The sequence below is a fragment of the Nymphalis io genome, chromosome 5 (assembly GCF_905147045.1).
Source record: "Nymphalis io chromosome 5, ilAglIoxx1.1, whole genome shotgun sequence".
Classification (NCBI taxonomy): Eukaryota; Metazoa; Arthropoda; class Insecta; order Lepidoptera; family Nymphalidae; genus Nymphalis; species Nymphalis io.
Window position 1 is genome coordinate 3,270,838 of NC_065892.1, and position 51,193 is coordinate 3,322,030.

A 51,193-nucleotide genomic window follows, 5' to 3' on the forward strand; every position below is an offset into this window, starting at 1 on the left:
TTTTAATTTCAGGTACCCAAAACAATATACTGAAAATTATGAAATATAATATTTTTTTATCCGGCATCAAAGTTCACATGAAGATAATCATAACTGCGTAGGTAAAGCGGGACGGCAGTCTAGACCCGAGACTGCGTCGGGGCGACGCCTTTTACGTTCGCCCTTTCAGTTTCCACTTTTAATTATTGTCGATATCATGATATCGAGATTGAGAATGATACCTGTGAAATCCAAACCTTAAATACTATGTTGTATATACAATAAAGGTGTATTTGTTTTAATGTGTAGTGTACAATTTTCATATATTTAAAAATAACTCTACATATTCTACTCTACTACTAACTCTACATATTGGTGTTTAGGTTGTAACTTGTTTGACATGAACTAGAATAACTTGTGGTTCAGGGCAATTTCAACAAACGATACTAAACATTTTACATAGGTACTCGACCTCGCTTATGTGTTATTGTAAGATCTTTTTTTTAAATAACAAGGTATATACACTGTACATAAATATTCAAACACAATCAGTAGATATCGATTCAATATTTTACCCAGCGACTCATGTGGGTGCGGATCACTTCCACTGTCGGCAGGCCTGCTGATGGGGACCTCAGATCCTCCTCCCGCCTGCAAATCGGGGCTTGTTGGGCGAGAGTCCTGATTCGCAGCATTTTTTCCTGGAAACTCCGTCTTGTCGACCCGAGAGTATCGTCCGCGTAACACAACAATCCATCCTGGATAGGACAAAAGCCCGGAGGAGCGTTGCACACAATTGCAATTTATTTAAAATAGAAAATACATTCAGAATCTTCGATTAAAATAAATTGTTGTAAATGTCCTGTTCTAAGAACGACTTTAATTTGATAGTATTATTTTGCTTGAGAAAATTAACAACTTTTTCTACGAAAAAACTTTTCAATTTCATACAAAATAACTCAGTCAGGTCTATAATAATTTACAATTTTTGGAAGTAATTGAAATATTTAATACGTATTTATCTGTATTTTAAATACTGTTCAGGCCTACCTGTGACCAGTATTGCTATACTTTATAATGATGCAAATGTAATCGATAAGTAACCTGAAACATAGTTTGATTTGCGTTGTTTTGATAATTTGTCTTAATATTATAATGTGAATTTATATTGTAACTATAATAATTATAAAATACTTGTTTTTTTTTTTAATAAAAAGTTTGTTCTCGAGTATAGTTCAGATCGTTTATTTCGACTGTATTGAACTGACATTGACAATGACAAGACAATAAATATCAAACGAGTTGATTATTTGCATTTTGCCATGTTATTACGTCGGCGTGTAGAACTTTATAGTTTTACTGTAATTGATAATATATCAATATTATAATTTTTATGAATTGGTTATTTAAAAGTCAAGTTTTCTCATGAAATGAACTTAAAATGAACACCCAAAATAAACAGACTGCTCTATCTGCAGACTTAAATAGCTTTATTTATGGGGTATCGAGAAGGAATTTCCAAAATGCACCTGAATTAACTAAAATCGGAATTTCGTTGTTAAGAAACTTCCCAGCCGCTAGAGATGCAGTATTGGAATACTTTGCCATGGTATTCCACGATGCTGTTAATGTATCAATCAATCAGACAGATTATGAGGTGTGTTTATTTTCATTTATTTTCAACCTATTTCATTTATTTTTATTTATTTATTTTATTAAGATTTAGACTATTCTTAAAAGGGACTAGGCAGAGACTCACATTCTCAAAATTAAACGTCACTTTTGGTAGTCTAATAAATGCCATCACCACAACTGTTTAAAGTACTATTTAAAAATATTTATAGAAATTATTCAATTAAATAGAATTGGCAAAGTAAAACAAAGTCGATATTCGGAAGAAGTAAGTAAAGTAAGTATATATATAAGATTATACATATATAATAAATAATTTATATCTATAATTTTTAGTCTGATCTATCGGCAAATGGTTCACTAGAGAGTGTTAGCATGATTGGGCCAGAGCTATGCAGCCTCGGTGAATCCTGGGCACCTTTTATTGCACCATGGTGCATTACCTTGATAATGGACATTGCTACTGAAAAATCTAATTTACCGAGTAAGTATTAAAAGGCAAACCAACCCAGACAATCATTTGGTAGTTAATTTTAACAACTTATATTTGTTATGCTAAATTGTAAAATTCAAATTCAATCAGTTGCGTCAAACTGGCCTTATGTTATATTTACCATATAACAGGTGATATTAAATAAAATTTTAAAAAAAGTTATTTTAAATATAAAGTAGTGTATATTAATATCTAAGTCATGTGCAACCTTTCAAAAAAAAACAAGTAGCTATATATTATTAAAAAAGATTGCATGCATTGTCTGCATAATATGTACAAACATTTTGCAAAAGCTCTGAATGATATTATATTTTACAATTTTAGATGCTACTTTACAAAATACAGAACCTGTGAGGGTTTTGTTAGATATTACTACTCAAAATTTGACGCTCCTTAATGCCGAAGAAAGAGCCAAGTGCATTGATATGATGCTCGGTGAGTATGGATTCTGTAATATTATCCACGACATCTTTCTTTTGTTGATTAAGTATTGATCTAGTGAATTAGTGCAATCTTAAGAAAATTTGAACTCAAAAAGCTTGTTAATGGTGCTATCTGTGACCATTTTATCTTCTTCAGATTGCAGAGCCTGCTCGTGGGCTGTGGGATGGGTCGGTCGCGCTGAGCCCGCCCTAGTTGCGCCACGAGCTCTCGCTCTCGGTGCAGACGCGGCGCGAGCTGTGCTGGCTCACCTCGCTAACCATCCACCCGCTCTGTACCACGTGCGAGCCGCCCTTGTTGATTTGTTTCAAGTAAGCAGGACAATTTCTCACATGATAACGTACATCAATAGTTCTTAATCCTTTTTTCAAGCCAAGGAACATTAATCTAGGATACAATGTTGAGTAGAATACTTAGGAAAGTAACCGTCTACATTGTGAGACTTAATGCAGAATTTGCAAAAAATTAGTCTATTACAGAAAAAGTATATAAATTGTTGTATAATGTTGCTACTGATTTAAACAGATACTAAATATTTTTGAGCAAAGATATTTATTAGGTCGTTTTTTTATTACAGGAAGCAATTAAGGAGGACAGTAAAGCAGACAAGAAACGAGATGTAATTCCTTATCTTTTAAATCTTGCTTCCAAATCTGATATTGTTTTGAAAGCGCTCACTCAAGATATTGCAGTAACTTGTGAGTTTTATAAGTGTTTTTAAATCATTTTTTATAATATGAAATATTTAAAACACATAATACCAATATAAAACACAATTTTCTAAGATATTTATTTTATCCTACTATACATGAATGTTAAGCTTTATCATAAATATATTTCCAGTGACGGATGAAGTGGTGGACAGGTTGTGTGTAGTGTGCGCAACGCACAGGCACAGCGGTGCGTGGGAGGGCGTGGGACCGGCGTCTCTCGTAGCGTTATTACTCCGATCGGATGTGCACTGCTTCCTGTTACTACTCAAACATGCACAGAGGAATATATTCTGCAGACAGTTGTTAGGTAAGTATTTGCATGTAATGCCTTATTATAATTAATTCAAAAGGTTAAAAGTAAAGCCATTGCACATCTATTGTGTACAATATATATATAATTCTTTTGTTTTTATAAATGCGAAAGTAAGTTTTTGTGTTATTCTTTCGTGAAGTAATTTTGCATATACATCAGGGGTACAGAAAAACTTCCTCCATCACACGATGATGAAGTGGCAGGTTGAAACTGGTTAAGTCTATAATTGAAATTTTTCCTTTTAGAATATCTTCTACAAAAGCTCGAATACGAGAGTTTGTTTCCGGATTCGACTCTACCGCTTGTAATGAGTGCTGCCGAAGAAATAAATATTGTAAGAGAGAAACTATTGACCGGAAACAAGTTGGAGCAGTATTCGATCGCCAGGATACTTATTTTAGTCTGTAAGTAAGCTTAACTATATATAATAAAGTTAGCATTTTAATTTGTTTTTAATAAATGTAATGTAAGTTATAATTTAAAATAAATGAAATAAGTAACAACCTATAACCATCACACTTCTCCAGATTTTTATTAAGAATTAAATTTATCTGTTAAGATGTCATCTTGTCTCCTTTCAAAGTAATTTTTTGTTTTTTTTTCTTAAATGTGTTTTATAAACGTTATTGTAATTTGGATCAGAAGATTCTGTGATTTACAGTCACATTTGAATATTTTAGGTTATAATCTGCCGTCGGAGTTCGTGAGCACGATCAGCTACCTGCTGCAGTGCTCGCGCAGCGACACGACGCTGGCGCTGCTCGTGCGCATCGTGTCGGGCGTGCTGGCCGTGCACACGCCGGCCGACGGCGACGCGCACGTGGACGTCGACCGCTACCAGAACCTCATCAACACGGCCGTCGAGTACGCGCTCCGCGACGCCATGATCTCCGACACGCAGGTCAAGAAGTGCTTCGTGGAGGGGAGCGTGTCCAAGGACGAGAAGACTTACTTGCATCATTTTTGCCTGAATATCGTCAAGTTATTGAGGTTCGTAGTGTTGTTACTATAAAATATTTTTTTGTGGATAACAAGTGAAATAGAAAATTTTCTGCCCTTTCATTTCAACGACTCTCTGAGGGAATGCTCGGGGATGATAATTTTTCTCATCGCTACCTTACGGGTTGTTGAGAAAAGAAGTACCTATAGATGTGTTTAAAACTAAAAAAAAATGTTTTAGTTAGATCTGTCAATACTCACGGATTGTGGTACGGTGGTGGTTTTATTCTATATTGAATAAAAATCCTACATAAACCGAGCTATTTTTTCAATGTTTGTAATCACAAACCGTAATGTTGTATATCACGATCTCCATCGGGTGTGCGCAGATGGGAGCGGCGCAGCGCGCGGTGCGCGTGGGCGGCGCGCGCGGTGTGGGCGCGCGTGGGGCGCGTGGGCGCGGCGCTGCGGGCGCGCGCGGCGCTGCTGCGCGCCCGCCCGCCCGCCACCGCCGCCGCGCTCGCCGACATGCCCACCTGCCACGCGCTCGCACAGGTCCGCGACCCTCTTTTTTATATAGAATAGGAAGGCGGACGAGCATATTGGCATTGTAAGAAATGTCGACCATCGCTTACGTCGCCAATGCGCCACCAACCTTGGAAACTAAGATTTTATGTCCCTTGTGCCTGTAAATACACTGGCTCACTCACCCTTCAAATCAATCACACAACAATATCAAGTATTGCTGTTTTACGGTAAAATATCTGATGACGAGACGAACTCGCACAAAGCCCTACCACCAGTAAACCTCTGTTGTTATACACATTTACAACGTAGCTGCCCAACATTCATTTCAATCAGTGGCCCTCTGGTATACGATACGCATGATATTTAAGTTATTGAACCATCGATTACAAGCTAATACATTTTATTTATGATCGATCCGATCGACACTATTTACGTTTCCCGCGTTGTACGGTTCATTACACCGACAATATTGCAACGTTATCATATATCAATTCGGCGCATCCATAATATTACGTAGATGTAATTATTTTAATTAGTCTACGACTTAGCCGGTAGACTTAGTGGTGGACGCGTCTCATACCTATCATTTATTTAGTCATAGCATTCAGTTTAATTTCACAAGTAAAAATAGATGCTTATGTAAATAGCCTATATACACGTTTAGTTAGCAGATCGTGAGAAACGGATAAAATAAAAATAACCATTTCAAATTATTTAATTAATTAGGCCTTAATCCAAACAATAAAACTTTATTGGCATTTTCTGTAAGGTAATTTCAGTAAGTTCTTTTATTTTATAACATAATTAGATAGACAAGCAAATAGGCCATCTCTTGGTGAGTGGCAGATAGACATTGGCACCGAAAAAATGTTATCCATTCCTTATATCGCCAATGGGTCACCAACCTTGGGAATTAAGATGTTATGTCCATGAAAGTACACTGATTAATTCACTCTTCCAACCGGAACACTATATACATATAACGCGTGAATCTTATCCGATGATCGTGGGTTCAAACCCGGGCAAGCACCACTGTATTTTCATGTGCTTAATTTGTGATTATAATTCATGTCGTGCTTAAAAGTGAAGGAAAACATCGTGAGGAACATTGCATGTGTCTAATTTCATTGAAATTCTGCCACATGTGTATTCTACCAACCCGCATTGGAGCAGCGTGATGGAATAAGCTCCACAACCTTCACCTCAAAAGGGAGAGGAGGCCTTAGCCCAGCAGTGGGACATTAACAGGCTGTTACTGTATATACAGTGTTGCCCATAAGCAAATACCCGACAGCCCAATTCAGAAATGTGACATATTAAATGACCGCCATCTATCTCTATCGGGTTTTAACATACGCCTTTATACATAATCCCTTTTAGAAATTAAGTACTAAAATAGGAAATTTTTATTGTTTATTTTGAGTTTTTACACACTTCTACAGAGTCCTTAATATAAGTGTTCAAATAAATTTAAATAATATCTATTGGGTATCAGTAGTGAAAGTTCGGACATAGGGTCATTATTATAATGATAGCTTTAATATTTTTTTCTCTAATATTTTTTTTTTTTTATAGAATAGGAAGGTGGACGAGCATATGGGCCACATGATGGTAAGTGGTCACCAAACGCCCTTAGACATTGGCATTGTAAGAAATGTCAACCATCGCTTGTAGCCAATGCGCCACCAACCTTGGGAACTAAGATTTTATGTCCCTTGTGCCTGTAATTATATATATATCTACTCTATACTTAATTGATTTTCTTATAATTTTATAGGTACTCGACAATGTTGACTTGACTGGAACGAAATCAGCGCCACCTAGTGTTGAAGTGATCTTGAAAGTAGTTCAAGCTACAGTCCAATATTTCTTCAGATGTTTACATGAAACAGGTTAGTCATAGTTTTATACACATATAACACCTCTTTATATGTACTTCGATAAATGGAATTCGTTTAAAAATAGTATTGCTTACATTTGCTTCGATCAAACAACGTATAATTACATGTTTAGATTAATAATAAATTTAATTGTATTTAATTAATAGCTGAGATGGCCTAGTGGTTAAAACGCGTGAATCTTAACCGATGATCGTGGATTCAAGCCCGGGCAAGCACCACTGAATTTTTCATGTGTTTAATTTGTGACTATAATTCATCTCGTGCTTGATGGTGAAGGAAAACATCGTGAGGAAACCTGTATGTGTCTAATTTCATTGAAATTCTGCCACATGTGCATTCTACGAACCTGCTTGGAGCTTATTCCACCACGCTGCTCCATTAACAGCGTGGTGGAATAAGCTCCAAACCTTCTCCTCAAAAGGTAGAGGAGGCCTTAGCCCAGCAGTGGAACATTAACAGGCTGTTACTGTTTTTAATTAACGTCTATGTACCGAGTTTTTTGCCGGTTCTCCTCGGTGGAATCTGCATTCAAAACAGGAACGACGATTGACGATATCATAAGTGTTTTTATAAACCTACTTGAATAAATATTCTGATTTTTCATTAATAGTTGATAGAAATATAATACTGTTATTTTTATACTATTATTTATATAATATTGTTTTTTTTTATATTAAATATATATGTATATATGTTACACAATTTCAGATATAATGGCTAAGATACGGGGAGTACAAACGGCTAGCCGTCTATTCCGTAAGCTGTGCTTACACAGTAAGCTGGCTAGAGCCGTAGCGTTGAGGGATCTATTAGAAACGGCCATGTTCAGAGAAGACAAGGTGTTCGGCAGTCGCACCGACGTCACCAACGCTATACATTCTGCTAGAGAGTGGAACGGCGAAGAGCTGCTCATTTATATGAATCAAAAACACGTGAGTGACTTTTAAACTATTGGTTATTTGTATGTAACTTATATTGATAAGATGTTTACCATGTGATTCGCATGCGAATTTCATCGTTAGATTCACTTATTTTGGAGGATAAAAAATCAATGTCATAATGGCGGGAAACCATATGTTATATAATGTTTATTTTTTTTACCTTTTAATTATTCAAATAGTGGATACAGGCAGACGACAGAATTAATTTTCGAATTTTAAATTGTGTGTTTTAATATTACATTTCCAGGGTCCCATAACGCAGCTGACGCAGAGCCACACGTCCGTGTTCCACGCCGGCATCATCGGCAAGGGCGTTCGCCGGCGAGCGGACGACGGGAGCGGATCGCCGCCCGTGCTCGCGCAGAACAACGAGCTGCTCATGGGCGCGCTCATGTCCTGCATGGTGAGGCCTCGTCTCTGGATATTGACGACGGCGGAACTACTTTATATTTTTTGCACTGACAATTTTTAAACTAAACAGAAAAAATAAACAGTGGGTGTAGATTTTTTTTTTAATTTTGAAGTGACGTTTTTTTTTTTTTTTTTATAGAATAGGAAGGTGGACGAGCATATGGGCCACCTGATGGTAAGTGGTCACCAACGCTCTTAGACATTGGCATTGTAAGGAATGTCAACCATCGCTTACATATCCAATGCGCCACCAAACTAAGATTTTATGTCCCTTGTGCCTGTAATTACACTGGCTCACTCACCCTTCAAACCGGAACACAACAATATCAAGTATTGCTGTTTTGCGGTAGAATATCTGATGAGTGGGTGGTACCTACCCAGACGAGCTTGCACAAAGCCCTACCACCAGTAAATACAGGATTTTTAATACAGGATGGCAACAGCGGCATCGTTGAGGGCTCGACATCGATAGCTTTACTTTTAGTGGAACTGGTCTCGCCCGACGTCATGTACAATGGACTCCCTTGGCCAGACGAAGATTTTACGAAGGTAACATGTCTTATATATGTAATTATCATAATAAAAGTGTTTTTAACTTTTATAATAATTGTTTATATAGTTTGTAAAAATAAAGTGATGGTCAAGCGACAGTAGACGGGTTTTTACACGACTGCCCAAAAATAATATGCATAATGTTTTCTTTGTAATATTATATGATTCATGCATATAAAACAAAGGGCAGGGCTATAACAGGTCTGAGCTCTGGTCTCTCAAAAAAGGTGGTCTGGTCAAGGTCTGAGCTATAACAGATATGCCGTTTCGATTCGTATTTCTTGTATTATTCATTTGGTTTTCTTTTTTCTTTTTTGTTATGTTTGAGGACTTATCGTTTTATTCGTCGTTGCTGTATATAGTATGTATTTATATCATATACTTATAATTTTGTATGTACTGATAATATAATTTATTTATGGATATATGTATAGTATATGTATTTTATATTATATATATAAAATGTTTTATATTATATTTGTATGTATAATATGTGTATTTTATATTTACATTTATTTATTGGTTTTGTTTTAATTAAATATTAATATTATTTTATTCATACCACCCCATACCCTATCTGTAATTACTTACACTCGGTTACCTGGAAGAGATCGCGCCGTGTAGCGATAAGGTCGCCATAATTGTACAATTATTTAGGCAATATACATGTTTTGTATTTTTCTCTTTGTGGTGTGATTTTTTTTTTATAGAATAGGAAGGCGGACGAGCATACGGGCCACCTGATGGGAAGTGGTCACCAAACGCCCATAGACATTGACATTGTAAGAAATGCCAACCATCGCTTATACAGCCAATGCGCCACCAACCTTGGGAACTAAGATTTTATGTCGCTTGTGCCTGTAATTACACTGGCTCACTCACCCTTCAAACCGGAACACAACAATACCAAGTACTGCTGTTTTGCGGTAGAATATCCGATGAGTGGGTGGTACCTACCCAGACGAGCTTGCACACCAGCCCTACCACCAGTAAATATGTACAATAAAGTATTAAAGCAAGTAAAGTAATTCCTCATCGGTCGTGCGCCCCGCAGCAAGTGAGCATCGAGCGCGAGCTGTACATGCGCGCGGCGCTGGAGCGCTGCGGCGTGTCGCGCGCGGCGCTGCGGCGCTCGGCGCGCGCGCGGCCCGCGCTGTGCCTCGCCTCGGCGCTGCTGCGCGCCACCGCCGCCTCGCTGCTGCACCGCGCGCGTGCGTTCGCTACCCCCCTACCCCTCCCCGCCCGCCGTGTAGTCCAGACTGACCTGTTACCGCACTTAGACGTGACTTTTTGAACATTGTGTAAAATTTTAAGAAAAAAATCCACAAGTTTTTTATATAATAACAACGCGTAACACTTTCGTCAACGACTATACTTGTTTTGTAAGTGAGACGGAAGCTAGCATCGAATGGAAACGAACGACTGCGCAGAACCATACGCTTATAATGTGACCACTGCGCATTCTATTTTTAAAGCCACGTGACGCGAACTGTATATATGTACGCTGTCCTCCTCACTTGCGATGCACATGAAGACTGAGTACAAATATGATGACGCTAAAACACAATGGCAACATTTTGCCATAGTTTCAAATTATTATTTTGTAACAAAAAAAATACATTTATGACAATATAAAAGAAAAAATTATAAAGATGATAAAGTAACACAGCTTGAATCTTGATTACATATTCGTATTACGTCTTTATCTTTTACCTATATTCATAATCCTCATTGCTTTTAATTCGACAATTTAACGTTGATACATTAGTTTCATACATTTCATGAATAATAATGCTTTATTCATATAACTATGAATATATGGAGAAAAAAAATATGACTATTATAATAAAAGCTTTATATTTGCAGACCGTCACACACAATCAGCGGAAATGGCTCGAGAGTTAGCTGCACTAACGGAGTTACTATCGGTAATGACGCTGGGACAGCTCTTGCCGCATCCCTTAAGTCATATTTTGGAATTGGCTCCAGAATTGACACCAAGTGAGGTAAATATAATCATCGATAATTTGACCGTGACGCCCCCCGAGTAGATGGCATTGGTATCGCTGGTTTTTAATGGACATTTCGGCGTCCTAGATGCACAACCACCGGCGAGTCCCACATGTCCCACTTAATGTGTAGGAAAGTCATAATTGCGTTTTTCTAGCGAGATAAAAAAAATGAAGACCAATCTGGGCGGGTACCACTCACTCACCTGTTCTTCTATCGCAAAACAGCAATATTATTTATATTGTGACCACGTACCACCACGTGGACCATCTTATTAAAGTGAAATATTTTATTTTCAGATTGTTCAGGTTCTAAGAGATTGTATCTGGAATTACACGCGTGATCATGTGCCTTCACCTGCGCTATTCAGCTGCGATTCTACAGGTACTAAAATATTGTTAAGTTACGTTTAATATAGTACGTAGTACATTAAAAAAGTAGCCTACAGATAACAAAGAATATATATGCGAAAATATATAAGCTGTTCATATGTAGCGTCTCCAGCGTACATCTAAAACGCGCGCATGCTTGACATTCCTTTTTCTATCGGTTTATATCGCTGTGTATACGTCGCCTTTTTTTGTTATACTTTCGTGGCTTTGTAATGTATAGCTCTCTTTCTCTCAACGTCATATCTATCTTCTCTCTCATATAACGAAATGTGCCCAAACGTGACGCATCCTTACGATTTTGACTAAAATTTTCACTTCGAAAATAAAAATAATTTCCTTAGATAATTTGTTTGTTTATTAAACCTTATTTCTAATTACGCATCGTTTACAGGTCTTCATTGGCGCGATCCGTCTACTTGCAAGCCACCGCCAACTTACACAGATACTTTAAGAATGATTATACAGAAAAGAATATCAAAGTTGGGTCACATGTACCCCATCATGTTTTTAAATCTTGAAAAAGATAGTTGAATTTATCATTTGTAACACTTTTGTAAATATTATCAAATTGATAAAACAATAAAGTGCCTAATAATTTTAGTTTTTTTTTCTCATTATTTAATAAAAAAATCATTAATGATTGCCCTCTGTGATGTTATAGACATTTTTTTATCCTAAGTATTATAAATGCGGATGTGAGTTTGTTTGTTACGCTTTCATGTTTTAACTATTCAACAGTTGACTAGGGTACAGAAAAGGATAACATCACCTGTTGCCCCCCGTCCCTTACATGCGAGCGGAAAATAGTATTTAATACTTCACAAAGAATTTTCATTATATTCACGTTTAACTAGTGAAGAAAAAAATTACCTACAGAATGATTTCGAATGAATGACAGAAAATCGAAAGTATTTTTATTGTTTCATAGACATACATACAGACATTCGATTTAAAGGTAAATTAATAAAAATCATTCTAGAGTCTATTAGTTCCTTTTTTTTATTCTTCAAGGAATAGCCTAAAATGGAGTGAAGTATTGGCATAGAATAAAATAAAGATCCAGTTAAAATTCGTGCCCATAGTTCCAGAGATTGACATATGATAATCATCCTCAGTATTGTATACTGAAATTAATTACGAAAAAAAAGGAAAATCTTTACTTCAAACAAAAAATGTACAATCAATCAATCAACAGCCAATCATTATCCACTGCTGAGCATAGGCCTCTCCCAAGGTGCGCCAAAGCTCCCTGTCCTCCGCCTTCCGCATCCAGTTGGTGCTCGCCACCTTTTTAAGGTCATCGGTCCAGCTGGCTGGAGGGCGCCCTAAAAATGTACATTTTAATATAATTATTATTTCATTAGACCACATTTTATTTGCAAGAATGACAAGGCGAGTGGCGAAGCGAATCACAAGTACGCATCTATAAATAGGTACTGGGTCGTACAACTGCCAACCCTGTTAGTATGATGTCAATGTCAAACAGTAGTCAAATTGCAATGTTTTCATTTTAAATCGTAATTCATAATAGCGGCGTAGTTTCATTTTGGAATTTTCAATAATTATAAGAAAAAATACACATTAAATATTCTAGGGTGGACAAGTGGTATAGTTAAATATTATTAAAATATGGAGGAGGTTCCGAAGCCAGTATGTCTAATAATATTAGGTTAGTACTGTTTATTTTATAAAACAATAACATTTTCTCATTTAATATGTAAAGTAACAGCCTGTGAATATCCCAATGCTGGGCTAAGGCCTCCTTTCCGTTTATGAGGAGAAAGTGTGGAGCTTATTCCACCCGCTGCTCCAATGCGGGTTGGTAGAATACACATGTGGCAGAATTTCAGTGAAATTAGACACATGCAGGTTTCCTCACGATGTTTTCCTTCACCGTCAAGCACGAGATAAATTTTAATCACAAATTAATGAAAATTTGATGGTGCTTGCACAGGCTTGAACCCACGATCCCCACCCATCGGTTAAGATTAACGCATTCTTACCACTGGGCCGTCTCGGCATTTAATATGTGTTGATAATATAAATCTATAATTTAGGTATGGCGGGCGCAGGAAAAACATCTTTCACAAAACGGCTATCCAGTAAAATTGTAAATGGTTCAAGACCATATTTAGTCAATTTAGACCCAGCTTGTCGTGAAGTTCCATACCCTGCTAACATAGGTAACTATAATTTTCCCTTTTTTGAATTATATTTGATTTTATATGTTGCTTATTTCTAAAAAATTCAATACATTCTGATGTATTTCAACTGTTAAACGAAATTAATTTGATGGGAAAATATTTCATAATCAATCAATCAATTTGATGGGAAAAAATTTCAATACCAATCCTAAGGTATAACGAAGTTAGTTTTAACTCTAGATATTAGATGGCACGACAAAATGGAAATTATAATTCAAAGCAAAAAAATCTGGCATCTTATCAAATACATCAAGCTAAATCTAATGACCAAGGTCTCATAAGTTTTTACCTAGATACACCTGAATATCTGAAAATATACATACGAAGGCCTATGGGTCAATAGGCTGGGAAGCCAAGGTTGCCAAAAAACAGTATTTCTCTACATTAATGACTAAAGGCCGGTGCTGTATGTAATCAAAACAATAAATGTGGATGTGATTTTGGCATATACATTTTATAATTTTTTATCTATTGTTTTAGTATAAAAACAGTTACTTTTATGTCTATTTAAATTAATGCTTTATATGTGTTTTTTCCCAGATATAAGGGATACTGTAAATTATAAAGAGGTAATGAAACAGTATGGTCTTGGACCAAATGGTGGCATTGTGACTGCACTTAATTTGTTTTCGACCAAGTTTGGACAAGTTGTAGACTTGATTGAGAAAGCTGGAAAAAAACATAAATACTGTATAATTGATACACCAGGTATGTAAAATGTAATCAAATGTTTTCAAATATACTGAGTGTGAAATAAATATTGTTCAGACATTATCTCTTTGGTAATAATCTGCTTGGAAATGCTATCCCTCACATACCATAAATCTTGTTTTACTTATCTATTATCTGTACATCTAACGCACTTTTTAATATTTCTTTAGTGCCAAGACAGGCTTGCCTGCCTAGACTTACACTATACACACTACACTTACACATAACTGTGAACAGTTACACTATGAACAGCAAGTTTGAGAAAAGAATAACATTGGAATTAAATTTTAGAGTATATATATAATAAATACACTGGTGGTAGGGCTTTGCGCAAGCTCGTCTGGGTAGGTACCACCCACTCATCAGATATTCTACCGCAAAACAGCAATACTTGATATTGTTGTGTTCCGGTTTGAAGGGTGAGTGAGCCAGTGTAATTACAGGCACAAGGGACATAAAATCTTAGTTCCCAAGGTTGGTGGCGCATTGGCTATAAGCGATGGTTGACATTTCTTACAATGCCAATGTCTAAGGGCGTTTGGTGACCACTTACCATCAGGTGGCCCATATGCTCGTCCACCTTCCTATTCTATAAAAAAAAAAAAAAATTAAATTTAAATAAAAACCTTTTACAAGCTGTTACATGATTTTGTGTAATAAAATAATCTGTTTGTCAGGTCAAATAGAGGTATTTACATGGTCAGCGTCAGGCACAATTGTGACGGAGACATTAGCATCATCCTGTCCTACAGTTGTCGTATATGTTATGGACACAGTGCGGAGTGTTTCTCCGGTCACATTTATGTCCAATATGCTGTATGCCTGCTCTATATTATATAAGACAAGATTACCATTTATCGTTGTTATGAACAAGGTATGTGAATTGTTAAATTTTTTGTTACCTGATTAATTAATATTGTTAGAGAATTTTTATCCATACCAGCTTTTTTTTTTTGCAATGTTTTTTGCAACTATGAAACTGCTAAGATATATTTAGGTAGTTGACTTATAAATATTTTTCTACTCATTTAAAATTGAGCTAAAGCTCAGTGAATAAGACAGATGAGTCTTAACTGAAAATCGAGGTTTCTAATCTGGGCAAGCACCTAAAATTGTTATTATATAAATTTAAGGTCACATTTCAAATTAATATCATGGAAACATCTCCCAGCTTTAAATATAAGAGGCTAACAGTAACAGCCTGTTAATGTCCCACTGCTGGGCAAAGGCCTCCTCTCCTTTCTTTTTTGAGGAGAAGGTGGAGCTTATTCCACCACGCTGCTCCAATGCGGGTTGGTGGAATACACATGTGGCAGAATTTCAGTGAAATTTGACACATTTTCTCACGAAGTTTTCCTTCACCGTTAAGCACGAGAGGAATTATAAACACATATTAAGCACATGAAAATTCAGTGGTGCTTGCCAGGGCTTGAACCCACGATCGTCGGTTAAGATTCATGCGTTCTAACTACTAGGCCATCTTCAAGTGGCTAGAAGTGGAACAATAATGTGCTGTTACAGACTTAAAGTAAAATCAAATATATTTTTGAAATAGTAATGAAAGTTTTGTTTATCTTTAGTTCATGGAATAATTATTTAATACAGTAAATAATTTTTTATTTGAAATTTTAACAGACAGATGTGGTAGACAATAACTATGCAGTAGAATGGATGAGAGACTTTGAAGCGTTCCAAGAGGCATTGGACGCGGATGGTGATGGAGAAGGCAGCTCATACATTGGCAATCTGACAAGGTCCATGGCATTAGCACTTGACGCTTTCTATACGGACCTGCGCTGCTGTGGGGTTAGCGCACACACAGGAGATGTAAGTGCATTTTGTATGTATTTTTAAAATCAAATTTTTTTTAAATTGTCTTGATTCATCAATTTATAACCGTCAATGCTGTTCATGTCTTGTAATAATTAATAATAACAAATACTAATTAAACAACGCATTAGCGTTTTCTGGGTGTTCAGCTAAACACAGTTTTCTCTCTTTCTATTTCATTGATTTGACATTCAAAGGAAAAAGACAGACTCGTTTAATTAATCACCACATAAAAGTACTTGTTGATAAAACTTATTATATCAATAAATATTTTTTACAGATTATATATTTATAGAATTTGAATTTTAAAATATAGTATATTAACTAAAATTTATGGTCAAAGAGTTTTTCTCTAATGAAATTGGCATTTTATTATAGAAGAATCTTTTAATCAAACTACTTTATTAAGAATATTATTATTGTATATAATTCAAATTAAATTTAATAATAATATACATGTCTCATGCTCTTGAGTGGTGTTAACACGTTTAGAACTTTTTACGTCTGTTCACTTATTAATAAGTTAATTGGAGTTAAAGCTTGCGCTAAATATGATCAATAATTAAAACTTTGTATATATTTTATAACAATTGCAAAAGCTTATAATAAAATATGAACCAAAGCTTTTCTTACAAAAACTGATTTACTATTTTTTTTTTTAAATTAGCTCATTTGGTTCAGATTCATTGGAAACAAATGCGACTTTTGCACATTCTTGTAAACTTTATCCCAAATGAAATGAGCATTGCTCATATATTTATTTACATATTTAATACGTTTTTTAAGATTTTAACAAGAATATTTTAGTGTAGTATTATTGTTTGTAATATCATGTTTCCTGTTCAATATATATATTCTTTCCTCTGCAGGGTATCGATGAATTCTTCAAATTAGTTGATGATGCTGCTGAAGAATACGAGAAGTAAGTGTTATTTTTAGTTAAAATAATTAATTAGTGCCGCGTTGTTCTAGTGGCTAGATATAAGAAGGCCTCAGATCCCGAGGTCCTTGGTTCAAATCCGACGTCAGATCAATAAAAAGTAATTGGGTTTTTCTATCAGAAAAAATCTCAGTAGCAGCCAGGAGTCTGGGAATTGGATTTTGGTTGGTCGTTTTTTTTAAATTAATGTTTGAATAGAAATAAAATTAAAACAGTTTTATAGCAGAGTCTTTATTCCACCCTAGTTGGCCCATGACTGTGGCAGACTGGAGCCTATTTCTTAATTTACTGATTTTTTATCTACAATATTCTATAGATCTTTTATGATGGAAATTGTTAGTGAACGGTAAATTATTTAAATTATATTTTGTAATTTTCAGAGAATACAAAGCTGATTGGTTGAAAATGCGTGCAGAGAAATTAGAAGAACAAAAAAATGAGGAAAAATTAAAAATAGGTGGTAAAGGTAGTTATGGTTTTGTGTAATTTGGTTTCATATATTTTATAAACACGAGACAAGCTAAGATACCAATACAATATTTTTTGTAAAGCTGCGGCCATACTTTACCAAAAGGAACATGGAAGTAATTATGTTGTACCTCTTTGTCTGCGCACAGTCGTACATTCGTTAACTTTACTCTTTGTCGCGCAAGTTTTAGGTCAACATTTTACATATGAAATAATAAAAAAAAAAGTTTAATCTCTTTTTCTTAGAATATATCACATATATAAGTCGAGATGGCCCAGTGGTAAGAACGCGTGAATCTTAACCGATGAACGTGGGTTCAAACCCGGGCAAGCACCTCTGAATTTTCATGTGCTTAATTTCTGTTTATAATTCATCTCGTGCTTTTCGGTGAAGGAAAACATCGTGAGGAAACCTGCATGTGTCTAATTTCATCGAAATTCTGCCACATGTGTATTCCACCAACCCGCATTGGAGCAGCGTGGTGGAATAAGCTCCAAACCTTCTCCTCAAAAAGGAGAGGAGGCCTTAGCCCAGCAGTGGGACATTTACAGGCTGTTACTGCATATCACATATTTTTTTCAGATGATACAGATACAGTAATAGACAAAAATAAACTTATAGAGGAAGTGCCGGCCGGTCGGGAGATAAGTGATATGTATTTGAAGCACCCCGGCAACGACAGCTCCAGCGACGACGAGGGTGTCGAGACGCAGCAGCCCGAGACAGGTAGTGTAAAATTACAATTCCTAATAATAATTTATTTATACTAATGTTATAAAAGCGAAAGTGCATGTTGCGCTTTCACTGCTAAATTAGCCGATTTTGATGAAATTTGCACATAGGAAATGAAGGACATAGGCTCCTTACTTAGGCTTACGTCATACCTACCCCCCTCCCCTGAACACGCTGAAGACAATAAGTTTAATATAATGCTGTTAAATCCTGAAGAGCCTACTTGAAGTAATTTTGCTTTTATGGGTCAGTGTCAGTTAAATGATGTTCCATTATCATAATATGCTTCCAGATGACAAGAGTGAAGATGTTGCCGCATTCCAAGATTTTTTCATGAAGTATGTTAAGCATAACAATGAAAGTAAAACTTGAAATAAATATGACCTTTTTTTATAATAATCGTATTTTATTGTAATAATTATTGCCCTGGTTTCCGTTAGAAAGAAATAGATCCCCGGATGAACTTATTCAACTGTTAGGAATATGTCTAACTAGTTAAAAGTAGTAATTATCTATGGGGTCATCATCAAAATATCTATGGGGTCATCATCAAAATATCTATGAGGAGATATATAGTGCACAAATGCACTCTCTATTTCCTTAATCTCATAATCCGATGGGATGGCAAATTAATACGACCGGAAGTTCAGGCGCAGGACCAACGACTTTACGTGTCTTCCGACGTACGGGAGTGTACACACTTCTAGACTCAAGGCTGCTACTTAATATTTTCTACAGAAAAACTCAATAACTTTTTATTGGCCCGACTTGGGGTTTGAACCCAGGTTCTGTGTCCCTGTGGTTATCTAGGCACTAGACCAACGAGTCAATCAATGTGTTTTACAGTGACTAATGTGTATATAGTATAAAGAGTTATACGAGCCGAAAACCTTATTTGCAGTTTCAAAGGTAACTCATATAATCAAAAATTTCCCATACAAATGAAACATCGAAATTATTTTGATAAAACTTTAATTTGGTATTTTAAATAACAATTATTACAAATTTAATGGTAATGATAAAGTTATCACAGAGCTGCATACTAAAATACCTATGGACGGTTAAAATAATATAAATAATTAAATCATATTATATCTCAATATAAATAATTGAATCGTATTCAAATTGTTAATTACATTGAAATATCGTTACAACAAAATTTAGGCTGTTACCGGCATAAGTATCTTTAATTTATATGGATGCATTTTGAAATGTGCGTGATTAAAAGGAAAAACGAAATAAACTTGGTGGTAGGACTTTGTGCAAGCCCTTCATATCCTGAAGGTACCACCCCCTATCGCCTAACAGCAATACTTAGGTATTGTTGTGATCCGGTTGGCGTGAGCGTAAGAGAGCCAGTGAACTTGTAGATAAGAGGCACATAACATCATAGTTTCCAATGTTAGTGAATAGTGGCACATTGATGGTTTAAGGAATGGTGAATATTTCTTAGAGCGCCTCTATGTACGATGGCTAAGTTTAGCTGTCCGCTTCCCTTAAAAAAAGTTCAAAGGAGTTTCGAAGCCGTTTTTGAAGAATATTTTACACAAATTTAACTCTTAAGTCTAACTTTAATAGTTTATTAAAAAAAAAAATCATTCAAACCTTTATGGCAACACCAATCTACAGATCGCTCGTTATCGGTAAAAGGATCAAATTCTGTTTAATATTATTCAACTAATAATAAAATAAAGTACTCATTTAAAACAATTCGATTTATATTTTCATACATTACCATTACCTATTGAGATTATTCGCAATGAGGTTTACTTTTCAACGCACACATGGACTCAGCGATGCTACTCAGGCTGCATTTTCAAAGCATTCTGGTCTATATACTATCGTCAGTTATTGGCCGTAATATAAGAGAACTGTCAAAGATTTAGTCATCCACCCGCACTTGGTACAATCAATCCCATTGTTGGTTCAAAATTCCAGCACAACTTAACAAAAATATGACTTTCAAATTATCAGTTTCAAAACAGGAACAAATTCTTGACATAATAGAAATTTAATTTTTGGTAACAATTGAGTTCAATTCAACATTATTAGTGATGTACGTAAGCTTTCAATCGCCATATAAACTGTTCCACTTAATGTCAAAGTCATCCAGGTTTTTTATATAACCAACTCAGCATTTATTCAAACGCCAAACAGAATTGCTTTTCCAGTTGAAAAGGTTAAAGGCAAGTGTAAATATTGGCACAAGGGATATAAAATCTCAAGTTAGTGGTTGGCTGTGACTTGACCGGGTTAAGATTCTATTTGTTACTCCACCAGTATCTTTGAAGAGTTTGAACGTAGCCACTTAATGTCAGGTACATTTGTCAGTCTGACTTCCTAATAAAAATAACAACTAGTCATTTGTCATTTTAGCGCTTACTTAATACTAATTAATGTAATTTAGGGGTTTCAATTATAATATACAAAAAAAATAGTGGAGCAATGTGATTTTAATATAAAAATTAATATTAATAAGTATACATTTTTTTTTAATTTTAATTCAGTAAAATTAAATTAAATTAATGCAAATTAACATTTAGGATTATTCAGTGTTTTGAAAATTACATGTAATTTATTCATGACTTATTAAGTGATGTTTATTTTTAATCAGTACATTTTTCATGTAATAGATATTAAGCGCCATATTACAAATTATTAAAAATGTTCAGAGGTTATTTGCTTAGTGAGAGTATTAAGTACATTTGAGTTTCAATTACACATACATTTAAGTAACATTCAAATTAAGAACCTGTTCTATAAAATTTAAATATAAATTATACTTTAAATTAGAGATACATTTAAAGTATATACTTGTTTTTAAAGGAGGTAGTGATAGATTATAATAAAAAAAAAAACAGTAAATTGACTAAAGGCGAAATGAAATCATTAATAAATAAGTTAACTATAAACATTATCACACTATGTTTTTATGATTGTTCGAGTACAAAAATGCAGACATTTACAAAAAATAATACAACCTATAAACCTCGGTGAACTAGAAATATAAGTTAATTTTGTCCGTCAGTTGATAGCTGAAGTAGTGTTTACAATGTTTTTTTAATTTGCAATGTTTTTCAGTTCAAGTAAAATTTTACAAGCTATATTGGAACCCCTTCTTATACTACGGAGCTGAAATTTTACCAATTAGTAAATTAATAATGAAATATTTGCTTATGGTAACATAATTTACATTCAAGATTGGCTCCCAATGAAGGAAATCTTAAATGGTCAACAGCATAAATACGAAATTTTGCATAGATAAGCGTATTAAAAAAAAATTTTTAATATTAATTTTTTTTTAGTCATAAGGCAATATTACTTTTAATGTCTATTTAGTTAGTTTTAGGGACGAAACTGTCGTCACTTGCCAAACGTCATAAGTCAATTTTAGTGTACAAAAAAATCTAGATGTTACCAAGTTACGTTCAAAATTCAAATTGAGCCGATTTAAGTCATATCATGAGACATCTGATTTTACTTCACCTATGTGGCATTTATCTATAGGGCTTTGTACTGCGTGTTCATTTACGTTAATATTATTTGTACCTCGCCCAGCTCTCTCTAGGGCCGGGTCAGCGAGCATCCATGCAGGTCGATAGATCATTCGGCCGTAAGGGTCTTTGTATGCGAGTGCGGGATTGGGCCATGTATTATGAATGCTCCCTATTGATGTATATCTGTAATAAATAAGTTATGAGGAAGTTAAAAATATATCAATATAACAATCCAGTTGCTCGTATTTTCTATAAAAAATAAAATATAGTTATCTGTTTAAAAATACCATCGAGTCGATAAAAAAATTCATTTCCAATTTTTTCTACAAATTTAAATGGGACGAAACGGTTCATAAATGACGGAGTTCTGAGTTAATAAATAAAAAAAAATAAAAAATAGAACCGAAACCTTTTTTTGAATTCAGTTAAAAAATAAAATGATTCTTTTGTTTTATAATGCTCACCCTATGTCATAAAGGCTACAATAGGGCACTTGTCTCTGCAGGATGTAACTCCATATCTGATGATAACTCCAATTTAATAATGGTGATACTCTCACAATCTGTGGCCAGTTGGTATCTGTTTTCTGGGAGATAGAAAAGGTTATATAGCCTCATTATATTATATATATTTATAACTTATAATGCAGTTACCGAACTTCTAAGTTAGCATCACTTCGTGACAATAAATATTTTTTAGTATTTCTGTAAAAAGCCGAGATGGCCCAGTGGTTAGAACGCGTGAATCTTAGCGGGCAAGCACCACTGAATTTTCATGCGCTTAATTTGTGTTTATAATTCATCTTGTGCTTGTCGGTGAAGGAAAACTTCGTGAGGAAACGTGTCAAATTTCACTGAAATTCTGCTACATGTGTATTCCACCAACCCGCATTGGAGCAGCGTGGTGGGATAAGCTTCAACCCAGCCCAGCAGTGGGACATTCGCAAGCTGTTACTGTTTTATGTAAAAAAATTCTTTGTAACAGCTCGTAATCTAGGAGATGACATTTCCGTGCCTCGGAAAGCACATAAAGCCTGCGCCTGAACACTTCCGATCGGATTGACATCCCATCAGATTAGGAGATTGAAAGAATAGAAAATACTTCTGTGTTTGCGCATATTTATGTCTTTGTAAATATTATATATAAAATTCACAGTTTACTATATAATTGACAACAATAGGCGTATTACCACAATTCGGTTTATATATGTTTAAAAATATAATGAGTACCTGCATGAATTTCAATCGTTCGCTGTACGGATCTGTTCGTCTCGTTCCTAATAAGCATGCTTTTAATTTGCTATCCTGCTCCATTGTCCTTTGTAGTGTCGTCTTAATTTCTCCCTCCGTTACTATTATTTTAACACCATAATGCTTCTCTATTTGTTTTACAAAATTTTCAATTTCCTTGAACGGACCAATTGTTCTTATGTATACGATTTTAACGTCTTTTGCTATATCATCTCTTTTGTATAAATCTTTTAATACGTTTATTGTGACGTCTAACAAAACCGTGCAGTCTTTCCCGCCATTGAACGATAGGAACACTTCGTCTAATTGGAATTGATTGAAGCATTCTCGTATAACCTGGCGATTATAATTAATTTAAAATAAAAAATGCAATACACATACTAAAATAATTAAGAGAGGAGAGAGTGGTAAGTTTTAAAGTCATTTCGGGCTATCTTTATATAAATAGGCCTAAATTATGGTTCTTTTTAAATAAATAAAAAAAAAAATCTTCTTATTAACAATTGACAATTTTTATTACTTTTCAGGCGAATTTTATCAGGCTACAACACCGTGACCATGTCGATACTATTTACCAAATTCAAACGTTCAAAAAGCGTGCTCTACATATGTTGCTTCATAGAGCCTTAAATAAAGTAGTTAAGTATTTTATATTGTGATTTAATATAATAGGGTATTCACTACATTTGTCACCATAAAAAAATGTTTATTAATATGTATAAAATAAAATATATAACCTGTTCTGTTTCTTCTAAAACGGTAGCAGTGTTTTCAAAATCCATTACGCCTTCAATTTTCAAACATGAAACTGAAATTAAAAAAAAAGTTTGCTTATGAACAGTATAAGTTATAAGGAAGAAAAAAAAGTACTGTCTTATCTTTTGGTTTTATTCAATGTATAGTAATAATGATCCATTACTAGACCACGTTTGTTTTACTATAGATAGAAATACAAACACACACTTATTTAAAGTTAAATAAATATCGTGTTAGCCAGTTAGACAGTAAGCTATCAACTCTATCGCCATTATCATAAAAATATTTTTCGCGAAGTTTTTTTCAAGTATTCATTAATTAATATACTAATATTATAAATGCGAAAACATCTCTGTCTATTACGCTTTTAATGCTAAATCACTGAATCGGTTTTGATGAAACCTCAAGGAAGGACATAGGCTACATTTTTATATCTAACACCTGACCTCCGAACACACGAACGATAACGAGTGTATTGATAGATGAAATTTATGTCCTTTTGTTTTTAAGCATTCCGGTATTATTTATGTATATTTATTTTTATACTCTTTATTGCACACCAATATAGACAAAAATAATAGGAGTAAAACAAAAACAAAGAAAAGAAAAATGTACAATAGGCGGCCTTGTCGCTAAAACAGCGATCTCTACCAGGCAACCTTTGGTAGAGGAGAGAGATAGGATACATACAGTATACATTGTATTTTACTGTACTTAGTGGTAGGGCTTTGTGCCAGCCCGTTTGGGTAGGTACCACCCACTCGTCAGATATTCTACCGCCAAACAGCAATATTCAGTATTGTTGTTTTTCGGTTTGAAGGGTGAGTGAGCAATACAGGCACAAGGGTCATAACATCTTAGTTCTCAAAGTTGGTGGCACATTGGCGATGTAAGGAATGATTGATATTTCTTACATCGCCAATGTATACGGGCGATGGTGACCACTTACCATTAGATGGCCCATTAGACATTCAACCTACCTATTTCATAAAAAAAAACCTTAAATTATTATATTAAAATAAAATAAAATCGATCTTCTTTAAATTGTGCCATATTTTTCCATTATCAGTCAACCCTATTACTCCAATGAACTTTTAAACTATATATCCGACGCGATGAGATAATGTTATATAATGAGGCAAAAAAGCGATTTATTTATGTTATGCACAATAATATAAGCATATAATTTTTATCCATTTATTTTTTTAACCGTTGTTAAAAATCTTTATTTATTCTTTTTAAAACTTTAAAACGTGATAAAAAATTTTAAACGTCGATATACTTATACATATAATACTTTCGTCTATTATAAAAATAATTTTAATCGTAATTAAAGTAGAAAACATATGGTAATTTGAACCGTCGATTTCGCGCCTTTATCGAATGCATATACAAAGCTAATAAGGACAATCACGTTGGATACAGAATAATAGGTATTGCAAAATATATTTAGAGGTTACGCCACGCTGTTCCAATGCGGATCGGTATACGTGTATATAAAATGAGCTTTATTTAGCATGAGATGTTTTATAAACACGAATAAAATTTCAGTTATGATTCCTAGACTATAGTTCCAGAAATTATAAATGCTATATTGATTTGTTTATTAAGTCTGTGAAAAAATATACATTTGGAAAACTTTGTATTTAAATTGTATAATTTCCACAAAAAAAAACTTTTTTTATAAGTTAGTTAGTATACTAAAAACAGACAAATATAAATTTTAAACTTTGCAATTTGACGGATACTTTCAGTGAATTAGATTACTATTACAAGATGAAACAAGTTTTTTTTTACTACCTCAAAATCCTATATTTGTCACATTTTTTTAATCTTTCTTTTATTTATTAGCACTTTAATACTTTTATGAAATTGTAATCGGCGCAATTAAGTATAACTATGCATGCAGAGTTTGCTTTCAAATGGGTGTACATAAAATGTTTCTAGTTTTAAATAATTTATTAAGTTATTTTTTGTAACATCCGCTAGCAAACCTTTAATAAAAATAAAAAAATTAAATAAGAGAAATGCTTTGCAGATTTGCTAGTGTGTATAGGCAATGAGATCACTTACTTCATATTGTAACTATTCATATATAAAAAATAAGATATATGTATATATCAAAGGCATAAAATGTTGTTTTTATTAAACCATTAACTTTTTAATCTATTACCTTTAACCCTTTTTAAACTAACACTTTCACATGGTCCGTTTCACATTTTATGTATCCATTGATCATACATTTCTTATATGTTTTATTATACATAACAATGGGAATATTACATATAAAAAGATAAAAACATAGTTAAAATGTATATATAATATGTAAAATGTCCCTAGTTAGTTTTCCGACGATGAACTTAAAGATAATAGCATAAATGTTGTTATTTAAACATTAGAGTAAGTATCAAATACGGTAGTATGCGCAAGGGAAAAGATGGTGTGGCTACCGCTGGTTTTTTAGTAGGTATTCCGGCGCCTTCAGCGTCGGCGAGCCCCACATACCCCCACTTCATGCGGGGGAAACGCGTAAATGCGTTTTCCAGCGAAAACAAAAAAAAGTATCAAATACTAATAAGTGATAAAGATATAATGAAAAAAAAAAATTTAATAATTTTGTCTGTCCAAATTAAATGAACACTTTAATGTATTTGAATAAAAATATCAATTAGTAAACATATTTTTATTATTTACTTATTTTTATAATATATTCCGGCCCATTGGCAGGAGGACTAATGATAAACAAACCTAAGATTGACATAATGCATGAGATTTGCTATAGCTCTGCTATATTATGCTCTACAAACAGTTTTTAAGAATATATCATTATTTTTAACACAACACAATTTCACTTAATACTTATATCCACTTTAATTTTAATTTCACAACATCAAAAATCAACATTGTTAACATCCACAATGAAATTTTGTTCACTAATCCATATTGTATATCCATATTTAATACCATAAATTATTCACAAACTGCAGTTACAGTTGTTTAGTTATCTTAACTCCTCCTGCCTTTGTCATAGATTATAGAAGAAATAGATAATGTATACTTAAAAATATACTTAAAAAAAAATAAAAAAATTATGTATCTTTGTCATTTGAACATTGTTTTTTACATGGAGGTTCTTCAGTTTCATCCGAGTTATTATCAAAAATTATTTCTTTTGTTAGCTTAAATGTTACCCTCATCATTTCCTTTTTAGGAGACACATTTCTGACATCAAAAACGTCAACTATGTTAGATGATATGTCTTTACCGATATTATCATTTACCATTTGTTTAGCAATTGCATATGGATCTTCTCCAACTGAAAAGCAGTACACATATACAAATATGTCACAATCATATTTATCATTAAGTTGAGTGTCCTTTATTAATCCCTTAAAATATTTTAAAAATTGAACAGCCAATTCCGGCAAGTTCATTGTTATGTGGATTTTGGCTCCTTTCTTCAATGTCTCTTTTCCATTGTAATAATTTGTTACAAATGTTTTGAATGTTGTGCAAATAAAGTCTTTGCCATCTAAGTTGTAAGATTTGAAAAGATTCATGTTGACTTTATTCTGCTGCGCATTATGATTAAGCCATTTATATGATTCAGGATTTAAATCATTAGCAAATACTTTACATTTTTGTTTAGCAGCTGGAATAGCAAAAGGTCCTACACCACAGAAGATATCAAATAAAACATCCCCGGGTGAGAGCAATTCTAATATCCTTTCATGTTCTCTACTTAAGCGTGGATTCCAATAAACTTTTGAGAAATCAAATTGAAAAATGCACCTGCTTTCTTTAACTGTAACCAAAAAGTCTTCGTCTCCAGCGATCACTTCCATTTTGAAATTTCTATATGTATTATCAATAATGCCGGTTTTATGAATTACTGTCCGGCAATTTTGTATTTTGTCAACTAGAACTTCACCAACAAGGGAGCGATATTCCAAAAGATGGTCACGCAAGTTAAGGTGTATAATGTGACCAATTTGTGAAAAGCCACTTATTGTCTCCTCATTTTCCGGTAATACTGCTTTGAAAATAGTATCATGCTTGAAATTGTCATATGTCACTTGAATCTCTTGTAAATCAAAATTATTTTCATCTATGTCACATTCTTGTAGATTTTTGCGATCATCTTCCGAAAAGTTATGCCATTTTGTTATTTTCTCGGGATCGAAATAAATGCACTTGTATAATTTTTCACTTGGTTTAACTAATAAATTTTGCACAGGCTTAAATTTTTGAAGTTTTAAAAAATACGGTTTACAAATTGAGATAACTGTGGATAGTTTCTCATCTGGCACTTTTAAAATTGGTACTGTAATATTACGTAAGAATTTTTCACGATCAAGACGCTTCATGCCACGAACACCACTTGGTATTAACGACAAATTTGATGAAGAAGACATTTTAAATCTCAAAGTTTGAAAAAAAATTACGAATGATGGTAACATCCATTCAACAAATTCTAAATTATTAACATAGATTGCATACTAACCTAATCCGACGTTATAGTTTAAAGTGTAGAACTTTGGTGAATTATAAAAATAAATTTAGACTTTCAAATAATACGATTATTTTAAAGGATTCTTAATAAAAATAAATTGATTTGCATCCTATACAAATTTAGCAAATTATGAAAAGCTACGCGATTGTGAGTTCATAAGTTGTGGGTAATGAGTATTGTCATATTGTCAATTTGACGTATAAGTTAAGTGCTAAAACAATGTCGTTCTGAAAAGTAAAAAAACTTGGTGCTATCTTGCTGCCAGTATATAGTTAATAAATATTTTAATAATCTTTTCTAAAGCCAATCATTATAATATCCAGTAATCTAATCTATTAATTTATTAACTTAATATTTTTATCTCATGCCAAGATCAAAAAAAAAAAATTATAATCCATTTAAGTCTTCAATTAAATAATTAATAAGTAACTAAAATATTAAATTTTTAAAAAAAACCACTAATATTGGTACTACATATTTTATTATATATGTTATTTTCAATAACCATTAATTTCGCATTTCGATGTTTCACATTCACATGCTGATATCATTTACGGGGCGTTTTTTTATATACTTAATAATAATCGAAGTTGTTTGTAATTTAATTGTATTTTTGTATAACTTTGGTATGTACATGTATATGTCTTATAGTATACGTTAAAATATATTAACGATATTATTACGAGATAATTCAAGATAAAATGGAGAAGAAATTGATTATTAAACAGCTTTTAAATATGCTTTTATAAAATAGTGGTATTTGTTATATCTTATTATAATATTTACAATTATTATTAGATAGTTATTATTCATATTGTTTTAGTTATAGATGGAAATAGAGTTTATACTGCCATTCTGGTGCCATAACCGTGAAATTGACCTTGCATCGAAGTGATATCAATGGGTAAAGGATGGTGCTAACACAACCAAAGGTATAGCCTTTTTTAGACAAATGGCGCAAAAACGGTGTACTAAAATTAAGTTATCTTAGAAACTAACTTACCGTAGCAGTTCTATGAATAAAATAATTAGCTTTTTAAAAAAATATTTAAATCACAGTGATCACCAGTTTTTATGTTTCAGTAGACTATACACACTTCAATTACATTATTATAAAAATGATAAAAGTGCCTTATCAGAAAAGGTCAAAGCGTAATTTGACTATAATCCATTTCAGTTAATACCTGTCTGTCTGCCAGGAGCATAAGTATATTTCCCAAAAAAAAAAAAGTATATTCGATTCCGATATTGCTCCATAATATTGTTTTTCCCACGTGTGTACTCTTTTTGGCCGTGTCGGATTTTCCGTCCTATCGTATTATAGGTGAGAGGGAATAAATAGTGCATCTGTGTTTGCGTACGCACTTTTAATCTATAATATAAATGTCAAGGTCTCGCTCAGTTTGGCTAGTTTCTCATGTTCAAATTTCAATTGATCGAGAGTTTAGTTGAGTTTATATATTTATTATTATCGTTTATCATAAATATATTTTTATAAGTTAAAATTATTAACACTTCCTAATTACCTAGATCATAGTACTTAAGATAGAATGGCGAATTAATTTTTATACATTATTTAAACTCTGTTCTCAAGTAAGTGACTATAATATGTATAATAAATAGGTCTTATTGTGAATAACTGTCTTTAAAATATAATAATTACAATGATTGTTGCATTAATGAAAATAATTCGATATTCATACCTTTAAGAAAGCAGCTTGTCAAGTGCAAGGCAGCACGGTTCGCTATTGTCTACGGATACAAATTTAAATTAAAAAACTTTTACCAACACCGGCGACCTCGAGAAAACTATATTTTGATACCGCTCTATGAATATTATATCTTTATTCGAGCTAAAAGAAAGTATTATAAGTTAGTATGGGTACTAACTTTGTGTAAAGTATTATTTTCGTTGTAGATAACTTTTGTATTTTTATTTACGATTAAAATGTATATTATATTTATGAGTAAATATTATGTAACTGTGTAATTATTGAAGATTTATCAATCAGGTCATTAGTATATATTAGTAAACCGTACAGTTTAAATTATTTTGTTCAGTCATTTATTAACGTAATACGTATTTATCACTTCGAAAAGTGATTCGATTTCATTATTTCATTTAATTTAACAATTTAAATAAAATTAATATTTATACAGTGACATATAAAGATAATACAGTTATTTATTAAAAAAGCAATCAGAACATACGTATTCCTTATTATTTATTTATTCAGTTTGTGCCAGATTCAGGCGACAATTTGGCACGAATTTATGTTATTTATTTTCCATCGAAGAGTAACTGTTTGTTTTACGTACGTGCGTTATTTATTTTTGAAATTTCATTCGCTGGGTAACGAATGTTTTACAGACAACGAGTACATTATGAAATTTTACGATATAGCCAATCACGTGCAGGTTGCGGCTTTTCGGTATATCAAATATCATTTTGATAAAATTGATCCAGTTGAGCTAGCGCTCACATCTTCTGCAAATTATATAAACGATAATGTCCTGATCGGTTAAACTATCAACGCAAAGTCATAGAGACTTGAAAGTTGGGGAAGACGTTTATTTCGTTTCATTCGTTTTAGATGCGATAAAAAATGATTACATGCTTTTTTGAGATAAGCGTAACGTATAGCGTTAAAAACTTATTGAAATATTTTTGTAGTATTCCGCAAATAAATCACGTGCTCGTGATAATATAAATTAATAATTCAGATTAAGGATTAAATTATATTTTATGTCAGCTAATGGTTGATTTAGATTTAGCTGATCAATTAGGCGATTACAACTCATGTTATAGGTAACATACAGGTATATGTATGTTAGGTTCGTAGTTTGTTGGGAATTTATAATATTCAATATCGTCTTTGAAAAATTGTCAACACTTTGCTTATTAATATAATCAAAATATACCTTATTTAAGTAAGGACATCAAAGTGCACTTTTGATTTTTTTAACAAGGTCTCGTTAATTATAAATCTACCTAATGTTAACAGTAACAGCCTGTTAATGTCCCACTGCTGGGCTAAGGCCTCCTCTCCCTTTTGAGGAGAAGGTTTGGAGCTTATTCCACCACGCTGCTCCAATGCGGGTTGGTAGAATACACATGTGGCAGAATTTCAATGAAATTAGACACATGCAGGTTTCCTCATGATGTTTTCCTTCACCGTTAAGCACGAGATGAAAATTCAGTGGTGCTTGCCCGGGTTTGAACCCACGATCATCGGTTAAGATTCACGCGTTCTTACCACTAGGCCATTTCGGCCTAATGTTAATACAAAATAATTAAATCGTATTGTTTGTTATTATAGGTCATTATAAATTCTGCCCGAAAGTTAACTACTAACTCTGCGAATTTTCCTCAACTATTAGTACGCTTCTTATATGTAATTGTAAGTGTAATGTAGTTTTATCCTATTAATTATTATATAGGTAATTTATACAAAATTGCTCGTCATATTAATCCAATTATAAAATTCCAATTAAAGTAGATATCCTCACTTGGTTCATATGTTTTTGGATTCTCTAATATTAAAAAACAAGTAGGTAATATTTAATACGTCAATTCTGTTAAGTCGAGATGGCCCAGTGGTTAGAACGCGTGAATCTTAGCCGTCGATTGTGAGGTCAAGCCCGGGCAAGCACCACTGAATTTTCATGTTCTTAAGTTGTGTTTATAATTCATCTCATGCTTGACGGTAAAGGAAAACATCGTAAGGAAACCTGCATGTGTATTCCACCACCTACATTGGAGCAGCGTGGTGGAATAAGCTCCAAACCTTCTCCTCTAAAAGGGAGAGGAGCTAAGGCTCCTCCCAGCAGCGGGACATTCACAGTTTGTTACTGTACGTCAATTCTCTTGTAAATAAATTATTAACATTTCTTTAGTAGTAAAAAATCGATTACAAAAACGTTTAAAATATTTTATACATATAACTCCTACATTGCTATTTATAATTATACATTTTCAAAAACCATGATTAAAAACGTACATTAAGTTGAGGTTAAACTCGATACGTTTATCAACTTTTTTCTTTAGTACTTGGTGACATTATGCCATATATATCCACCGCATTAGATTCAAAGTGACAATACAAAAACAACACCTCATTTATAAAACTTGATAAGTAGATTAAGCTTAAGGAGTTACAAGGGAGCAGAGGAAGATACTAACATACATGGACTGCTAAAATAATAACCTGCTATTTTGCTCGTTTTTATCAACTTATCAATTAATACATTTTAAAATATCATATTAAATAAAACTGTAAGATATCAAAAAACATATATATAATCGAATCGTAAATAAAGTATTACCTGTCTGGTGTCCCAAGTATCCTAGCATTTCTCTCGCTTATTTATCTTTACACTGGGGATCTGTTAACGGCACTGTAATGGTGTTTTTATGATTCTCGCCCCCATCAACTGAGCTCTATTGTTCAAGGTTTGTTATTCAGCCGCAGTGTTTTAAAGATATTTTTTTCACACCCGTGTCATTATATATTTCACGGGTTGAAATAAATATAAGGTTTTCGTATTATAGACAGGATGTATAGAACAATTAATTATTTATACGTTTAAATATTTCAATTAAAGCTAGTCAAATCAAGGCTTTCAAATATTGCTTTAATACAAATTTTTTAAATAACAATTGAAAACGAAATCTATATGTAATACTACAAATAAGGGTCTTTATAAATGATTTTGGTTGATGCAGAATAATAATGATTTTAATAATAATAAAATGTATAGTAAAGTTGAGATATACTTATGCTTATATGTGGTGAAACACGATATCACAAATCACTTACTTTCTTCGAAATAAAAAAAGAGGTTTTAATAAATCTTAAAATGAATTGTCTAAAGCGCAATTATATACTCTATTATATATTCTATTTACAAGCAAAACCGTCGGCAGACATTATCCAGCTTAATCAGATATATATACTAATATTATAAAGAGGTAAAGTGTGTGAGGTTGTAGGGGGTAATTTTTGGATCTATTTAGCTGAATTTGAAAATTCTTTTACCAATAGAAAGCCACATTATTTGTGAGTGTCATAGGCTATATATTAACCCGAAAAATGAAAAGAACTTTTTCGTAGTAGCGGGATTTGCAATTATTGAGTGATATTTCTATTAGACGGTTTTTTTCATTTACAACATGTCAATCTATTTAAAAGTAAATTGCTTTATTACCAAGGAAATTTTATGTAGATAAAATTAATTTTTTACAGTTTGTTTTTTGGCTGCATAGTTTAAGAGATAATTTAAAATATCAAATACGCGAGACAATTTTACTAATGTTCGGCCAATCGATCACGAGTAAAAATGTTTACCGCTCAACGAAGTGGGCACGGTTCAGCTAGTTATATAATAAAACTTTCAAAACGCACTCGATCTTCTAGTATAAGTTTCATGTATATTGTTTTAGATTTTTTTTTGCTTTAACATTACAAAAAATATTCTCTTCTTTTTTTAATATAGATTTATTGTTGTTCACGATATATTTTATTTACTTTATATACTCAATTGGGGTTTACCACGATTATACTTTTTAATGTTTTACTCGACGTTTCTGTTACAGGAGACAATTTTTGTTCGTTTCAAGTAAGATGGCGGTTAAAACCATACATATTATACGATGGATTTATTTGTTATAGCTTAGGATGTGCATTGTTGATAAAGTCAGTCCGTATTTTTGGGATTGTTAAGCATTTGCACAAAATGTTATGAAATAAATGATTGTATTGTTATTTAAAAAAAAATTATGTATGTTTTTCGAAATAATGTCTTCTTGTACCAGATAATAATAACCAAAAAAGATAAGCAATCAGTTCGTAGCGATTTTCTTGTAAAAAATTTTATTACCTCTGTAAACCGAGGGAACGAGAAACATTTAATAAAACGCAATAAAATAACGATATCAGATATGAAGAGATTTGTTAAGGCATAATTCCGGCGCTAAACGAACAATTTTCGTAACAACTAGGAGAAATGGTATAACATGCTAACAGCTTTATCCTTATAGATTTTATCACGTTATAATGGTTTTATTTTTATTTATCTAATGTCTCAATAATACTCGTAAGTTTTGCTATTTGTAATGAATAGTAGAATTTAAAAGCGATTTTATTCATTTATCTTGAAGTGTCTTTCTTTATTTCGAAGTACAATGTTTCAATACAATAATGAAATAGATATTGCTTTTGCCAATATTATTTGTATTATATTATGATTTCCTGAAAAGTATGGGAATGGTTTTGTATATATTATGAGGTAAGGCGTTTGCCTATGCAGGGATATCCAAGTCTTATTTATTGGGGTTATAAATCCATAGTATTATATCTATAGTTTAATCCTTGAAAAATTTCTGTTATTAGCAGATTTTGCTAGGAATTTGACACGTATTCCATTAAAAATCTTATGTTTTTCCTAAAACTTAACATGGGTATTAAAGAAACCATAATTTTTTTACATAAAAAATATTATCATTGTTGACTTACATAAGCGTATAGAAATAAAAGTTCAAAATAGCTTCTGTACAAGTCATGACCTCAAAAGCCTCGAATGGTGACAAGAATGCTAACAGCATTTCCAATAAACTGCGCGATAAATGCACCAGGCCTCATGCCACTCTAGGAGTATCCAGTTAAAGTTATAGCAAATTATATTTTGTTATTTTTATTCAATAAGCACGTTTGAATCATCATTTTACAAGATTAGCTAAACGTAGGTAATAGGTTATAATAATAATATCGTGGATGTGGATTCTTCGATGCTATTAGAACCTGTAATAACTCAGTACTTACTCTTTGCAACTGATTTCTGATACGTGGTTGAATTAATTGTCATTATATTTTTGAAACTAATTTATATTGACACAATGTTTCATAAACTTACCATACCAATTAGGTATAATTAATATATTATTAAGGTGTAATCTTTATTAAATGCGCTTCAAAGAAAATGATTTTATAAAATGAACCCTTTTATTTATTACGGGGGCGAATTCGGGTTATGTGAGATTCCTACCCATTAAAACCCAGCACCAGATTATTTTTGCGAATACACCAGAGGAGACAAAGCCTGCCGATTTCTCGAAGAAAGGATCAAAAAATCGAAGCATCGCACGTTCTATTCTAATAATAATCAGAGAAGTATCTACCGACCATTTCCAAGATGAACTTGGAAGTGACTGACCTGCGAAACACTATGCGCAGTAAGTCGATAGGAAACGAATAAATAAATACAATTTGTTTAATTTATACCAATTACAAAATATATAGAGCCGAGATGGCCCAGTGGTAAGAACGCGGGAATCTTAACCGATGATCGTGGGTTCAAGCCCGGGCAAGCACCACTGAATTTTTATGTGCTTAATTTGCGGTTATAATTCATCTCGTGCTTTACGGTGAAGAAAAACATCGTGAGGAAACCTGCATGTGTCTAATTTCACTGAAATTCTGCCACATGTGTATTCCACCAACCCGCATTGGAGCAGCGTGGTGGAATAAGCTCCAAACCTTCTCCTCAAAAAGAGGAGAGGAGGCCTTTAGCCCAGCAGTGGGACATTCACAGGCTGTTACGGTTACGGTTACGGTTACAAAATATATAACAACAAAGAAGTGGTTATTTTTATTTACACAAAAACTGCTTGTAATACTTTATTTATTATAAAATATAATATTTTTTTTGTAATTTCAATGTTTGTCAATTAATCAATTCAGAAGTCCGGAAATGAAATGCTTTCAATGCGAGTTTACTTTACAACACATATAATTTCTCATAAAGTGTCGTCGGAGTTTTACTCGTGTATTTTTTAGTCACACCCATTTGAAAAGTCATAGCATTGGTAAACCGTCGGGCTTCAGCAAATGTTGACACGGCGCAATATTGCACACCGCATGATGGTTTTTGCTCAGAGCGGTTCTCGTCGTTTAAAGAAATGCCTTGCCTTTATACGCTTCAACATGTTTATGTATTTCACTTATATGTATGAGAACGTGTAAAGCTGAGGTACGTTTTAAATTGGTATCGTATACATATTTGTGTATATTTATTATGACAGTTTAAAAATCTATTTAACATCAAATATTTATAGCAATAATTATTAACAAAAATTATCAGTGTTACGTCACGTATTAACAACATTTATAATACATAAACATGATAAACAAACCAAAGTGTAAATCAGAATGCTATTGCTATTGCTAATAAAATAATATCGTATTAACTTATACGGAATATTAATAAAATCCATCAATTATGTAACATGAAGATTTATAACGGGGTAATGCTTTTGATGTTTACGAGTAAATAAAATTATTTAATGTGAGAACGTAACGTAAGCGTTGCAAATTGTTTAAAAACCCTTGTTTAAAAAAATATTAAATCGATTTAAGATTCACGATCCTGACCGTTTTTGTCGTCCCGACTCTTATTACAAGCTATGCGTTTACTTGGAGGGTAAATAATAATAATGACTATTTTGTGTTTATTTATACAAAAACATATTATGTGACACATTAGGTACTCCTTGCAATTTTTTTATTAAAAATGACAGCTATGAATCATGTCAACAATGAAAAGGCGTTTTGATAAAGCCATAAATTAATTACAATCGCTGGAATTATCATTTCATCACGATTGAAAGACCATAATTAACATAAAATATTTTTTTAATCCTACATAAGTTTTAGATTATTTATATTAGAACTATATAGATTAAGAGGACTTTATAAAACTTAAAATGTCGACGTGCAATTCAGTAAGTCCTCCAAGATATACCAATAAAAGTATTTTACAAGAACTTTTTGTCGTCACCATCGTCATCAGACAGTCAGTTGGAAAACTGGGCGTTAATGTCTATGCCTTCAAGTGGTAACACTAAAATGGCAGCGTACAAAGAAGGTCTATACGACCCGGGCAGTGGAGAAATTTGTACCAAGTACATAGCTATGTCTGATAGTACGGTACAGAGGCATCTCTATTACGCATACCCATGTATTAAAGATCCCGGTATAAAAGCAGCATTATTGGAACCAGGTTTGTGTTTTTTCTATGGATAAATAAAATCTAGAAAGAAAATCGTTTACAAATAACGTCAACAAAACGAAAAAATAATTGTCGAGCATGAGACCTTTGATATATTGGCTCCGAGTTTACAACGTCATTTGCTATTTGACTTGGTGGTGGGGTTGTAGGTACACAGGTCACATATCGTACCGCTAAGCAATCAATGTGTTGTTGTGTTCCAATATGAAGGGTTATTGAGCCAGTAAAACTACAGGCAAAGCTTATGTTCCGTTAGCGATGTAAGGGTTGTTGCAGCGCCAATATTTATGAACGATGGTGACCACTTACCATAAGATAGGCTTGCCCAACTGTTATTATCGAAATTGTTAAAATGTTGATTTACAGAATTTATTTATTAAAAACTCTTTCAAAAATGTATAATAATATATTAAGATTAATACATTTTTTTTGTATAAAACAAAATTTAGAACATATAAAGCATTTTCCACTTGATGGTCAAGAATTGTATTTGGATTTGTGTGAAGAAATGAAAGTGATTCCAGTGAGGAGTTTTCTCCGAGGGCTGCTTGGGGAAGTCATTGATTTGAAAGTAAGCACCATTATTTACAATTCAAGCAGCAGTCAGACCATTTAAAGGATAGAAATCTTTATTGCTTTCTGATACACTCCACCGTAAAAATTGCATACAATAGAATACAATACAATACAATAGAATATACTATACAACTTGAAAAATAATTCTTAAATTAAAAAAAATATATATATATATACGAAATTATAATGCAAAGAAAAATATTTATGCTTGTTTTGGAATATTAGAAAGTGTTCATTTTAATCAACGACTCAAAGTGAGGGGCTGTATAAGTTTAACTTGCATATCACAATACGTTTAACATGTGTCAGTACACAGACGTTCTGTGGCATCGTAGCTTCAAAACGTGAAAACGTCTATTAACTTCGTGTTTTTTGTTTAGAATATGTTCAATAAAACTTTAACTTTATTGTTCCTATATATATTTTTCTTATTGAGCTGTATTAAACTATATAGCATACAATAAAAAATACGTGTTAAAAATTTACTCCCTGCAGTATCAGTTTTATTTATAGTATGTATCTCAACTTCTTAGCACTATTTTAATCTCATGTCCTTTATCCAAAGGTTGTCTGAAAGAGATCGCTCCATTAGCAATAAAAACGCCTTTTGTCAATAGACATTATTTTATTTCTATAACAGTATTTTAATTTTTTACTCTTTCGATGTACAATAAAGCATATTATATTCTATAAATATGGGTAGGTCTTCTAAGTTCTCTTTTGAGATGAAACAGCCATGTTCCTTTTGAAATAAATACATAAAGAATAGTCGACGAAGATATTGATGCTATATATAAAAAAATGATGTTACTTTAATATTTTAAAATATGTTTTCCCGTCAGTTTATTGAATGTTTAGATAGCATAGCTGACGACAAGTCTATCTACTCTAAAAGCTTTTTATTACCCTATTAAGTATTTCATTCATAAATAGTAAATGAATAAGGCGTCAAAGAGAAGTGGATAGATGTAGTACCAGACAATATAACATGCAAACTTATTTCAAGTTTATCTTTTTAATAATAAAATAAACACTTTTAAATTCGTTATAATATGATATAGTACTACTTTTATATATTTTCTAGGTGGTAGGGCTTTGTGCAAACTCGTCTGGGTAGGTACCACCCACTCATCAGATATTCTACCGCGAATAAGCAATATTTAGTATTGTTGCGTTCCGGTTTGAAGGATGAGTGAGTCAGTGTAACTACAGGCACAAGGGACTTAATATATTCGTCCCTAAGGTTAGTGGCGCATTGGCGATGTAATGAGAGATTGATATTTCTTACATCACCAATGTCTATAGGCGGTGCTAATTTGTCCCGCCTACCTGTAACATAAAAAGAAATATATATATACATATTTGTTGTTGTTGTCTCTGTGTTTTTTCCAGTATTATGGCGTTAATCCTATTGGTGTAAGGGCTATGTCCATTGCTCTCACATATAACCGCTACGTTAAACGTTTAGATCTAACATCTAATTTTCTAACCGAAGACGCTTGCTACCATCTCGGTCAAATGCTGGGGGATAATGTTTCTGTACAAGAATTAATTTTATCAAGATGCAGGTATGTCTTAAGGTCGGAATTAAACTTAAAAATGTTATTCTAAATTTTTTCTTTCCAGTTGTGTTTAGAAAAACAGTTATACATAAGTGCAGCTTTTCTTGCTAAAACATATATTGCGTAGCCCGATAGTGGCTTTAGGCTAGCCCGTCTGGGTTGGCTATCGCAATCATCACATATTATACCGTGAAACAACAATACCTTAGTATTATGGGTTCAAAGTTTGATGGCTCATTGGCAATGTAAGGAATGTGTAATATTTCTTACAGTGACAATGTTTTTGGGCGAAGTAGCCACCTAAGATCAGATGGCCTAATTGACCGTCCGTGTTTCTTATTTTGTAACAAAATGATAATAATAATAATAATGAAGCAGAAATGATTTCCATTAAATATAAGATATAACAGCTAAATAATATATTCATATATGCTTTTTTAGATTTACATATTAAATGTAAATTATTCAGGATTCAAGCTGGTGGTATCAAAAGACTAGTGGTGTTTTTAGCATCTCGACCTTTAGAAGAACTGGATTTATCTTACAATGGATTTGGAGACATTGGGTTCGAATACCTTGCGCAACAGATCTACAAAGGAGCCGTCATTAAACGGTTGTTTTGGTTACAAAATATTCTCAAAAATTTCTTTTTTTCAACTAAAAGTTATAATGAGTACAAGTAATAATTTAAACCAGTCTACGACTTACATATTGTTATCGGGTTTATACTTAAGATTTTGTCGTAATTATAGTACTAACGGTATTTATCGAGACAGTAATTTTAGATGCAGTAGTCTTCGCTTCCATTAAATAGTGTACTCGTATCTCAAGCTATTGCTTTATGCGTCTGCAATTTTTCGATAGCGTCTTTCGGGCTTAAAGTGTGAAAGTAAGGCAAACAAAATTAGTGTTTAGCACATCTCGTACGCGAAGCGAAGTAGTAGCTATCATTATCACCAACTTTATCTTGCACTAGTAAGGTAAAAAAATCACTAATAATAAGAAGACACATTTTATTTAGGTTATTTTAGTTTTATTAAGCAATAATTAATTGCTTTTTTCTCCGATGATTTTGCAATGAAATCTTCTTTTCTTTCGAAAATAAAAACAAATAACGTTTGCTTATTCGGTACGATTGTTTATCTGATTAAGTTCTTTATAGTTTTCTTATAAGAAGAACAGGTATTTGTCTTGTAGAAGTACAAAATGTAATAATGATTTGAGACTTAAATAAATAAAACTCAGGCTATTGGTGCAAGTAAATCGTTCACTAAAAAAATGTAATCAATGGACTTTTTAATATTTATTGGCCCATCGTTTGTAGTAACAATTTTATTAAAATAACGCAGAGAAAATAGATTTTATATACTACATATATAACAAAATAAACATTAACTTATCGCTTTCAAATCCTATGAAAATTTATCAACACACAGCTGAGCTATGTTAAGCTGCGTTGAAAATAGGAAATTACTGCCGGCCCCATTCCAATGGTTATATTCCGTCCTATCGTAAAATTATTAGGAAATCGGCTGCATTCCCGTTGAAACGTCGAAATTATCAAGTTAGCCATTTAGATCCAATCGTATTCGGCGGTGTTTGAACGTCATGTGAATATATCGAATATACTAATATACGTAATTAATTACATTGCATCCACTAAAGCATACATTGTTTAGTAGAGAACCACAGATTAACTAATAGTTCTTAATAGAGCGTTAATCTTCGGGAGTCGATATATTGTATCAAAAGATATAATTTTATTATTATAAATAATTGCTTAACCTGGCCTTTCGGTTTACGCTATAATATATGTATAATAATGCATAACTATTTTTTTAATAAAGAAGACGTTTCTAGAAGCAAAAGAAAACAAAACCTTGAATATATTATACACCAAAACACGCACATTATACATATTCACTAGTCTGTAAAAATATATATAATAATGAATGTTTCGAACAGTGTTATTATATAAACATTGTAATCGAATCGATATTTCAAACAAAAGGTTGAATCTGAGCTACAATGATTTAAGTTCCGAAGCGGCTTATTCGTTCGCGGCTGCTATTGAAGTCAACAACAAGACAACTCATCTGGACCTCTCATGGAACAAAATGTCCTCGCTCAAAGGCAAGTGGAACTCATTAACAAACTAAATGCGTTTATCCACCTTCCTGAGCGATTCAGATAGGGCACGAAGTTTGCTAGTTATAAAAGTTTGGCGCATTGCGAAAGGACATTTAATTTAAAGTATTTGTAAGGTATTCCGTTTTGCTCTTCATCTTACAAAGTTTATTTAATACGTATAAATAAATTGTCAATGGATTTATTTCGATTGAACAAAATATAAATGGTTGTGGATCGAAAGATTAAAGATACGATATCAATACTTTTAAGGCTTTATAAGCAAATATTATAAATACATAAATTATCTACTTCATATTCCGATGTGAAGGCGACGAGAAGAATGATCGATGCAGATTGATAGCTTAACACGGTTTCCGAGTTGCTGGAGCCTTATATATATAAAAAATACGCTATAATAAATATAAAAATAGTAATTACTTTTATAGAAATATTACATATATCAAAATATATTGCAAAGATAGAAATGAATGAACCTACTATCCTTATTTTCTTGATTACGGATCCGCTTTCTTTTTTCAAATATCATTATTATTATCAATTGTTTGTCCTTACCCTATTTATTTGGAGTATTGAAACGGAATTAGCAGACTATAATGATCCGCCGCTTGCCTGTCATTGGAGACCAGCAGGTGGTCGGTCATTAATGTCTCGATGTTTCCTTTCGGTGATGGGTCAGATTGGTTTCCCGACGCTTATGTACTCGACTGAAACGCATACGCACTTAACAGAAATACACCCAGTTATTTTATGACACCCAATATTAAGATGGTTAAACTTTATTCTACTCTGCAACAGCAACGGGCTTTGCAACAAATTTAAAATCTTAATTTTCAATAAAAAAATAAAAATACTTTATAGCTTGTTCTTTTTTGTTCTACCCTCTGAAAATTCTATAGAAAAGAATGATTTTTCGAACATTCATAGTTTTTTACTATATTGTTTTAAAAGCAATAATTATATTTTTTTCAACAATTTTAGTATACACTGTTTCACATCACACAATTAATTCAATACTGTGGTTACTAAAATCCTTTTTCTGGCCTTTTTAAATATTATATTTCGGTAAACAAATAGGCTTACGTACGTAAATATGTTGAAGAAGAAATTGCTGTTTCTATTTTAAATAATTCATGGGAAAACTTTTACCTGTTTTTTAATTCATAAAAAGGTGAAGAAAAATATCGTGGGTTGTTGTGTCGAAAAAAAATCTGTCACAAGTGTATCCAACAAAGCGCGTTGAAACCGCGTGGTGGTATAAGGCCTATGTCTTTTAAAAGCAGAGTTGATCTTAGCCCAGCTGTGGGATAATTTACATTAAGTTACTTTTCTTTTGATTGTAAGGTGTGAATGAATTACTCAGCTTTCTCAGTGAAAGTGATGTCTTGGTTAACCTCAATATGTCCTGGAATAACCTGACAATAAGCAAGATTCTCAAGAAGCTGTTATCCGTTAAAACGCTTCGTGTATTGGATCTAAGCAATAATAGGTGAAGTTGGAATTATGCTCATAGTTATTTAAGTGCTTTAAGTTAAATATACATTTCGAACACAATCATGAATATTATTCGGACGTGCTTATGATGAGAAACGGATTTCGCAGATTTCAATGATAATACCAACTTTCATTTCGAATATGGGATGGTTTCCCGCCAATTTACGATTAGGGAAATTATGTGCTCAACCTCTAAAAGAAGTCCCTAAGTAGCCTTTTATAATATCCACGGGTTGAAAATTGAAATAGAGTAGGTTATATCCTCTGCCGGGTGCTACCCGGCAAATCTATAAATGCATTTTTGCATAGCATTAACGATATATGTCTTATATTATAATTATATTAATAAAGGTTGGGGTGGTGGAGAACTTTTTGAAAGGTTTCTTCACAATATTGTCGTCGCCAAAATCAAGCCGGATTTGAACATAGATTCCAAACTTTTTGTTATTAGTATGACCAACGTGTTTACTGATTTGAATATTCCACTGTGGTTAGATGCCTTAAGTAAATATACGTACTAATTAAATAGCATGTAGACGTCTAGAAAGATCACTTGTTTTCAATATATGTATATAGAAATATTTAAAAATTTGAAACGAAGTTAAATAATATATTGGATATTATATTTATTGTGTCTCGAATTACAAACGTTTAATTTATACACTAAAGGACAATTATTTAGAGGAGAACTAGCGTTACACTTTTTTATAAATTAAACTGTCCGTGACTAAGTTTATGTCGCTGTTCCTAGTAGGATGTTAAGTTCGTCCGTGCAACGCATCTGGTCTACACAATTATAAGTTTGTAACCACAGCAGCGTCCACAGTCGCCATTATGTAAAGTGGGCATAATATGCGTCACGAGCCAGCGTGACGTGACAGGGTGAAACGTATGAAACATTGTTGCTATTTCCTGTAAAAGAAAAAATAAAAATTCTCTGCTAATGAGCAGCGTATTCATTGTCTTTGAGAAAGACATAGAGCAATGTCTTTCTCAAAATGAATGAAATGAATGAAATGGTTCTTACGAGCTATTTGTAATTGTATGATATTACATAATTATGTATGACTTGTATTAATCAAATTAAGTTTTAATTTTTGCACTTATAATGGAAGCAGGTGTTCTCCCTCACTGGCTATATTCTTTTTTTATAAGTGATTATTATTTCATTTATACTTTAAATATATGTTAGTCTTCTAAAATTTTTAGAATTATTTATTATATGATTAAAATTTTATGCTCGTTTAATATAAGTAGTGAAATATCGTAAATTAAACCGTTTTCTTCATTATTAATGATAATTTACAGATTAGATAAAGCAGCTGCAAGAACTATAGCTAATAGCCTTAAAACGGCGAAGAGTCTTCATACTCTGGACTTGTCTTTTAATCCTCTGTATGGAGATGACGCTTATTTATTAGTATGTAAGCTGAGAAATAAGGAGATAAAGCTCGTTAATCTATTTATGGATAATATCGAAGTTAATAAGAAATTTGTTAAGGTACGTAATCAAATTAATTAGTACATATTATAAAACAAAGTACCCTCGCCACGTCTGTCTGTCTAAACGCGATAAACTCAAGAACTACCGAATGGATTTTGGTACGGTTTTTACGAATGAACGGAGTTATTCATTAGGAAGGTTTACGTGTCAATTGGCTGAAATATAACGATGATTGTTGAAGATATCGAAAAAATACATGTCGACTGGGAACTTTAATAACGTGTGACGCGTATCAATAGTATATATAGTTATATGTATTACGACATGAACGTTATAGGTAGACCCCTATTCTATCCGTGCAAAGCCGGAACTGGTAACTAGTAATATTATAAAGGTTAGATTTATCAATCTTCCAAATGTGTAAATAGATAGTATTGTCAATTTTAAAAAATGTAGTTATAAAGTTTGTATTAACGGTTATAATTCCATGCAGAAATATTATTTGTAGTAGTTATTCTTACACTATTTTACATCGGTACATCACTTAATGTTAGGGCTTTTTGTCCGAGCCCGTCTGGGTACCGCGCAATTGTGTTCTGGTTTGAAGGGGACAGCAGTAGCTTTTAATTCGTTTTTCGTTGATTATTAAAAAAAATATTTTAATTTTTATCGATATTGTGTCATAATTGAAAATGTTAATAATTTCAAACTGAAATCATAGCATTCATTGCGACAAGGTTTATTATTTCAGTATTTTGATTTAAAGACTGTATATGGATAATATAAGAAATGTTTTACATACTTTATACAATTAATTTCCTTCTTCTATTTTGGATTTCGAAATGAAATAAAATAGATTTAAAGACAGTTCTTTCGATCTTTGAAAAAAATATTGTTTTTTTAAATAATTCTATACGGAAATACTAATATTCTTATTTAACTCCTAAATTAAGCGTACTGCTTCTGTTAGGAATGGGGAGGATAATAGTCCAAGGGGTCATGCGACTTTTGCATCGTTAGGCATAAACCGTTGCGCTATTGTAGCTTAAATTACTACTGGAATCAAATTGGATTCGTTTTGTAAAACCACAGTATGTTGCGAAGTATTAAAAAGCTTAATATGCCGCAAAAATATTTTAACTAATTTATAGCAATTAATGCAATTCACTATAAATTTTCAAAATCGTGTCCGTTTTCATTGTTCCTTTTTGTCCGTTAATTGTACGATTCAATGACCACCGGTAAACTTTTATTGCTTTTCGAGTTATGTGTCAATTCGTTTTTAATATTATTAGGTTATGGGTAGTTTTTTAGGTTTACGGTAGTTGTGCTATTTATTTTTTATTCTATATTGAAATGTGTAATGTGTTTTCGATAACTAGTTTAATTCAGTTTATTATAGATATGAGAACATTTTGATTTAGGAACGTCAAGAGGTATTAAAATTAAGTTTTCGTAAGAAATGCAAGATAACGCATGGCGAAGTTAAGCACGACTACACCCTCTCCCAGCCGGATATCAGAGAAATAATATTAAAGAGGATTGATTATGTCACATCTCGCGGTCATAAGAAGAACAAGTTTGATATAGCGTTAGTTGAAAATGTTACATATAATTGTAATTTCCATAAATACCCCCTTAGCGGATGCTAATTATATTCTTATGTTCCTCAGCTTTCTAAGCTTGTAGTTTTGGCTGTGCGCTGATGTCAGTCAGGACAAATGACTTTATTAGCTACATACTAATTTAAATTAATAATTTATAAGATGACGGAGCAGTCCAAACAGACTGTCTATTCAAAGCCAGCATAGTCCATATATGTACTTTTTCTTAAACGTGAAAATAGCTCATGCGAATATACTGCCAGGAGTTCAGTATTTTCGCTGCAAAGGATTAGTAATAAAAATAAGTAGTCTCTCTACTTTAGATACGATCAATTTTATTTGCAAAATACTTAAACGATTTAAGTATTTATGACAGTAATATAGTTTTAAGTAATCGTTTTTTAATAATATTTGTCTTATAATTTACTAAAATAGTGAAGTGAACAGACAATAAATGTCCTAATAAGTTTTCTTCATTCATTTTTTTCTGCAGGTTATATTTTCTTCAGAAGATAAAGACATGCGATTATGTTCAGCCGAGAGAATTTTTGCAAGATATGAGATTAGCAGGCACGCCGTTGGATGAGGACTTAGTTTTAGCGCTCACGGACACTTTTCCTGGACCTAAATTGGAAAAGGGAGATAAAACTTTAGATTTAGCCGGTATATCTATTTTGTCAGATTGCTGCTACGGTATACCTAGTTAATTAAACCTCGCTATACTTAGTTGATCTAGATACTGGTGTCGTGGGTTTAAGCCCCAAGTCGGATCAGTAAAAAGTTATAGTGTTTTTGCGGAAATCGGACAGGAGAATGATATTATTCATTTAGTGGTAGAGTTTTGTGCACGTCATGACTGTGTAGGTGTAAAGCCCAATGATAACATATTCTGCTGCAAACAACAATACAAAATATTGGTACAAGGGACAAACAACTTAGTATCCAAGGTTCGTATTGACAGTGTAAGTAAATAATGTCCAATTATATATGATGATAAATTTATAGGTGTAGTTGAAATGATCAAACGATTTTGGCCAGACAGGAAACTACCGCCAACTCCAGAACCAGAAGTGGAAGAGCCTAAACCAAAAAAAAAGCAAAAATAGTAAATAAGGTAGGATAGTTAAGAAGAAAGAAGTTAGTATAGATTATTATAGTTATGAACTCAATTTTTAAAAGTTGAACTTTAAAAAAAAACCATTTTTGTCTTTCTGTTTGAATATTTTTCAAGAACAGAGCTATAAATTCGAAAAAAAATATTCTTATTAATTAATTATTATTATTGCTAATAAGACGCATTTACACTTTATAACATAATAAACTATCGATGGTAGTCATACCGCGAAGATTGATTAGTATTTTATCTTAAATATTATTTATTATAATTATCAACCAGACAAAATTACTGCTACCAGTTAAATAGATTCATCACCAATTCTTTTATCATAAATTTTAACTTTTTTATTATATAGAACGCAATTTTTCCCACAACTGTAATTTCTTCAGTTTGGCAATAAAAATACCAACTTTATGATTTTAATTTTAAGAGGTCAAAGTTTCTCTTGTACTCTTAAAGTTATTTCTAGTTAATTTTTAAGACTAATTTATTTACTAAATTCATTAAAAAAATGATTATGTTTAATTTTAGATTAATTTAAGCATTGATTAAATGAATATATTATTCAATATTTTTGTTATTTTTATTATATATAGTCGAAGTTTCTAGGAGCAAATAAATATATTAATGTCACAAAATACAGTCATTTTTCCTTACATAAAACTATTTCTTTTAAAAGTCAATCTCGATCCATACACATTTAATTATATCTAAGTGAAGTTTTCACTATATTTGAAAGACAAACTTTATACGTATAAGAAATACCACTCTATAGAATTTTAACGACCCTCTATAAAATACTGGCCTTAACTTCCCAGACTTAGTCGAAACACTCAAAGTAATTATACCGGAACGAGGCAAAAACTCGACATAATCCAAACCACCAGGCTCCTTCAATTAACAACTGGATGCCTCGGTCTTTATGTACACAGGAGATTAAACTTCTTTTTCTTAACATTACAGTTTTTAAGATCTATTTTTGCATCTTACACCTCGAAGTTTTGTGTGACTCACCTTGTTTTTTGGATTTAATGGAAAAGTCGATTCTTTTCACTCGTGATAAGGTTTATTTTTGTTGTGTATAAGTTTTCAGTATTCTTTCGTCGGGAAAGACAGTCTAGTGAATCGTCGTGGAGATACGGCCGGCTGTTGTACACTTAAACCACCTTTTAGATAGGGTTGATACGAAACTAAAATGTTCATTCTTTTAGCAATACCTGCCACTCTAGCGTGTGTTTATTTTTTAACATTCGTTTTCGTTATTCACAAAACGTCTGCATCATCCGTTCCTTGCATTATATTTTTTAAGTATATTTTTAGTTTAGTCATTTTTATTTTTTATTTTTTCAGCCTTTTGCCGTCCACTGCTCGAAAGCCTCCCCCATAGAACGCCAACCATCCCGATCTTGGGCAGTCCGCATCCATCCCGAACCTGCCACCTTTTTTAAATCATCGGCCCATCTTGTCACAGGGCGTCCTACACTACGTTTGCCTAAGTGTGGTCTCCACTCTAACACGTGTAGGCTCCATCGGCCATCAATGCGCCTGGAGACATGACCAGCCCACTTCCACTTCAGCGAGCTAATTCTACGCGCGATGTCGGTGACTTTAGTTCTCTAGCGAATGTCCTCATTTCGGATTCTATCTGCCAGAGAAACCCCAAGCATCGCGCGTTCCATTGCTCGCTGAGCGACCCTTAATTTGTGGACCAGTCCTACGGTAAGTGTCCACGTTTCGGCACCGTAAGTCATTACAGGTGGGACGCACTGATTGAAGACCCTGGTCTTAAGCGACTGTGGGATCGACGATTCAAAAATATGACGTAACCTCCCGAATGCCACCCAGCCCAAACGTATTCTTCTTTTAGCCTCCTTCTCAAAGTTGTGCCGGCCAAGTTGTACAGTTTGGCCCAGGTAGATATATTCCTGCACAACTTCAAGTGGAGAGCCATTTACGACCACTGGTCTCGGGGATACATGTCGGTTTGCCATAATTTTGGTCTTTTCTATGTTCATCCCGAGACCTACTTGTCTTGAAGAATCGCTCAGTCATATGATATAAATAAATTATTCCGTTCATTGTTTTTAATGTACAAGTAATTTTCACAAGCGTAAGGTTTGACAATGGTTTGTTGATGATTTTACGATTTGTGTCAAGACGTAAAAGCAAAATGTGAGCTTAGTGATACATCTGTTGTTTTAAGTATAAGTTATCAACAAGATGGATATGTACTTTTACCTCATTCATAGTGAAAAGTCTGTAACGTCGTATGTATAATTATGTTCAATAAAGAAAAAAAGTAAAGTAACAGCCCATAAATATCCCACAGCTGGGTGAGTTTCCTTACTACTTAACGAGAAGGTTGGGAGCTTATTCATCCGGGCTGGTCCAATGCTGTTCGGTGAAGTCATATGAGACAGATTATTTACTATCCGACTCACTCAGGTTTCCTCACGATATTTTCCTTCACCAACGAGCACGAGATGATGCAAATTAAACATATGAAAATTCAGTGGTACTTGCCCGGATTTAAACTCGCAATCTTCAGTTAAGATTCAAGGCTAACCTCTTGGCCATATCAGATCACTAATTTAAATAGTTTCTATTCGATACATAACGTGGTATAAAGAAATATTTCAAATTTTCTTATTTAGAACACCCAAATTATTTATTTATATACGAAACAGCAATCTCATATTCACAAAATTAACAACGGAAAATTAGGATAATAGGCTAGTACAGTGTGATACACCATCACAGGTTTTTTTTTACTTTTAGCAGTTACAACCAAATTTTGCGATATAACATTTTAAGCTAACTTGTGAAATTCAGAATACAGGAAGTAGTTTGTTCGAACTTGCAACAATAATAGTAATAATGTTTCAAATACATTTTTTACTTGCATTGAAGATTTCTAAGGAAATTAATGTGGTAAATCAGGCGCAAGGTTTAATTGGTAGTGACCTACTTGATATCGATAATCATCTCAATAATCAACATATATCTGTTATTTACAAAACATCTGCATCATCCGTTTACGATTACGATATTATGTATATATATCTATATATAATTCAGAATTGTTATGTCATACCGCTTTGCCGTAAACCATGGCATTGGCTGGCTTATTACAACTGGCTTATAATAATAGTACACTGAAGTACTGCTGTATACTCGTAGAAAATTGATAAATTTATATACAGTAGCAAAGTTAGCATCCCTGTTTTAGTTCTGCTATTCCTGTGAGCAGAGTCAGTCGTCCCACATTTCACTCTGATGCACACAGCAGTGCGGCCGTCCACCAACAGAGTTTAACTTTTTTACTTTTGCACATAAACAGTTCTTTAGTGTGCACAATTCGCCACAAAGGACGTTCAGGAAATAGCGCCGGACCTCTTTCCTGTAATGTTTATATTATCCAAGTCATTTTACCGAATGTCTCCTTTAAACTGGATGGTTTGTGATATTTTGAAAATATCATCATGCCTTGGTGTCACGATATTACTTAATTTATTTAATACTAGCTAATCGTTCCGGTTTCGCACGGGTAGATAATGAGAAAAATGTATTTTTGATGGCATTTGCCTTTTGATATTATAAAGTGAATAATATAATTTGTGTCCTTGATTTTTTCAGCTTCGCCAAAAACATGAATAGTGTAATATTTATTTAACACGCTGAATATAATATTTATATTATAAATAAAAAAGTTCGATAGAACAAGGCCAAGAACAAGCCAAGCTAAGAACAAGTTTTGATTTTTTTAAAATTAATATATGCATCTGATCTCAATTCTTATCTGACTTTCCTTTTATTATTCGTTTACCATTTAAGGACGCTCAATAATGATATTCATTTTAGATAGAAGTTGGAATTATATAAATTAAAGTTTCTAAACTATATGCATGTCTTTAGAGTTATGTTTGTAACGGCACAAAGTTATGTGTTTTTTATTTTGCCAGTACTTTTAAAGTACAATTTAAAAAGCTTATTGAAATTCTGCGGAAACCAGACGACGGTTAGTAGGACATAAAG

General features: G+C 32.8%; 5 protein-coding genes across 5 annotated transcripts; 3 read left to right on the forward strand and 2 right to left on the reverse strand.

The window, feature by feature from the left end:
- Positions 1-1,293: 1,293 nt before the first annotated feature.
- Positions 1,294-11,845, forward strand: LOC126768471 (integrator complex subunit 5). Its single transcript, XM_050486601.1, has 17 exons — positions 1,294-1,636; positions 1,948-2,095; positions 2,429-2,539; positions 2,684-2,856; positions 3,123-3,243; positions 3,389-3,565; positions 3,817-3,975; positions 4,252-4,561; positions 4,900-5,065; positions 6,816-6,930; positions 7,648-7,871; positions 8,128-8,283; positions 8,724-8,840; positions 9,898-10,054; positions 10,710-10,849; positions 11,153-11,237; positions 11,637-11,845. Exons 1-17 carry the CDS (start codon positions 1,421-1,423, stop codon positions 11,774-11,776), a joined length of 2,715 nt encoding a protein of 904 aa, XP_050342558.1. The 5' UTR covers positions 1,294-1,420; the 3' UTR covers positions 11,777-11,845.
- Positions 11,846-12,731: 886 nt separating this feature from the next.
- Positions 12,732-18,530, forward strand: LOC126768530 (GPN-loop GTPase 1). The gene is made up of 9 exons (XM_050486705.1): positions 12,732-12,914; positions 13,303-13,428; positions 13,990-14,157; positions 14,838-15,034; positions 15,796-15,987; positions 16,860-16,912; positions 17,311-17,396; positions 17,982-18,125; positions 18,424-18,530. The coding sequence occupies exons 1-9, from the start codon at positions 12,875-12,877 to the stop codon at positions 18,501-18,503; spliced, it is 1,086 nt and encodes a 361-aa protein (XP_050342662.1). The 5' UTR covers positions 12,732-12,874; the 3' UTR covers positions 18,504-18,530.
- Positions 18,531-19,161: 631 nt separating this feature from the next.
- Positions 19,162-28,306, reverse strand: LOC126768562 (FAD synthase-like). The gene is made up of 5 exons (XM_050486749.1): positions 28,139-28,306; positions 23,616-23,686; positions 22,858-23,214; positions 22,093-22,214; positions 19,162-21,811 (listed from the first exon to the last, which is right to left on the reverse strand). The coding sequence occupies exons 2-5, from the start codon at positions 23,658-23,660 to the stop codon at positions 21,592-21,594; spliced, it is 744 nt and encodes a 247-aa protein (XP_050342706.1). The 5' UTR covers positions 23,661-23,686; positions 28,139-28,306; the 3' UTR covers positions 19,162-21,591.
- Positions 26,303-28,145, reverse strand: LOC126768513 (tRNA (guanine(37)-N1)-methyltransferase). Its single transcript, XM_050486673.1, has one exon. The coding sequence runs from the start codon at positions 28,092-28,094 to the stop codon at positions 26,724-26,726; it is 1,371 nt and encodes a 456-aa protein (XP_050342630.1). The 5' UTR covers positions 28,095-28,145; the 3' UTR covers positions 26,303-26,723.
- Positions 28,307-35,338: 7,032 nt separating the features above from the next.
- Positions 35,339-47,147, forward strand: LOC126768349 (leucine-rich repeat-containing protein 74B-like). The gene is made up of 11 exons (XM_050486374.1): positions 35,339-35,378; positions 36,941-37,204; positions 37,663-37,784; positions 39,182-39,357; positions 39,821-39,964; positions 41,363-41,484; positions 42,844-42,988; positions 44,296-44,494; positions 45,862-46,028; positions 46,535-46,704; positions 47,047-47,147. Exons 1-11 carry the CDS (start codon positions 35,339-35,341, stop codon positions 47,145-47,147), a joined length of 1,650 nt encoding a protein of 549 aa, XP_050342331.1.
- The last annotated feature ends 4,046 nt before the right edge of the window (positions 47,148-51,193 follow it).

Coding starts and splice junctions, on each gene's coding strand:
- LOC126768349 (XM_050486374.1), top strand. CDS start 35,339: ATGAACTTGGAAGTGACTGACCTGCGAAACACTATGCGCA. Junction 39,358..39,820: donor TTAATTTTATCAAGATGCAG/GTATGTCTTAAG, acceptor TAAATTATTCAG/GATTCAAGCTGGTGGTATCA. Junction 46,705..47,046: donor TAAAACTTTAGATTTAGCCG/GTATATCTATTT, acceptor ATAAATTTATAG/GTGTAGTTGAAATGATCAAA.
- LOC126768471 (XM_050486601.1), top strand. CDS start 1,421: ATGAACACCCAAAATAAACAGACTGCTCTATCTGCAGACTTAAATAGC. Junction 1,637..1,947: donor TCAATCAGACAGATTATGAG/GTGTGTTTATTT, acceptor TATAATTTTTAG/TCTGATCTATCGGCAAATGG. Junction 2,857..3,122: donor CCCTTGTTGATTTGTTTCAA/GTAAGCAGGACA, acceptor TTTTTATTACAG/GAAGCAATTAAGGAGGACAG.
- LOC126768530 (XM_050486705.1), top strand. CDS start 12,875: ATGGAGGAGGTTCCGAAGCCAGTATGTCTAATAATATTAG. Junction 14,158..14,837: donor CTGTATAATTGATACACCAG/GTATGTAAAATG, acceptor TCTGTTTGTCAG/GTCAAATAGAGGTATTTACA. Junction 16,913..17,310: donor GCTGCTGAAGAATACGAGAA/GTAAGTGTTATT, acceptor TGTAATTTTCAG/AGAATACAAAGCTGATTGGT.
- LOC126768562 (XM_050486749.1), bottom strand. CDS start 23,660: ATGGATTTTGAAAACACTGCTACCGTTTTAGAAGAAACAGAACAG. Junction 23,215..23,615: donor TTTTAGAAGAAACAGAACAG/GTTATATATTTT, acceptor TATAATCGCCAG/GTTATACGAGAATGCTTCAA. Junction 22,215..22,857: donor AACGATTGAAATTCATGCAG/GTACTCATTATA, acceptor TCTATCTCCCAG/AAAACAGATACCAACTGGCC.
- LOC126768513 (XM_050486673.1), bottom strand. CDS start 28,094: ATGTTACCATCATTCGTAATTTTTTTTCAAACTTTGAGATTTAAAATG.